A 56,794-nucleotide genomic window follows, 5' to 3' on the forward strand; every position below is an offset into this window, starting at 1 on the left:
TAAGGTTGAAATGCACGGCCCGCCACTGTAATTACGGTAGTTTCATAAATTCATTTGCATACCTGTCAACTTTTCAGAGCGCCAACCTGTATAAACTACCAAAAAAATCCTTATAAAGAGCAAAAAATCCTTATAACATACCAAAGCATTTTATATGTCAAAATAACGGCAGAAAAAAACCCACGAACTATGAATGACATATTTGTTTCCTTGTAGAACTTGCTTGTACACTACCGAAGTATGCAATGAATACTCTGCTGTTTTCAACTAGGAACCACGTGATTTACTGGAAAGTTACCGAGTAGACTAGCACCATTCTGGGCAAAAGCAAACGGAACTACCTGTTAGGGGAAAACAAAAATAAAAATTTTCAGAATCCGTATGATTTGTGCGATATGGCCATATACGTAAGATTCAACACAAAATCCGTATGAACTATGGCTAAACCGTATGAGTTGACAGGTATGCATTTGTACAATGATTCAGAGGGATTGATTGACGCTGCTGTCATATTTATGAATCAAATACGATGACATCCACCACACACATCCGCAGGGCTCCGATTCTGTCTGCCTGCGTCTCGATCAAATCGACCAAAATCACATTACACCTTGTGTTTTGTCGTTTCCAAGAGAAAATAATAATAATAAGATCTTGTTGTTTCAGAAAGCTGCAAGCAACCAACTCACTGATGGAGTTTCTAATATTAATTAAGGGGTCATCTGACAAGTTTTGACATGCTGTTTTAAGAAGTTGTGTCTTGGGGCCATTTGCTTACTCTTTTAATAATGCTGTCTTAACATTCTTTTCTCTCCAAAACCCTCCATGTAATCAACATGCGGCCATTTAGAGACGCGCTTTAAAAGGAAGTCGAAACAGCCACAAACGTCCTATGGTCCTTACATGACATGCTCTCGTTATAGACAGCGGGCTGGTTCTCTCATCTTCAAGTCTTTTAATAGACGTGCTTGCTCGGTAAGCTGCAGCTGCTTGAGTGTCTCTACCGGTGTTTGAACCCTCGGGACCTTTAAAGGGCAAGGATATTTTTAGACGAAAGCTACTACACATATCGTTTCGAATCTGCATATTTGAAGGTATTGATTTGTGTCCCAAAAGTCAACACTTAGGATGCAGAATCGCCTTTTAATTCAATAATGACTGAGAACTCAACTGAATGAGACTCAACTGGATTTGGAAGTCATACAGTACAATACTACTTGGGGTTTTATCCCTTCAAGACATCTACAATAAAGTAGGTTGTATAAATCATTTTTTAATTATTCTTAATTGAATGTTTACCGACCGAAGTAATACACATCTCAACAAACACGTCAGTTTGTCCCTCCCAAATCCGACCCCTGACCAACACCCCGTGCCCCTCCTTTTCCTCCCTATAGCTCTGTCTTGAGTTCAGCCATTGCACTGCAGACTTCCTTTTTTTCTCCCTTGCTTCGTCCACCTTTCCACAGCTTTCTTTTCACTGTCTGCATTTAGTATTTGTGTAGCTGCTGCTTGTTTTTTTTTTTATCTGTTGTTGCATTAATTCTTGAGGCCCTAATTAATCTGAAATCATGGCTGACAGAAGTCGTATGTTGCGGAGAAAGGAGAGACAAGAAAAAGAAGCCGGTGGAAACACCAGGGATGGAAAAGAAGAGAGTAACGAAGGAGAAAATGCTCAACGTAATCGAGGGGGACCATCAACTGAGCCGCTGCCCACCAATGATGTAACAGCTAATGGTAAAAATGGAGATCCTGAGGTTGAGCCGATGGAACTACCTCCATTTGAAATCATTGCAGGGTAAGTCGAAATGAGAGAAACGGTTTTCGTGCAAGCGAAAGCTGATTACAGCATTACTAAAATCAGCATTTACTCATTGCATATACAGTTAGCAAGTCTTAATGAGATGGATGTGAATGGCATGAAGTGCGATCCTAACATTTTCTGACTGATGGTTAGGCTTTAAAGCAGGGGTGTCCAACTCATTTTTGTCGTGGGCCACATTATAGTTACCGTTTTCCTGGGAGGGCCGTTATTACTGAAACCACATAAAAAAATAAACAATAATGGTTTATTCAACTATTGTTTAGGTTACTGTAATGAGGGGTTTGGTGACAAGAAAATGCTTACAATATGTCTTATTTATTGCATATGAACATTTTCAATTTTAGTCGAGATTTTAGCAAGCATCATGTTTGATTTTCTTTCATGGGCCACATGAAATGATGTGGTGGGCCAGAGCTGGCCCCCGAGCCTTGAGTTTGACACATGTGCTTTAAAGTATTACATCTTAGGTGAAGTTCTTTCTCTGCTGTTTTGAAAGTAAGCTACTGAGGGGGCGGGGCATGAAGCTCCCAATGTATGGTAATAATAACAATCATGATAATAATAGTCACGTGAATTATAATATTAGTCACTTGTGGTGGAGTGGCTTCAATTCCCACTCACTGACAGTGTGAATGTGACAGTGAATGATGGTCTCGACATGCACCCTGCAGTGATTGACTGGCAACCAACTCAGGGTGTAACCTGCATTTCCTCCCCTGACCCTGACAAGGATAAACAGTATACAAGATGGATGGAAGGATAAAATAATCGGAATACCAGCAGCATCAGGTGACAGCTCACCTTGTCAGCTTACTTCCCTGTAAAACTGATATCCAGGATGACGACTCACAAAAGACTTTCTTTTTCTGTCTACAAAACCACACCCAATGAAAATGCCTTGAAACTCGAGTCTGATGTAAAATTAGTTTGCCTGCGCCGCCAGGCAGCTTGCAACATGTCAGCAAGTTTCAACCTCGAGCGAACATGAAAGCTGTTTACTTATAGGTCACTCAACAGAGCAGGTGTGGTTTTCTTAACCTTATCCTTTCTCTCTGTGTGATGGCTACAGTGGGTTATTGCTGCAGCCACTAATTCTGGACTAGTTAGTCAACACTAATTACACAGCTTTAGGTCATACAGTTGAAGCAGTTGTTTGACTCTCTTTATTCATGCATTACACACACACCCACACACACATGTATTGCTGAATTGTTGGGAACCCCCCCACCTTCAACAATAGTGTGTATAGTAATGCAGTGTGATTATTTATTAAGGTCCAGCTATAAAAAAAAGGGTCACTGTAAATCAGCAGTGCCCAACTTTCCTTGTGCCAAAAACTGGGCGACTCACTTCGGCATGTAGACCTATTTTGACAACCAGCAAAGAAGCAAATAAAAACAAGTATTATATTTACATACCTGTACATGATACCATTGCGCCATTACTATGACTGTGGTTGTAATAATATGAACCCAACACTCCTCAAAAAAAGTCCAAAGGCTTATCATTTAATGCCGGCTGTCGCATGGCATGTTTGAAGCGGATCTCCTCTGTGCAGAGGTAGATGTAAAAAAGGCAGCTGGCGCCGATATTCTTTTTCAGTATATATCACGACTAAAATATCTCTTTGAACAGATAAAAAAAATTAGTTTTCTGCTCAAGTCTCTCCACATACATTTGATGACTTTCTGGAAAGGTCTCAAAATGTGTTGTGGTGTATTGTAAAACTCCAAAGTGCAAAATTATGTGTTGCTGGGACGCTGGACTTACAACAGCCGTTGGAATGAGGAACAGGAAATGCGTATGTCAACGGGAGAATTCACGGATGACCGGTTTTGACAGGGGACGCCCACAATTTTGAATTTTTCCACCTAGTGACTACCTGGCACAAAGGTGCATTATTGTCATATTTGAATGAACGTGAGAATCTGCGCAGCCAGAAAAAGGTGTAACTGTGTGGCTTTTTTTTTTTAACGTAATCCCAGGGTAGAATATCATTCAATCTAATTCACGTGGCTCGTAAACATCCATACCGTTTGTCGTCATTATGGTCATGGATAAGTTGGAGTGTATCACAGTTGACTTGGTGACAAGAGGAGAGGTCCACCTCTCCTCTTGTCACCTGAGGTCCACCGGGCTGGTCGACAGTCAATCGCAGGGCATGCCATCTTTCACACTGTTTGATTTGGCCTCTTTGTCACATAAGTAGATAGTTGACTTGAGCTAGTGTCTGGGGTTGGCAACCGAAAATGTTGAAAGAGCCATATAGGACCAAAAAAAAAAAAAAAATCTGTCTGGAGCTGCAAAATAAAAAAAATATATCAAGGCATTATAACGAAGGAAAAACATGCTGTATGTACTCTATCTATGTGAGCTATATTAGCCTACGATCAAAATGACTACGTTGGCTCCAAATACACAATGAGCCTTCATGATTCAATGTTTCTTTTTCCCCTGCACTGCATCCTGTCGAGCAGGAGTGCCCAACCTTTTTTAACCGAAGATCTACTTTTCGATCAACCAACCTGCCGCAATCGACCCGTTACTGCACACACTTACCAACACATGCCAACCTACCTTCGTCGAGACCTGACGCGGAGGCATTGGACACACTTTTGCAGCGTGTTCACTGTCGTAGCTCACGTGTTGAGTTTTAAAATGCTTCTCTCGGCCCTCCACATTCTCATTCTTTCCTCAGTGAATTGTATGTTTTTTTTGTTTGTTTTTTTTGCAACAGCCACCCGCCTGGCATCCCGCTCTGCTAATAGAAACATGTGTAGCAGGCTATTACGCAAATCTTCGTTGACAGAAACGTTGAAATTTAATATTTATTCTACACATTTTTACAGCATTGGAAAACGTTGAGAATGTTTGTGTCATGTTTTTCCTTCTACAGAAACCATATTAAAACAAAAAAATATATTTCCCTCCCCCATCTTTTTCCATTTTTTAACATTTTTGAAAAAGCTCCGGGGAGCCACTAGGCGGAGCTAAAGAGCCGCATGCGGCTCTGGAGCTGTGGGTTGCCGACCCCCGAGCTAGTCCATTGTGTCGCTGTGATGTTTTTCTGGCTCTGCCTCTGTTTGCACCCTCACATGCATATTTAGTTGAAGCCAGTCAAGACACATTGTCACATGGGCAAGGCAGAGCTGCCTCCAATGTTTGGGAGTGGCCATGACAGGCAGACAGACAACTTTAGGAACTATTTTGGACAAATTAGACCCTCTTCCACATGTAACAGAGGCTCCATGACAGTGTCTGAATCTTTCTGGCAGTCATTAAACATTTCAACTAAAAAGTCTTGTGGCAGTTACTGTTCGTATAATATTGCAATCATCAAATATAAAAGAACCAGGTGAAAGTTCCCTCAGAACTTTTCAATTGGTGCTGTGACTAATTGACAATTTCGCATTTTCAACTCTGGACTGTTCTCATACGATTTAAAAACACTTTAAATGATCTTTCCAAGTCTACTCGTGCAAAAAAAAAGAAAAAAAAAAAGAGTACATCTACTAAAACACAAGTGTCAAACTCAATGCCCGAGGTCCCGAGCCGACCCACCACATCATTTTATGTGGCCCGCAAAACCAAATCATATGTGTAATGTCATATTACACAATTGTCACGTGCAATGAATAATGCTGAGATTTTTTTTTTTTGTTACCCTCTTTACACTCGCTTGAACAATAATTGTATAAACTATTTTCATCGTCTTGACTCGTAATCCATTAATTTGTTGTTTGAAAGTAATAATGCAATGAGACGATGAAACACTTTTGTGGTTTCACTGTCATAACGGCCCTCTGAGGGAAGACGCAACTCCAAAGTGGTTCGCGACAAAATTTAGTTTTAGTAACTAAAACAACAGAGGCCAATATTATCATAGCATTTTGTTGTAACCAACAGTTATGTGAATATAACCTCAGAATTGCTTGTTCTATTTCACAGTGATCGGATCGATCCTTTTGCATTCAAGTTCCAGTTCAAGAATGTGGAATACTCCTCAGGCCGCAATAAGACCTTCTTGTGCTACCTGGTCGATAAAGGGAACACAGCTGATGGGATTCAGAGAGGCTGTCTGGAGGATGAACACACTGGACCTCATGCTGAAGAGGCCTTCTTCACGCAGTGCCTGTCTGACTATGACCCTTCACTCAAATACACAATTACCTGGTGAATTTGCTTTAACTTTATCTCCATGAATGTCACATTTTCAGACAGAATAGAATCAGACTCCAGGAACGTGAACTCGGAAAGAATGAACAAAAATATTTATAACCGAAAAAACAGGTCGCAAAACTTACAAAGTACAACAAAAGCCGCCGGTACAGCACCAGAATAATTAGTGAACCCAAGACACTTGCAAAGGCAAGGAGCAAAATAAACAGAAATAGCTTGTCAGAAAATAGACAAGAAAATTCAAAACACATACAATACCAAACCCGTGACCAACAATAACAACAAAAACAATTAGCAAAGGTAAGCGAAGACGAAAAGGCGGAATCAGAAAACAGAGAATCTGAAAGTTTGAAACCTCAAGAAGAATTTGTGTCTTGGAAACAGAGCTGTGAGCAAGGCAAATGTTCCCGACAGAGACATTAAGATAGAGAACTCCTTAAATCAGGGGTCTCAAACTTCACCCGCTTTCCTGCATGTTTTCTATCTCTTCCTGCTGAAACACACCTGATTCAAATGATCAGGGCCGTGATCAGGCTTCTGCAGAGCTTGCTGATGAGCTGATCATTTGAATCATGTGTGTTGGCTTGATGACATGAGCAACAGGTGTGCGACCGGGAGGAGCGGGCCTCCTCTGCCACCTGCTGGAGATACACAAGAACACAACATGACAACATAGTCATTCACTTTTGATAGACATTCCATTCTTAGATAGTGCACACAAGGTGAGCCAACCAAAACCAAATAAAGAACAATCACAGTCCATCCACGGCTTTCTGTCTTGTAACAATGACTAAATGAAGGAGACGGCGTTTCAAATCTCAAGGCCATGTGCGGTGGTGGCACCTCACACAGATCAATGGTATGTGGTGAATCGGAACGTGAAAGTTGAAGCCCCGTTGCAGACAAAATGTGGAGAAAAAAAATGAAATGACTTATTATTTTTTATTTATTTATTTTTTTTATTAATGTCCAAATGCGAGTCTGCCTTCTGGCTACGGTTGAGGTTGCCCTTTAGCAAGGCGCCACCCAGCTCAAGAAGTGTAGTACTGTTTGTGTGCACCTTTCACCCCGACATCTCCTCTTGGTGTGTTGTCTACAACAAAAAATACCAAAGCGTGTACCGGTAATTTAAATTTCTCAAGGATTATGAGTGCAATCAAAAGAAAATAGACGTTAGCAAAAGTGAATTCATAAAAAGCCTTGATGCACAATCTGATGAACAAAAACAAATTCCAATTCAGAGTCCTTTCAAAATATGACACATCAGAAAACAATTGAATATATTATTTGTAATGTACTGGTCCTTACCTTTTATGTCAGGGTTGGATGACATTTTTTTTCCCAAGTTCTACTCCAGCAACTGCACCAAAAACAAAACAAAAAAGTGTTTACAGAGCTTCCAAAAGAGCATGCAACAGAATTGTATCATCTTTTTTGCTGACAATGAATGTAATAAAATGGTATCCCCCTTTCTTTCAGGTATATGTCGTCTAGTCCCTGCTCTGCGTGTGCAGCAAAGATAATTGATGTGTTAAACACCAAGAAAAACATCAAATTGAGCATCTTCGCTGCTCGGCTGTTTGAGTTTGAGGAGGCAGAGATCCAAGCTGGGCTCAAGGCTCTGCACAGAGCTGGATGTAAGCTCAGGATGATGAAGCCTCTGGACTTCTCCTATACCTGGGATACATTTGTGGAGAATGAAGATCAACCTATTAACCTGTGGGAAGACTGCAAAGACAATTATGAGTATTATCAGGAGAAACTCTCTGACATTCTGCAGTGAACACAGTCAGCATGCGCTGAAAAGAAGGATGGTATCATTTTTGTCAGAAGGGATTTTTTTTTTTTTTTTTGAGTGGGGAAACAAGTTACTAATTGGCAGTTATCTGAACATTGCAGTACTGAAGCGCTCCTGCACTATTTGAATTGTAATCCTATTTTTTGACAAATTACAAAAAAATAAATAAATAAAATCTATTCTACATATGACCAGGAATGAATATGTGTCGAGTAGCCATGGCAACGTCTTCTTTCTGAGTAGCTCATCAAGGGGTCAAATAAAGGGCCTTGGTATTTTTAACGTTCATCATTCTCACATATGCTTGAATCCTTTCACCCCCAACCTTTTTCAACACAAAATGACAATTTCCAATAAACTGTCAATAAAACAAGCTCAAGTGCCACCAAGTTCTAAAATAGCTTCATATAAAATATAAAAGAAGAAATAAAAATACAGCAATATGCAGACGAACAATAGCTGTGGAAAATAACACCCTGCTGTGTGAGATCCTAAAAGACTACGAGATCTTGCCGTACTGACAGATGGAACTGGTTAGGATTCAGGCCTGACAAGCAAAGCTGTCATTTTACATCAAGCAATTTAAAATTAATACATTTTCAGTACTTCCCCCTCTTTCACAAAAATGTCGAAAAGTCACACTCTGTGACACAAGAACAGGAGTTTGTTGAAATATGTAAGGACTTGGAGAACTTGAGTGCTGCATGTGTGACATTTATGCACGCACCTTTAAGGGAGGTTGACATCCTCTAGGTTAGAATTTAATAGCCCCGGAAGTTTTTGAAATAGTGTCTCCCATCTGTTTCTAGATGGGAGACTTAAAAAATGGTTGGAGACCCACGCTGATTACAAGTAAACAGTCAAGACATTCTTTGGTGAATTGCCACCTTGTTCATGGAAAGTGTATATTAGTGAACAAGACACTGTCTTAAAAACAAGAAATAATGGCATAGTGTGTGTGTGGGGGGGGTGGGGGTGGGGGGGTCAACTGCACAACTGCAGTTTTGGTGTGCTTTTGTATGTCCTCCACCAGTTACTTACAAAAAGACTACTGTAAATAAAAAGATACCTGAACATGTAAATTAGATGTTTGATTGTGTTGTGTTATTAATAGTAATTTTATCAGACGCAGGAGTGGGGTGACAATTGGGAAATTTGGGGCCACTCCTGCATGGCCTATTCCAAGCCAATCTGGTTATTTATTCATTATAATAGGCCCTAATTCCCATATAACTTATCTTCAATTGATGAACTGCGCATCATCACACAATAGTTTTTTTGTCCTCTCACATACGCTGCTGTCACAGATTGTGAATATGATTTTGATTGATATTGACTGCACAAACCAAATCTTACGTAAGACAATCTTATAAGTGATGCATTCTGATCAATTGTATATTTGTTTGTTAAATATGAGAATAATAAGAATATTTCAATATAAGAATACTGCATTCATATCTATCTATCTACAGTATATATATATATATATATATATATATATATATATACAGTGGCAGGCCGTGCATTTCAACCTTAGGCCCCCATTTTTCATCAAAAACGCTTGGGTTTGGTTTATCCCCTCACTTGAGCGTGATCACAATGTGTCCTGATTAATTCCAAGTCGAAAGAACAAAATTGCTGTGCCAACTCTTACTCATTAACACATCTAATTTTCAATTTGCGCTTTTTGTCAACCTTTCCCTTTTGAAATACGTGAAATATATGCAGATGGATTCAAGTGTAGATCACTGTTTTGTTTTTGTATTCCGAATTCACAAGGGGAGGCCTTGTTCAATTATTCCAAACTATAGGTGGGAGTGTTTGGCTGCCAGACGTTTATGAGTCACACAGTAGATACAATGACAAAGCATCATGAATCAAACATGACTGTGAGTACACACACACACACACACACAGACACACACACACACACACACACACACACACACACACACACACACACACACACACATGCACGCATGCGCATTTATGGTAATTGTTGGACACATGAGCACAACCAGATCTGTGCGTATAATTGTATAGCTGCCAATCATCCTAGTGCACAGAGAAAATGCCGTTTTTTGTTTTTTAAACAAGTACAGATCATGGTCCATGCGGTGACGTATCACCTGCCAAGTAGCAGGTGCCACAGTGGTAGTAATGTAATGCGTCTGACTAATTGGGAGCCTTCCAGACGCTCCGAAGTCTGACACAGCTGCACAGGGACAAAATTAGACCGTAAGAAAGACGGGGTGTCAACGGGAGGCGAGAACAAGCACACATGTAAATACACACGCTAAAAAAAGGCACCAACCTAATTATGCATAAATGCGGTAACGCGGCGGGTGGCTGCGGTAATGAATTTCTTGATGGATTCTAATTGCGCAGACTAGCAAGAGAAGAAGACCAGTTGTGGTAGTTTCTTTTCACCATACTCCAAACCTCATTAATAATGCGGTGGATAATTTCTATCTTGCTCATCTGGACGTGGATTTGTTGAACTGACCAAAACAGATCTGGGTCATGAGCCCAAATATGCACTAAAAGTTGCAACCACCGTCATGCTTGATGTCAAAGTTGGCATCAGCAAATATTTTGCTGGTGTTTCTTGTGGAGATAAAAGCCACCAATGCAAGGTGTGGCAGAAATTATTAGATTTTCCTTATGGGCCACTTTTATCTTCAGTTTAACAGCCCAACAGGTGTTGGACAGTGATGCCGGTATCGCATTTAAAAGTAACGTTTTACTCAAATACAGTATATCCCTTCTTTTACACAGACAACTAATCTAATGCATAGCTTTTCTTGATGAAGGAATGTCACTACAGCTACTTTGCAGGATTTTAATTTGTCCCCGAGGGGCAATTAATGGTGACGAGCACTTCATAGAGAGCTTAATTTCACTTCGCATTTCTTCATTTTGTGGTTGTAGTGCCGTTAGCTGCCACTTGGGCACAGGAGTGAGTGACATTTGATAAAACGAATGTTTTTCCAAACACGGTTTTCTCTCATACATGAACGTGGACAAAAAAAAACCACACACACAGACAGATGCAGACACACAACACTGGTCATTGTGTATTTTTTTTTTTTGCAATTTGTGATATTTATTAGTGAAAAATCAGAACGCAAAATGAAATTACTCGGAAATGCGACATACTAACACCTAACTAGTGATCAGTCATAATAGAGCAAATTGCAGGGGCGGGGGGGCTTTTTTTGCTGTAAATGTATCAAATTAGTCAACTGCCACACACACAGACAGATGCAGACACACAACACTGGTCATTGTGTATTTTTTTTTTTTGCAATTTGTGATATTTATTAGTGAAAAATCAGAACGCAAAATGAAATTACTCGGAAATGCGACATACTAACACCTAACTAGTGATCAGTCATAATAGAGCAAATTGCAGGGGCGGGGGGTCTTTTTTTGCTGTAAATGTATCAAATTAGTCAACTGGTTAACATGTCGGCCTCACAGTGCAGATGAATCCGGGCTGAGCCTTCCAATGTGGAATTTGCATGTTCTTCAGGTATTCCGGTTTCCTCCCACATTCCAAAAACATGCATGGCAGGTTAATGGAACACTCTGTCTAAATTGTCTCTCGGTGTGAGTGTGAGTGCCGATGGTTGTTCATCTGTGTTTGCCCTGTGATTAGATGGCAATCGGTTCAGGGTGTCCCCCGCCTACTGCCCAAAAACATCTGGGATAGTCTCCAGCACGCCCCACAACCCTTGTGAGGATAAAGCGGATCGGAAAATGGATGGATGGATGGCTATTTTTATACTGTATACATATAAATTCCCTAGGTGTGGGGGTGGCCACCAGTAGCTCCGGCCTTGGTGGCTGTGCATTTGATACCTGGGCCTTCATTGGGGATTCGCTTGATTTAACCCACCACTTAATCCCACCAATATCCCATTGCAATCATAGAAACCATCCATACTACAAAAAAAGATTGTATAACAGCATGCAACTGTGCCGAATCTGAAAACCTACATCATCTGAAGCAGTTCAGAATCAATGTTTATTTAATAACGCGACAAAAACAATAAAAGCAAAACAATGAAATGCATCATCCTCACTAAGGACACTCATTAAATGTATGAGTGTGTGCAAATTGCTGTGGGCGTGTTTCGCAAGTCAAATTTGGCTTGTTCGAGCCAACCAATCAGAAGACTTCTGTTTAAACAAAGACACGCTAATATAGTTGACGTCATATTATCCCGAGGCAGATCTAATCTGCCTTGGGCAGATTAGATGTTGAATTAGCAACACACAGAGACTGAAATCTGAAAAAAAAAAAAAAAAGTAATCTAACGTCCACATATCAGTACGAAAACCTTTGCAGTCAAGAAAATCGCTACAAAATGAGGAGAATAGAATGTTGAGAATGAATAAATGACATTTTTTTGGAACAGATATTAGAATTGAGTTTGTAAATGTAGGTATGTGCTTCTGATCGTGTTTAAGACAGCAAAGTAGGCCTCTCTGGCTCAGACTGCTCACCACTTACTTTTGGCATGAGACATTCAAACTTGTTTTGCCACGCCTGCTTACGTGTCCTGACCTAGTTTCATTTCCAAAACAATTCCATTTCAGAATCTGCTGATTCATAAAATGCCATTTAAAAGAACACAACATCACACAAACATGAACGATGACACCCTGAATTGGGAGTCGTCTTCAAGAGCTCTGTGTTTTTGTTTCCTTTTTTTCTGCCATTTGCATGCCGTGATATTTCTTTTCCTTTGCATAGACCCATTGTGGACTATTTTCAGCGTTTTGGGTGTGACATTTACCGAAGGAGAATATTGGTGCTTCATGGTTGCGCCTTTTTGGCAGCATGTTTGCACTAAAACTGATCTCGATGGGGGAAATGTCAGTACAATTTGACTTCCGCCGCTTGATGGCAGCAGAGTGCTGGTGTTTTTTGTGCTTTTAATGAGCAGCATTTTTAACAGTCCCGTTTTGTTCAACAGACGTGTTGGCGCCAAGGTGGACCCCTCAGATATTCCCAAAACGTTTGTGGTGACTTCATTTGGGCTGTTTGAGTTTTTGAAAATACCTTCTGGTGTATAAGAACTGTCATCTTCTGTCTGTTTTTGTTTTTGAATTCCAACTGAAAGGTGGGCGTTTCCCTTCAGCGCACACCTATCTCACATCATGATCAAGCAACGTTTTAAGGACTGTCATTCCGACCACTCCGTGTCGGATAACTCGCCTTGCTCAAGCCATTGTTCACATGCAATTTTTTCGACAGACCAGATTTTCCCCCGTTGTTCTCATCCCTTGTTTATTGCTCTCTGTTTTCTCTCAATAGTCATTTTGTTTGGCAAGTTATTTTTAGTTGGTGTTTGTCATGATTTGGTTCTCTTGTCCTTTGGAGACAAACAATTTCCATATTTTCCTTGCCTTTTGCAAGTGCTTTTTATTTTCTCTCGTTTTATCCTGGTGGATTGACCAGCGTCATTATTTGTACACCAAATGTTCAATTTCAAACAAATATGTAATATAGAAAAAGTAAAGTGATGGGGGGAAAAAAAAAAAAACTGTCCAGTACTGTTCCAGAGAGCCGGATCCACCCAGCCCCTGGACCCACCTGCTGCTAATCCCACACCTATCACTACAAGTTCCCATGTCACAAACCCCATCTGCCGAATCTACTTTGGAGGTATTCATAGCTGTTTTCAGTTTCTATTTTTATTTTGATGTGTAGATTAAGGTGTATAAAATACCTTAAAAAGTGGTTGTTTTGTCTGTTATCTGTTTATCTATTTACTTTTCTGGTTTCCTCTCTGAACTGGTATGAACTGCATTAAAAAGAGCAGGGTATGTGACAAGGGGCCAGCTAAGGTCACATCCACTGCAAATTTCTTGGTACTGTATCTATTTCACACCAGAGGGTGTTAATTTGAATTTAATTTTTAAAGTGTCTATATGCATTCACACTGTTCTGTATTAAAGTCACATTTACAAAACAAAACAAAACAGAGGTAATTGCTTTTGGCAATGAAGAAAAGAGAATTGCTGTTAGAAAACATTTAAAGTCACTGGCTTTAGAAACCAAAGACCAAGTCCAAAATCTCGGGTCACTGATAGACTTAGACCTATTTCACCAATCATATAAAATCAATCACGAAAATAGCATTTTACCATCTGGAAAAAACATCCAGACTGAAGGGAGGCATGCTCCAAGCAGACCAGGACAAACTTACCCATGCGTTTACCTCTATCATACTTGGATGTTGTAACGGTCTTCATACTGGACTCCCTCAAAAAAGTACAGCTTCAGCTCATTCAGAATGCTGTAGCTCTGGTTCTGACCACAACAAAGAGATCAGACCATGTTACTCCAGTCCCACAGACGTTACACTGGCTCGCAATTAGCTGTGCAAGAGATTAGAAAATTATGTGACTGGTCTACAAATCACTGAATGGTTGGATCTTGGTTGGTGTTTGTCATGAAAGAAATCCTAATTGAATATAAACTCAGCCGGGCTCTGAGATCTGCAGACCTGAGTCACGGTCCGGTTTCATGTCAGGGGTCCCCAACCTTTTTTGCCCCACGGACCGGTTTAAGTCAGACAATATTTTCAGGGACCGGCATTTCAGGTGTGGCGGATTAATACAACAAAATAATATGGTATGAGCTGCGTGAAAACTGTGGTGTTTTTGAAATATAATAATAAACACAAGGAGCGTCTAATCTGGTCGCAACACTCTGATCGCTATGGTAATGTTTAATGCCTTCAAAATACGATACAACGCAAATTCAAAGTGCATGAAAATGACAACTCACCACAGCCCCGAGCTTGATTTTCTGCAATCAGACAGTCCCATCTCGGGGTAATAGGAGACAATGACACCTCAAGTGTGTGGTTTATGTCCAGTCTACTTCGTAATTTTGTTTTAGTCACTGTTGCTGCAGAAACTCCCCACCTCACACAGGTAGGATGTCGGAAATAGCAACAGTGCTATTGTGGCGATCTCAGAGTATTCAGCCATAACTTTGATCCAGTTGTTTCGAACGTACTTTTAAGACTGCCGTCATTTGCGATCTCCAAGCAGCTTTTTTACTCATTTTGCGGGCTTCAGCGTTTTGTTTTTGAGCGTCATCGGTCACGTGACCGAGAAGTGTAGCTTGACGTGAGTCAAGTGTGACACAGACGGATGTAACAGAGAATCCGGTAATTTTTCAAAATAAAACATCTTTCGTATTCCGAAATAAATAAAACGTAAATAAGGCAAGTTCTTTCTGTGCGGCCTGGTACCAAATGCCCTGCGGTTGGGGACCCTTGATTTAGTGGACTTGAGAGTTCAAAGTAAACATGGGGAAGATGCATTTCGCCATTATGCTGCGCACAAAAGGAATAAACTATCAACAGAAGTGAAGGTCAGCACCGACTGTAAAGGCTTTTAAATCCAGGTTGAAAAGTTTGCTTTATTCATCGACCTTTGATTAAGGTCCCCAAAGCAGAGGTCCCCAACTTTTTTTGCCTCACGGTCCGGTTTCATGTCAGACAATATTTTCAGAGACCGGCCTTTCAGGCCGGATAGATACAACAAAATAATATGACATGACCTGCATGAAAAGTGTGTTATTTTCGAAACACAATAATTAACACGAATCATGACACAAGGAATGTCCTATCTGGCGGCAACATTCTCTGGTCGCTACGGTAACGTTTAAACGTGCCTTCAAAATAAGATACGCCACAAATAGAAAGTGCATGAAAAATACGACTCACCATCACCGCTTATTATGCAGAGTAGGCTTGGTGTGTGTGAATCTCCCATTGAAATAAAGCCGTATTTGAAATAGGACTCCTGATACCGTTTATTAAATGTAGCCTTCTCTTTCTTGAAAGTCGTAGGCTCCCCTTCTGTCTGCTGGCTGGGCCTTTTCCCCTTTCTAAAAAAACTTTTCAAAGATGTTTGTTTTTTATTCATTTTGCTAGCTCCTGGGTTTCATTTTAGCGGTAACCTATCACGTGACCGAGAAGCGCGCATTCACCTGCGTCAAGAGTCACATATTGTAGACTGATATAACAGAGAATCTCGTAATTTTTCAAAATAAAACATTTTTCAGATTCCAAAATGAATAAAACGGAAGGAATGTAAGTTGTTTGTTCTTTCTGTGCAGCCCGGCACCAAATGACCCGGTGGTTAGGGACCCCATCTCTAAAGGGTTTGAAATATCTTCAAGCATACTTTCGTTACTTTTTAACACACCCCACCCAGGTTCAAAGTTAGACCCATAGCATGTGCTTAACAACGAAAATGCTTTTTTACGGCAATCTGCGGCGAGTGATGTCATTTACAGAATGCCGAGTCGCCAGTCAACTATTGTACTGCATTGTTGATTGTCACTCACTGCTCCTTGCCATTGTTATCGAATTGGTCCGCGAAATGCATTGGCACTGTGTGGTTATGCACTGTTCACATTCAGGCAAACAATTGTTTGAGTGGCCAAAAGAAAAGGATCCGGCATGTAAATGGACCAGAAATTTGGAACGATACAGTTTCGCTCTCACAAAGCGAATGAATTTCACACGGTTGTGGACGAGCATTCTTTGTTCCAAACACTTCGAAAACCGGTGTTTTCTCAACGGTTTTGCTTACGGTAAAGGATTTGCAAAAAAGAGTAGGTGGAATAATCAATGAATAACTCTGGCTGTTGTTTATGAAAACATTTGATTCAAAATATTTGTGTCCATGGATGAAATCATGTACGAAAACATTCAAACTATATGTGAGCATGGATAGAATACTCCATAACGGTTTGCACCTAACAATGCTGCCAAGGTAATGTACGAATGGCTGACAACGCAACAGAACTACCTTAGCAATGACAATGTAGGACACCAACCCACTATGACGTGTGCTCTCAATGCCAGTGGGAATACAAGGACCAAGTAGGTAATCCCATCATGGGCGATTTACAGCACGGCACAGCATTGAATATCTAACAATAATGCCAAGCTATTAACCGCAGCCGACATAGTTTAACGTTCTTCCAATCCCAACGGGTCTCATCTCCACTCCATGTCCGGCTGTTAGGGCACAACATTTTCTGCATCCTGTGCATCTGGCTCGTACATGTATGGCCCAGTGTACATCTTTCCAACAACATCCTCTTCCTCCAACTTTTCAAACACCTGGATCCCCTCAGATAAGTTTGAAACTTTGTTTTCCGAATCGATCTCTGGCTTTGTACACTTTCCAGAGAGAGCCCCGCTATTGGTAGTTTTAAAATTATGTCACACTACACTTCAGGGTTTATCGCTCGTCAGGATCTCACTTTGGGAAAACGACTCCTTTGGCAAATTTACAAAATAGTTTTTTTTTTTCATGCTTTACTTAATGAATTAAGGTTAATTACTGATATTTCATTTAGGATTTTATAAAATTACTTCACAGTTGACCTTTAAAGTTTTCTATCAATGTTTTTAAATGTTATCAATGTACTTTCTAGTCATTTTTATGAACTACTTTTGTTTTCTCTGCTTTGCTTTTGAATGTTGTTATGGTGACTTTGCTTGTGTGAAGCACATTGACATTGCCTTGTGTATGAAATTTGCAAGATAAATAAATCTCACTTGCCTTGCCTGAAAATCTCACTTTTTGTTTGTTGTGTCAAAAATAACTTTGAAGCACCTTAACTTAAACTTCAAATAAAAATCTCATTGTCTCATGTCTATATATATATATATATATACTCACTATAAGGCGCACCGAAATGTCTTTCATTTTCTTAAAAACTCACAGCGCGCCTTGAAATCCGGTGCGCCTTGTTTATGGTCATTACGACCCCAAGATGGCTCCTTGCTGGAGACATGCTTACAATGTTATAACTTGCTGTTGGTTCAGTGAACTGTGTCACTGCTTTATAAATAAGTTTTTGTTGCAGCTCCGAAAAAAGGAGAGCTGTGGTGTTTTGTAATGTGTTTTATTCATCCATTTTGTTGAAGCAATTCACTAGTGTCATTATGACTGCACTGTCAACACTATATATTGTTGATGTACTTTAGTCAATTTTATGTTCACACTGACACTTTCCCAGTGTCAAAATTAACACCCAAGTGTTGACTTAACGCCAACACGCTTGCAGTGTATGATGATTATGCCACCAATAAATTCATTTGTCGCATGCACATGCACTCAAATGGTTACAATTTGTTTTCTACTCGGCCAAGTGTTACTTATTGGAATGGCGTGTGGAAGTATTTTGATACTCGATGCCAACTATGCGTCAACGGGGCATCGATTGCGGACGAACTTTTCTCAGTCGAAAACCAATCGTCTAACTGGGGTGTAAGGGGGTGGATGGAATATGCCTGATCCTGATGGCTGGGATCACAAGTCAGACCCCCACCCCCTGCCACACACACACACACACACACACACACACACACACACACACACACACACACACACACACGCGCCCACACAACACACCAACAACACACACACACACACACACGGTTGTTATGTATTGATTTGCCTTCCAATTACTCTCAGTAATATCTCAATCAAATTGGGGAGAACCAAGGAGACGAAAGATGAAACCGGTTCTCAAAATGTAGCTCCAAAATAAAAGTCTCCTGCCAATAAAAGCAGAGTCACACCTGCAATTGTCTGGCATTTACCGCAAATGCAGCCATAATAGCTTTCAATTCCGGGAAGCTGTTGTAAGAGATTCAGCAACAGTATATGCAAACCAGCTAATTTGTTTGGTGTGTATGTGCAGAAGATGCTTCACAATAGTGAGTGTGAATGCAAATTGTGTGCTGACGTTTGTATTTGCTTTGTATTGTCTTGAAATCAAGGTCATTGAAATAGATCAATAAGCTTTGAACAGAGCTTTTCTGGTAATTGTGTGGAATGTAAAATTATGTTCAGGTGGAAAGTTGATTCAATAACAATAAATGTTAAGTTTATGCCATAGACTTTACTATTTTCAGACTAAAAAATGGTTTTTGTTTTTTCACCATAGACAATTACACTGGTCAACAGTGTTTACCATTGTTTGTCAACCAGAGATGCAAATAACGTTTTGAAGAGGAATTGTATGCACTGATTCCGAAACTGCCCTTGTATTTTTTTCCAGCACATCAGGTTTTTTCATCATCATCATCATCATTATAATAACAATTATTATTATTGTTATTATTAATAATAATAATAATAATAATAATAATGATAATTATTATTATTATTATTATTATTATTATCCACCGAAATAGTGTCATCCCAGAGGCCTCCTCCTGCTGGGATCTGCCCAGAACACTTTGCCAGAGAAGCATGCAGGTGGCAAACCTGTAAAAGCAAATGTACTGTATCCTATATACAGGAACTTTTGAGCCTTCTATTCCTTACAAGGACAAAGTATAAAAAATCTTCCCCTGAAAAGCCTAATATATTGGATCAGATAATTGCATTTCATGGTTCATCCTTTAGAGGGCAGTAATCCCTAACTGGAAAGCGAATGTCTTTCCAGTTAAACTTGCAAGATGGCCATAATTGAGAATTACTCAGTCGTTTTGTTTTTTGTTTATTTGTTGTTGTTGTTGTTGTTGTTGTTTTTTTTTGCATCAAACCATGCCTTGCTGTTTCAGACAAACTAATAATTTGAATTACATAATTTGTTACATCCATTCGTCCATCCATCCATTTTCTAATCCGTTTATCTTCACGAGGGTTACTCGAGCCTCGGCAAGCCGTCTTCGGGCAGTCGACGGGGTACACCTGGTGAACTGGTTGCCAGCCAATCGCAGGACACACAGAAATGAAGAACCATCCGGCTCACTCTCATACCAAGGGACAATTTAGACTCGAATGTTCCATTAACCTGCCACACGTTTTTGGAATGTGGGAGGAAACCGGAATACCTGAAGATCATGCAAACTCCACATAGGAAGGCTCCAGTCCGGATTCATCTGCACTGAGGCCGACATGTTAGCCAGTCGACCACCGTGCCGCCCTAATTTGGTACATTTACAGCAAAAAAAAGAAGAAAAAAAAAAGACCCGCAACTTGCTCTATTATGACTGATCACTAGTTAGGTGTTCGGATGTCGTATTTCCCAGTAATTTACTTTTGCATTCTGATTTTCACGAATAAATATCACGAATTGCTGAGAAAAAAAATACACATATATAAATATATATAAAATCAAATGTGTCATTTGCAAACACACAAAAAGGTTACACTGTTGCTTTGAAATGCTTCGCAGTGTTGTACAAATTTTGGCAACCATGTTTCACATTTTTAATTGTCTTTTTGTGGCCGATCTCTCATCAAACTCCAGCAGTAATCTGCATTTTAATAGTCACGTTACTCCCTAATTCTTGCAATCTGAAAAGGTGCTCCTCCACTCTGTCAAATGAACAGCATCATCAGCAAGCTCTCTGAATGCGTGATAACCATCCTGGTCGTTCGAATCAGGTGTGGTGGTACAAAACATCTCTAAAACAAGTACAACTGTGGCTCTCTGTGACCGGAGTTCCCGACCCCTGTTCAAGCCTCAACAGAGTCACAAAGTGGTGGTCCTAAAGCAACGTTCTAACCTGAGGCCCATCAAATATCCCTGCTTTTTTTTTCATAGCTAAGGCCACAAAAGTTTGAGCCCATGTAGCCAAAACAGTCTGCCAAAACAGTTTTTTGGCAAACTGCTTTATTCGGCGAAGCTTGATGTGCGATACTGGTAAAGCGTATTCCCGTCCCACCCAGGGGGTTGTTTTTGAAGTTTTTCCCATCAGGTTTCAGTGAATTTCTTGTTGGTCATTCCTTTTTGATCCAATGCTCTTCATAGGCGCTCCCAGTCGCATAAAAAAATGGGGGATATTTGGTGTGACCTCCTTGCTTTCACAAAAGGACATTTTCCATGTTCAGATCCACGCAGAACAACCACTTGTGATCACAGTATTTTAATCTTTCAAGCACAGACTTGATGTTTGCGTAGTTGTAACTTGGTGTTTTACTTCTTATATCAAGCATTGAAACAAAAGCTGCAGTCTCACACACTTTGGCACCAGAAAGGATACGATGATCATTTGTTTACATTTTGCCAACCCGGTTTAAAAACTGTGCTTTAAAAGCTGTTTTTGTGCATGACTTATGTGGCATCAAACTCGTGAGTGAATGAGCAGGTTTTGTGTAATCCATTAATATGCAATATGCAGATTGCAAAACGTGGTGTGATAGAATAAATCTGAGCTCAAATTCCGTTTTCAAAGTCTGGAGGAAAAAAAAAAGTAGAGCAGTGTTCTCTCAAATTCCAACCTAAAATTTAGTTTGCATATCATTCATGAGTACTGTGTGTTATGAACACATCAACACAACAGTTAGCTATTCTGGTCTCCGATCAGGGTCGTATGCTGCCGTTTCCGAAACAGATCATCCATGATTGATATCGGCTGATAACGGTCTCACTGTCATAGATTAGCTACATTTTTCTTTTTCAATTTTAGAGTTGCTCACAAACATTTATTTTAATAATCGATTCCTGTCCAACCATCATCCATTTTTTACCACATATCTAGGGTCGGGTCGCGGGGGGCAACAGCTTTAGCAGGAATCCGAGCATTGCCTCTCCCCAGCCACTTCGTCCAGCTCTTCCCGGGGGGTCCTGAGGCGTTCCCAGGCCAGCTGGGAGACATAGTCTCTCCAGGGTGTCTTGGGTCATCCCCAGGGCCTCCTGCCGGTGGAACATGCCCGGAACACCTCACCAGGGATCCATCCAGGAGGCATCCTAATCAGATGCCCAAGCCACCTCATCTTGCTCCCCTCGAAATCGACGTGGAGGAGAAGTGGCTCGACTCTTCTCACCTTATCTCTAAGGGAGAGCCTGGACACACTGCAGAGAAAACTTATTTGAGCCGCTTGTATCCGGGATCTCATTCTTTCGGTCACAAACTATAGCTCCTGACCATAGGTGATGGTTGGAACCATCAACAGGTAAATTGAGAGCTTTGCCTTTTGGCTCAAGTCCTTCTTCACCACCAGACCGACACACATCACAGCAGACACTGCACCAATCCGCCTGTTGATCTCCCGCTCCCCACTGCCCTCACTCGTGAACAAGACCCCAGGATACTTAAACTCCTCCACTTTGGGCAAGATCACATTCCTGACCCGGATAGGGCAGTCCACACTTTTCCAACTGAGGACCATTCTTTCAGATTTGGAGGTGCTGATTTTCATCCCAACCGCTTCACACTTGTCACCTATTTTTTTTTTAATTAATTAATTAAGCAGATTTTAAAACTACCCACATTTCTATCCCTTTAGGATGCAAAAGTAGGACTTTATTTCAAATTAACACGATAAAAAAAGAAAAAACACACAGAAAAACACGTTATGATTCCGTTGTTGGTTTGGTCTTAACATAAGGAAAGGAGTTGGAGACACTGCACTCTACACAAGCTGGTCCCTAGTTGGATCCATGCTGCATACAAGCTGCAGGTGATCAGGTTTTATGATCGGCAACAAAAGACATATTCCGATCACATACTTTTCCACAGAAATTGTCTGATCACAATCAGTGGCCAATCGATGGGAACAGCATCGGAGTTTAATTCAACTTGTGGGAATATTTCACATTGATCTATCCTGATGAGTATTTTACTGTATATTCCATTGCCTTGACCAATGTGCTCCATGAACTTCATTTATTGTTTCAGCAGTCATGACTATGCTGATAACTCCCGAGAGTTTGTCGTCTATATTATGACAGAGGCCACTCCTTGGACATTACCTGCATTATCTGGTCGTTGTCGGGAAATGTTTATAACCTTTCCTTCAAACAATAAATGTTGCGTTTGTATTTATAGTCTAAGCAACCTTCCACATCTGACTGATCAATTTTGCAAAATAGGTCAATCCGTGGCAAATCAAGTTCAGTTGGCTGTACAGCTGTAACTGGAATGGCAAAGCACAATAGCCAAAAATAATAACACCCGCATCTGGGTCTTTGCTACTTGACTCCAAACAATCCGACGACGGTTATGTCAGGGGAAAACAGGATGAAGCTGTATAACCTGAAGTTATTTATTCTTTGCCTGTGAAGCAAAAACATGTGAATGTATGTCGAAAATGTGAAAACCAAATTAAGATGATTTTATATATATATATATATATATATATATATATATTTATATATATAATTTTGTTTCTTTAATCGGTGTAGGAATGCCTGTTGGAATGGTGTTTGTTTACAGTTTCAGTGGAAAGGCTGTGTTTTCTAAAGCGAAAGTATTACGTTTTAGCTTAATAATTAACTATAGGGAAGGGCATAATGCCTCCCTTTGTGTTTATCTTGTGACAATGCAGTGAGATCACTGCAGTAAAAATCCACCCCTCCCTTCCTTTCCTGTATTTCTCTGGCACAGACGATAACGTTTCCCGTAAACTCACCCGCTAGACAGGTATGTTGACCTTGAAGGAGGTCTAACTATGTGGGCATGTGCGTGTCGGGCTTTTGGTTGAGAGTGCTCGACACGGCAGGTGGATTAACAGGTCTAGCAATGACCGTGTATTAGAGCAATTTCTGGTGTTCATCAGCATTGTGCAGCACCTTTTGTCAACTTTTTTTTTTTTTTTTAAATTCAGAAATCTCAATTATTGATCTGACCAACTATTTGGTCTGGCAATTCATTTTTATAATGTATGTATGTATGTAAAAAATTTTCAATACAACTCGGTGACAAGATAAAAACATAAATGTGCAGCTGTACTGTGTAAATCAACAGCATAAGAGGGAGTCTGATGCACTAATTGAGAGCATTAATGTTGTGTTTCGATAATAATAATAATCATCATTTAAAAATAATGATAATACTGTATATAAGAGTAAAAACATTATTAAAATGTTGCAATTAAACAGTCATATTAATGGGAAATGTCAAAGAATAATCTGTTGATGTACGCCATGACCAGATAGAGGTGGGACTAAATCACAAGCCTCAAGCAAGTCCCAAGTCACTGTGGGGAAAAAAATAAATGCAGGCCGCCACCAAATTTCAAGGAACTCATTAAGTCAAGTCATAAAATCTTTCTCAGTCACAGCATATGTTAATGGAATAAAATGCTTTGAGCATACTACAAAAACTACATTATCGCTAAAAATTATGTTAACATTTACTGGACATCCCTAAAAATGAAATTAAATGAATGCCTATCCTCAAAGGTCAACTGAAGTAATTTTAGAAAATCCAAAATGAAATATTTTATGTCATAAGTAATTAAACTTAATACATTCCATAAAGTGTGAAAAAAAATCAATTTCTTCAATTCGACAAAATAATCGTTTTCCCGAAGTGAGATCCTGACGAGCAACAAACCCGGAAGTGTGACGTCACTTTAAGACACCACTCGTGGGGCTCACTTTTTCAAGTGTACAAAGCCAGTCAGAAATCAATTTGGAAGGAAGGTTTTCAATTTATCTGAGGGGATCCGGGTGTTTGAAAAGTTGAGGAAGAGGAGGTTGTTGGAAAGATGTATACTGGACCATCCATGTACGAGCCAGATGATCAGGATGCGGAAAAACAGAGGTCCTCGAAGTGCTTGTATCAAAGAACGCTCGTCGACACCGGTGTGAAATTCATACGCTTTGCGAGAATGAAACTGTATCGTTCCAATTTTCTGGTCCATTTATTCTTATCTTTTGGCGACTCAAACAATTGTTTGCCTGAACGTGAACGGTGTATCGCCACACACCGCCAATGCATTTCACCGAATAATTCGAAAACAATGGCAAAGAGCAGTGAGCGTGACAATCAACAATGCAGTACAATGACCGCCGACTCAGCATTCTGTAAATGACGTCACTCGCCAGAGATTGCAGAATAATGGCATTTTCGTTGCTTAGCGTGTTGCTATGGTTCTAACTATGAATCTGGGTCAGTTACCAAAAAAAAAAAAAAAAACCCTTTCAAAACTATGCTCAAAATAGTTTTGGCTCCAGGTATTACTCAAAAGATGGTTGGCCAAGTTTAATTCACTCTTGACCTTTAAATTATTTCGAATAATCCATGTTATGTTTTTCATGCCAATGTTTATACTGTATGAGTGGCACACTTAATATACTGAGAAATACAGAAATATGCTGAATGGGGAGTAATCATGGATAATTGTCAGATTTTCAGATATAAAAACTGCATGTGTTGTTTCTCATGCCAATCTGTTACCCAAATCTAAATTATATGCATAAAAAGGTCAATGAAAGGCATCAACTTTGTGCACTTTTGTACTTTATAGTTTGTCACTTTTTGAAGTTGACGTGCATCAGTTTACGGGAGCGATGTCACATTAAATATGGTGGACATGCTCACGAGCAGTTAAGTACCCTTTTATGGACTCTATGTCGGAAAACAACTTCAGGTTGGGACTTTGTGTATCGATGTCTATGCTTGAATAAAGATCAAGATTCAAGATTACAGGCGCCTAATCTGTCACTTTATTGACTTCTCAATGCAGAACTGACACAAATTATTTGACCAACTAAACTTTGGAGTTTACCTGGCTAGCTTAGGTTCACAGACCTCTTCTGCGTCAGACAAATGAAAGGAAACGTAGATATTGTCTCCCTTTTCTTCGAGTTCCAAACCTTGCACGTTGCGATTGTTTTTTTTCCAGTTTCACCAAACCAATCATACTTGAATCCAAAACTTTCTCTCTTTGTGCTGCTGCATGGCTCAGTGGGAATTTGATCATCTCCCGACCCACAGGTCGTGGGAATTATCCTCTGCCACTGTGACCAATGTGTTTCCTTGAGTAAGACACTGAACCTCCAGTGGTTCCTGATACCATGTCATCAGAAGGTGAATGAGGAGTCGGTATGAAGCTCTTTGAGCGCATTGTAAGTGGAAAAGCACTTTAGAAATGAAAGACCATTTACCACAATTGACTGCTAGCAACCGCTTTGCTTCTTTTGCAATGAGTTGTTGTCTAAGTTTCGGTGTATAGAAGCTGCTTTCGATGTGAAGATGGCTTCACGTCATGATTGAATTGAAAGCGGGGGGCATGACTATGCGATCGGAAATGCCACAGTCAAAAAGAACAGTTTGGATGGTTTTCACACACCATCACACACCTGGTCACGTTACCTAGCTGGATCTGAATGTTCACATGATCACATCCGGCTATCTTTTACTCGTCCCAAACCAATGATCGTATTGCTAGCTAAACTGTAAGGTTAGCTTACCTGTCCGTGGGTGTTGTAATGACGAAGGAAGTTTGACATTCTCGTTTTGTATTTGTTCTGTGAGATGCAAAACATGCGTTTTGCCATCCTATGTTTTACACCAGGGGTGTCTAACTCATTTTTGTCGCGGGCCACATTGTAGCTCCGGTTTCCTTTGAAGGGCTTGTTATGAATTTTGGGAAACCATATCAATGCTTAATCCCCTCCACATGTTACATACCCATACCTGTCAACTCATACGGTTTAGCCATAGTTCATACGGATTTTGTGGATAATCTTACGTATATGGCCATATCGCACAAATCATACGGATTCTGAATTTTTTTTTTTTTTTCCCCCTAACAGGTAGTTCCGTTTGCTTTTGCCCAGAATGGTGCTAGTCTACTCGAATGCTTTCATTTCCGGTAACTTTCCAGTAAATCACGTGGTTCCTAGTTGAAAACAGCAGAGTATTCATTGCATACTTCAGTAGTTTACAAGCAAGTTCTACAAGGAAACAAATATATCATTCATATTTCGTGGGGTTTTTTCTGCCGTTATTTTGACATATAAAATGCTTTGGTATGTTACAAGGATTTTTTGCTCTTTATAAGGATTTTTTTTGGTAGTTTATACAGGTTGGCGCTCCGAAAAGTTGACAGGTATGCATGCATACCTAGCGCACAGCAAAGTGATGAAGAACTAGTTTTAAAATCAGAAGTCAAGAATAATGACTGTTATTGTGGATTACATATGACAATTTGAAATGTTGGTTCTGACTTTAGCAAGCATCATGGAACTTGACATGCTTGATTTGCTTTTTTCGGGTCACATAAAATGATGTGGCGGGCCAGATCTGGCCCCCGGGCCTTGACTTTGACATTTGTGTTTTACACCGTCATCAACAAAATAAATGTTTAATTCAAATTAATGATCCCCGGAGTTGCTCCCAAGCTTTTGATGTTTACATCGCTCCTTCACACCAACAAGTGAAACTGACTTGGTTGTCAGGTTGATGTGATTGGAACAAAAATATATTTTTTTCTTTCGGATTTCTTTCCTTCCTAAAAAGGCAAACTATGTTAAAATACGAATTTCAAACTATAAAAACGATGACTTTTCAAATCATATAGTTCAAGTCTAAGGCAAGTCATTTAGATACCAAGTCCCTAGTCAAGTCAAGCTGTTCTCAAAGTCTAAAAATAGCAACTCGAGTGAACATTTAACATTTGGTCCCACACAGACAAATATCAGTCACGCACGAACATTTGGTTTGGAAAGCGGTGTTGCAGTGCGCACTTCACAGCACAAGTTTTCTTAAGTAAATATCACTCCATTTTTTTTTCTGCATAGTTAGGAATCCTGAGAGTTTCAAGGGCAACACATCTCACTCGTGCAACTCATAGGATTTTTACGAGACTGTTTGTGTTTTCATCTATGTGTGCCCTGCGATTGGCTGGCAACCCGTTCAGGGTGTACCCTGCCTACTGCCCGAAGACAGTTGGGATAGGCTCCAGCACGCCCATGACCCTCGTGAGGAGAAGAGAATTAGAAAATGGATGGATGCATGGATGTTTGTGTCTTTATCGTAATGCTCTTGTGTCTTTACCATGACACAATAAGAGTATTTCAGTGGCCCACCACCATGTGCTCTGTCAATTGCTTCTCACAACAAATCTGTGGCAGAATGTAAAGGATGAGATAAATGCACAAGTTCATGTATTCTACAGGACTAGTACTTTCATGAATGTATTTCTAGTTGATGGCCAATGCATGAACCTTTTCAGTTTTTATGGGCCACATTAAATGAGGTGGCGAGCCGCATCTGGCCCACAGGCCTTGATCTTGACACGTAAGTGGGTGGATGAGTCACTGTTTGTGGTTTTTGCATTATTTGAACCTTTTGTTGAGGTGTGTCTAGTTTGGTTGTGAAGGTCACAATTTTTATTTTCTAAAATAAATTGGGACATGGGAAGTTAGGGTTGAGTGAAATACGGGAAGACTACATGGTGCTAAAATGTGTTCAAGTATAATGACTACCGGTAATAAGAAAGGGACTCACGTGATAGGTTGTGCAATACTCGCTGCAGTCAACGGTCGACTGGGTCTCATGGTAGAATGGGCATCTGTTCAAAGCAATATATAGTAATTAATACAAAATAAACCAGTAAGGCACTCAGTAACCACAGAGCGACACTTCTGCCATTGCTATGGAATTGTTTACTATGTATCATCACGAGCACAAAGAATAGTTTGAAACAATTTTATTGACATATTTATGAGACAGTTTATGTCCTTACTGTAAAACAACAGCTGTGCCCCCCCCCCCGCCAACACGCACACGCACACACACACACACACACACACACACACACACACACACACACACACACACACACACATTCACGAGATGCTTCATTGGATGCAATCTTTTCGCAATACAATAAAGGATTACTGCCAATTTCCCGACTTTGTTTCTTATTTCTATTGTGCAGGGCCTTTATTTGTTTATTTAATGTATTACAATTTCACAATAACGGGCCAAAAGTCCGATACTTGACTGTCTCGCAATGTCAGTGCACTGGAAACAGGCCAATCTGTGCTGTCAATTAGGCCTGATTCTCATCACAATGCACTGATCGATGACAAGTACAGACGTACTTTGCAAATGCACCCAAATCTGGCTTGCCCATTAGACAATATAGGTGGTTAGTAAGGGCCCCGCAGATTCTAAGGGACATCCAAAAAAAACGAGTGAAAATTGACCTTCAATATCATGATATTCAAATACTACTGCCCATTCATTTCAAGTCAAAACATTTCTACTCAAAGGAAGGCAAAGAGAAGTGAATTGAAATTCATATAAACAATTCATTAAATAACCAAAGAAGAGCCATAAATAGTTTGAAATCAGTTTAACAGCCTGGGGCATTAAAAGCAATATAGCCAGCCATAGCTGACAGTAAGTAAACTACAAGTAAACAAGCAAGTACTGAGTGGGACAAAGGCTTCATGAAGGTGTTGCTCCAATGGAACAGAACTGAATAATCTCAAACCCCAAAGAGGCATTCAGTAAAACACTCATTTGAGGCCCATTTCCTGTGTATGCAGAAGGGTTGCACGTTGTGAATGAACATTTGAGTGCTCTTGAATCAACTCTTTCTAGTTCCGGCATACTTTTGTATTTATGATGGCAATTGCACTTCAAATGGTATGAAATATGAAAGAACATAAATTTTAGTCATATATTTCATACTAAAGGGTAATATTGACAATGAGAGCCTCACTTGCTTTGGAGAAATGTACACGATGACTTCATCTAAGGCTGGAGCGTGATGCCATAGAAATGAGAAATATGTGTTTTAGTTTTTCTGGTACTACTTCCAATGAGAGCAGAATATTTTCTGGTATTATTATTTATTTTTTTATATATCATCAAAACCCTTAATCTAATTGCAAACCCAATGCACTTCATGCACCTCCATGCCAGTGACTAATGAAACGAATAAATCTTCTTGATGAACTGTCAAACTTAACTACTGAATGCCAAAATAAATGGAGACAAAAGGAAAGCATTGCTTCACGATTGAGTAAAATCCAGATCAAGTCTTCTGCACGGATGAATGAGTGACTTTCAAAAAGAAAGATGAACATACACGTTTACAATAACTTGACAAGTGATCTTCAGCATGGGAAAGCGAACATTATTTCCAATTTAAACCAAACCCGAATTAATTGTTCGACTTCTGTTTGTGGGACTGCTGCAACAAGTCTCGAAAAACTCTCCAGCTACTCCAGAATGCTGCTGAGGACAGTCTTCTAAAACAATGGGACGAGATCAAGATTGGTTTGCCTTTCCTGAACAAGAAAAAGTCAAAAGGTCAAAATACAGGCCTTCTGTCGGGACAGTGATCAAAATAATAATTTCATACGATTCAAAACTTTGATGTCCGAGATTCTGCAGCAAAAGCATTGCAGTGCCACACCTTTTTTTTTTTACCCGTATGCTCCTCCCAGCAATCATGCAAAAGAACATTTTTACTGTCCTGTGAAATTAGTGTGTTAGTGAAAAGGAAAGTAAAAGTGTCACACCCAGTATTTACCAAAATAAATTTGGCAGAAGCATGAGGTTGATTATCAAGCAGTACAAAAAGTTTATTTTAAAGTATAAGGTTTATCAGTATTGTCAATAAGTCTGTTATTTTTGAGTAATCATTAATTAATTACATTCAGTCTTTTGGTTTGACCATAACAAGGTGTAATCTTTCGATTCTAAAATAACAAGCAACCTGAGAGAAAATCATGGTAGAATGAATAAAAAAGGACTCTGTGCTTTGGTCCAAACTTAGAACCTCTTGAAAATGATTTCGTCCAGTAAATATACAAGATTTCCGTCCCATGTTTCGAGACAGGGCGGCACAGTGGTCGGCTGGTTAGCGCGTCAGCAACACAGAGCAGAGGTGCAGGCTTCGATTCTGGCTCCGGCCTTCATCTGTGGAGTTTGCATGTTCTCCCCGTGCCTGCATGGGTTTTCTCCGGGTACTCTGGTTTCCTTCCACATTTCCAAAACATGCGTGGCAGGTTAATGGAACACTCTCAATTGTCCCTCGGTGTGAGCGTTAGCGTGGATGGATGTTCGTCTATGTGTGCCCTGCGATTGGCTGGCAACCAGTTCAGGGGGTACCCCAAGGACAGCTTGGATAGGCTTCAGCACACCCCGCGACCCTTAAGAGGGTAACCAGATCAGAAAATGGATGAATGGATATTTCTAGATACCATGGTCAATGCGTTTATTTTATTTATTTTTTCCACACCAATATGCTTCATAATTGATCCATAATTAACATATGGTGTATGACTTTATCCCATCATCCCCCTCATTTTAAGTGTCACCAAATCACCCAAATAGGTACTCAGTTGTCACCAAACCAGGCAGTGCTTTTATTCAACAATTCATTGTTTTCATTCTTGGGCACATACACACAGCTTTAGAAATACATTGAAAAACAGGTAAAACATAGACACATATAAACTGTATAAAAATGAAATAAATACAAAATTCCAACCTTCAGGATATATCAAGAAGTGTCCCCCCCATCCCCCCCCTAGTGCACATACAATGATCCAGAATAGTGGAGGCATGATGCTAGGATGATCATAAAAAAGTACAACTGATTGTTTTTTTTTTAAATTCTGAAAGCTAAACCAGATGTAAATTGTGCGATAGAATTACCATTCATTTTTCTTTAAAACACTGTGTAAAACACTTACTAATATATGACAACAAAATATGTCGTGTACATTGTTACAATCATTTTATCCATTTTCTCGACCACTTGTCCTTGTTGGGGTCACAGGCTGCAGCCTATCCCAGCTACACATCGCAGCAATATTACTTATACTTAAGAATTCCCACTTTTCTAAGTCTTAAAAAAAAAAAATCTGAATTTCAATGCAAGAGAACAAAACAATATCCATTTCAGTTACTTCAAACGACTCTTTGATGACAATCAATCACATACACGACATAACATTAAAATTGGTTCACAAAACCTACTAGAGCCCACAACACTGGCTTACATTTTCTTTAACACCTTCCCTCGAAAAGGAAGTTAGTGTCTTAACATTTGGGCAGCAAGATTTTCTCCATGACAGGATAAGCAGGTAAGTCAAGTTCTGAACTACTTTGGCTTTTTCGTGTCAACTGCCATGAAGAATTTAGATGCCCATTCCAATCTCTTCAACTTTCCAACCACTGGAATTCTTTCCAAACTTGTATACCAGCCGCCGTCCATCAACCCGCTCAAGGATTTCTCGTTTATAGTAGTACCTATGGATGGAAGACATCAATTAGTCCATTTTTAGTATGCAGCCCACTTCATCTAAAATGTATTTTTTTTCCACACAGAATTGAGACAGGGGTGTTATGTATGCTTGTGATGAAAATGCGTGTAGGTAATAAACTGGATTGTCAACGATCAAGGTGGTAGTCCAAATATCTCATCAAAACGCTTCAATGTTGCATACTGACCTCATAGCACGACTGAGTTTCTCGTATGTCATGCTGCTGTTCTTCTTCTTCTGGCCCCACATTTGAGCCACAGCCTCCGATTTGAGGAACTTGAAAACACCCTCACGGCGATCTTCCCATTTCATCAGGCCCTGGTTCTTCTCTGGGTGAATCAGAATATCTCTGATGAACTCCCAAAGATGAGTGCCCCGAGGTGCTGCAGACAAGGCACACGGCACTGTGAGCTAGACTCTATGTGTAGGCAAGCGGATTTGTGTACAGGTCAAAGAAGATAAACCAAATCCGATACCTGTGTTATTAAAATCAGAAGATGCTATTTCTTATTCCCAAATCTTATTCTTACCGTGTTTACTTTTCTTTGACGTGTCATAAATGCTGTGATCCCTGCTGACTTTAGGAGGTCGCCCCCGAGGTCGTTTAATTTGTGACTCTGCTTTCTCCTTCTTAATCAGCGTCTCTGTCACCCAAACAGACATGTTCAGATGTTTATTGAAAACTACTCACACTATGGAGGAATTCAAACAAATCTCACGGTTTTCCACTCACTTGAAATGACAGGGTAGGAGAACTCCGGGTCAGATTCTCCACTGCCAGACTCTGGTGAGCCAAGGTTCGAGAAGCCAAACGGGCCACCTGATGAAATATAACAAAGGTTGAAATGTAGACCCTTAAATTTCTTTCCACAGGTAGATGTACAAATAAAATAATGAACTACTGACTATTGGATGAGGAGCTCCACTCGCTATCAGACTGATTATCAGACAGATACTCGTCTTGCAGAGGTGTCATGGCCCCCATGGTCAGGCTGAGCAGATCGCAATTGTCACCATTGTCGAACTCCATTTTGCTGACCGAGTCTTCACCTGTTTTATGGAATGAAGCACCTTTAGGATTTTCACTTCCAGATGCTAAAATTTACAAACACTTTTCAAACTCTTGTACCTTGACCAAATTTGACGGTGCTGATAAGAGGGAAGGTTAGGTTGTCTGGGAGGTTTAGGTTGTGCAAGAACCTATCCAGGAGTTGGCAGGTTTCATTTAGCTCTGGTCCCGATAGGCTCGTCAGTTCTGGGAAGAAAAAGAAAATCCCCTTTTACTCAACGTTGAGTTGCTACTCAAAAATGTGAATCTATTCGAGGTTATCTGAAGTGCCTGGAATCATATTTTGTGAAAAAAAAAATGCAGCTTTACCATATTTAGCTTTGTATTCTTGCAGGTTTTGGTGGAGGTGCAGTCCAAGCTGAGGTCCAAACACCATGGTCATCTGGTCCAGGCTCATCTGACAGAAGCTGTGGCCGTCCATGGCACAATAGGACAGAGTCAGGGTACTGGCATCAAACTTGGTGCTGTCAGCTTGGGCGCTGATCCACTCCATAACGTTTTCCGCCGTCCAGAAGTGAGGATTCATCTGACCATACCAAACACCTGCGTAGAGAGGAAGCAGTTACTTCAGCAGTGTAAAAGTGCTCCATTAAAAGGACGATCCCTACACCCTCTGCATTGAACATTAAATATATAATGCTAAGTTTCACTGAGACAGATATTTGAAAAGAATTGAAATTTGATATAACTTCTGAAACTACATCCTACTGAAAACTTCTGCAATGCAGTGCCAGCTTGGATATTGATTAATACCAATCTGCATCACTCCCAGGTGGGGCTTTATTTCTCTAAGGTCAGAAAAACAAAGAACGAACTGTTTTAGCAACTAGGTGGCACCGCTTGATGCTTAAAATAAGTTAAACATTGACTCTCTGGTAAATGATTAGCAGCAGCGTCTAATTGAGGTCAAAGCAAAGTTCCATGAAGTAAGGGCCTGGCTACATTGGAAATAAGCGATGATGTCTGGTCTGAGGAGAAGCGTCACGTGAAAGTACCGATGGTATTTTGGCTCTTATGGTTAACACCAGCCTCAGAGCCCAGGCACACAACACTATTTCCATTTGCCGCATTCTCATGTACATGTGCAGATCATGTTTCTCTCACCATTGTTGGAGCCGTAGCCCAGGTTGCTGTTTTGCTGATTGTTGATGTTGGGTTGATGAGGCAGAATATCAGGAAGACTGTTCTGGTACATCGTGAAGTTTGCGTTGGTCAGCACGCTACTGAGGCACTGTGATGCCATAGGAAAAAAAAAAAAAAACAACCTGGGAATAATTTAAAAAGTGTACGTGAGTCCCAGTTCAAATATGAACAAATTGCAATTGAAATCTATTCAAATTAAAAATAAAAGTCACTTCTGTCAAGACATATCATAACATTCAAATTAAATCCACACTATTTGAATGATTTTTTTACCTGGTGTGAGCCACGGGATGACGCAGTAAAATTATGATCCAAGAGAACACGACGGATGTGGAGTATTTGGTTTTCTTCTTGATATCTTGGTTGACTGATTTCTCCGTAACGTGTAGCCTCTTTGGCAAAAATGCACCTGTTGCCTCGTTCAGCCTGCTAGAAGATTTAATACTCTGGTGCAGTGGTGGGGGTGGTCACAGGTGAGTTCAGGGGAATTCCAGATGAAGTAAGCCACACCTCCAATCCTCCTCATCTCATCCTCCGCTCTAAGCACGTTGATCAACACCTTAAACCTCCCACGTTTTCAAGTATGTCGCCAACAATGAGGGCTCATTAACATATTTTTGTATCTAATTACACAGAGCGAAAGAAAATGGCTTGTTAAATATACAGTTACCCATTTTATTTTGTCAAGTGAATGAAACATAATCATCTGGATCGAGATACCTTTTGGAAGTAGACTACACATCTACTTAGAAAATGTCTCAAGACCCAGATAATTATTGTGCGCAACGACTTGACGTCATGTTTTTCGGCGTGTACAGAGGCTATGTGCTGTTTGGGAAGAACTTTACTCACAGCATGTATGATGGCAGACACGCACCTTTTGTTCTACCGTGAAGTACTGTATACATATATCTATATCTATAGATAATAGATATAGATATATAGATATTGATAGATAGATAGATAGATATATGAGTGTCTGACCTGGTTCCAACTGAGTGACAGTGTGAGCGTGAGAAAGGTTGGCTGTGTGTGTGTGTGTGTGTGTGTGTGTGTGTGCGTGTGTTCCCTGCGACTGCCTCTGAACCAGACTGCGTTTTGCCCGCCCCCATCTCCCCATTACCTCAAACAGCACAAGTGGTATAGAAAATTAATTGATGGATGTTTCATGATTTTGTTTTTTCACATACACGACGTCATTTATTCTGCCACTTTTGCATCATGAAAATGTCACTGCTTGAATTGTAGGTAGAGCTGGATAGTTTTATCAACCCGATTTTCAACATGTATTTAGCATAGTCATTATTTTTGGTATGCAATACATGTACTGTGGTGCTAAGAAGAATCATAAGAGAGACCTAGTGTGTTCAGTGTTTATATTGATTGCCACGCATACCTACGTTTATCTCCATGCGCAAACATAACTGACTTGTTCTGATTACTGTATCGGGTCTGACTGTGTGTTCAGTGTTGTAATGTTGATCCTGGCATTGTGACTTACAGTTTCTAATTGACTTTTAAACGCATTTTTGAGATTTGTGCCAAGTTTAGTTGCACAAGCCAAAACAAACCGTACCAGTGCAACAGCTTTTTGGCTCAGTCGTCAGGTTGGTGAGCTGCATGTCATGTTTCTGGGAAATGTAAAATTACATTTGTTCGGTTGAAGATTATTTTGTGTGAACAAACAATTAGCGTTTTTGTACTCACATTCAACATTTGGCACTTAAATTCTTACGGTATATGAAGCTGGGTGAGACCGAACTGAGGACAACGGGAGCGAACTCGGGGCAAAGGTAGAAAATGGAACGTCACTACTTATTGTCTTTTCATAGTGAGGCAGCATACACATAATGACATTAAAAATATAAAATAAAATAAAAAAAGAAGAAAGAAAAGAAACTTACAGGGGTGTGTTCTGGTGTTATATTAAGCACAGTTGCAGGTTTCTGGAAGGGTTTCATATGCTCCGGAGATTTAATGTTGCTCATTGGTGATACCTAGTGGTGACTGATCAACTACAAACACCTTCTCTACTCCTGCTTCCGCTCTTGAAATCAACATTTGTTGGTTGATGATGCATTTCATCATCATCACTGTTTGATTATCGATCATGGATGAACCAAACCATATGGCACCCCCCCTCTATGGTCATCCATATGTTAAAACCTGGATACTGTGATTTGTGTCCATTAAGCTAAAATAGCATATAAAAGAAATAGTTGCTGCTAAAAATATGTCAAGTCGTTCCACATCCCACGGGAACCTCTGCCTTTTTTTTCCCCATCATGATGGCAATGCCATGAAGAGCAAGATAGATCGTACAAACATACTGTACTGTATACACAATCTCAACAAAATAAAAGACACTGTCTAAATAAAGATTATAAAAAATGTATGGATCATTTTTTTCTTCTTTTTTACACGTGTGGCGAAAGACTGGTTTGCACATCCGCCAAGCAGTTGGTGGGTTCAAACACAAGCTCTGGCCTTCCTGTGTGGGGCGGTTGCATGTTCCCTTCGCGCCTGCGTTCCAAAAACATGCATATTAGCCTAATTGAAGGCCATATACTAAATTGTCTATAGGTATAATTGAATGTTTTTCTATATGTGCCCTGTAATTAGATCTCAACCAGTTCTGGGTAGACCCTGCCCCTTGCCCAAGTCAGCTATTAGCTCTCACACAACCGTCAACCTCGTGAGGTTAAGAAATACAGAGAATGGATGGATGCATGCCCATCATTGGATTTACAGCTGTGACATGCTTCCTTTTTGAAGTGTAAGTTCTGAGAATATGAAAATTAAAATGAAGATGCACACAGGTATAAAAATCACTCTGTTTGCAGAGGAAAAACAACCGAGATTTTGTGTTGAAATAGTACTATGAATAACACACTCGTGAGAGGATTTGGAAACATAATGAAAGTGCAATAAGAGCATAGTTAGTAGAGGCTACTTGGGTTTATGAAAATTTAAGCTTCTACTATAAGTATCTGCAGTTTCAAGAGAGATAGAGATAAAACAGTAGAACTCTATAGGTGATGATGTAACAGGTGTTTTTGCGTAGGTGTAAGACAGACACACCAATGGAAAAACATTTGAAAGTTTTCTCCCAAATTTCACAACACCACTTCTTCCGCTGGGAGTTAAAAAAAAGAGAGAGAGAGAGAGCGAGAGAGAGAGAGAGAGAGAGATAGTATGGAATGCAGCCCAGCAGGTTTTTGCTCTGTGACGAGGCACGAGCTTTCATAGCCTGTAGGCAAACAGGCAAACAATTTCATCACTTGCCGCCTTCATTCTCCGCCACTCATTATACTTCTTCAACTGGCTTATGTTGACGGGGCTTTCCACAGATACCGCAAATGTATTGATGTGAAGAGTGAGCATCGAGAGCAACGTCATCACAGAGGAAGTCCAATGGCTGTGCCGAGGGTGTGCTGAAACAGAGCACAATGGATGGTAATTTGACAGTTTATATTTAACTTCAGACTATTAAAAACATCGTATTTGCATATGCAGGCAAGCAAACAAAAAAATCATTTGGACAGCGCGAACTCGGGGCAAAGGTAGAAAATGGAACGTCACTACTTATTGTCTTTTCATAGTGAGGCAGCATACACATAATGACATTAAAAATATAAAATAAAATAAAAAAAGAAGAAAGAAAAGAAACTTACAGGGGTGTGTTCTGGTGTTATATTAAGCACAGTTGCAGGTTTCTGGAAGGGTTTCATATGCTCCGGAGATTTAATGTTGCTCATTGGTGATACCTAGTGGTGACTGATCAACTACAAACACCTTCTCTACTCCTGCTTCCGCTCTTGAAATCAACATTTGTTGGTTGATGATGCATTTCATCATCATCACTGTTTGATTATCGATCATGGATGAACCAAACCATATGGCACCCCCTCTATGGAGTCATCCATATGTTAAAACCTGGATACTGTGATTTGTGTCCATTAAGCTAAAATAGCATAATAAAGAAATAGTTGCTGCTAAAAATATGTCAAGTCGTTCCACATCCCACGGGAACCTCTGCCTTTTTTTTCCCCATCATGATGGCAATGCCATGAAGAGCAAGATAGATCGTACAAACATACTGTACTGTATACACAATCTCAACAAAATAAAAGACACTGTCTAAATAAAGATTATAAAAAATGTATGGATCATTTTTTTCTTCTTTTTTACACGTGTGGCGAAAGACTGGTTTGCACATCCGCCAAGCAGTTGGTGGGTTCAAACACAAGCTCTGGCCTTCCTGTGTGGGGCGGTTGCATGTTCCCTTCGCGCCTGCGTTCCAAAAACATGCATATTAGCCTAATTGAAGGCCATATACTAAATTGTCTATAGGTATAATTGAATGTTTTTCTATATGTGCCCTGTAATTAGATCTCAACCAGTTCTGGGTAGACCCTGCCCCTTGCCCAAGTCAGCTATTAGCTCTCACACAACCGTCAACCTCGTGAGGTTAAGAAATACAGAGAATGGATGGATGCATGCCCATCATTGGATTTACAGCTGTGACATGCTTCCTTTTTGAAGTGTAAGTTCTGAGAATATGAAAATTAAAATGAAGATGCACACAGGTATAAAAATCACTCTGTTTGCAGAGGAAAAACAACCGAGATTTTGTGTTGAAATAGTACTATGAATAACACACTCGTGAGAGGATTTGGAAACATAATGAAAGTGCAATAAGAGCATAGTTAGTAGAGGCTACTTGGGTTTATGAAAATTTAAGCTTCTACTATAAGTATCTGCAGTTTCAAGAGAGATAGAGATAAAACAGTAGAACTCTATAGGTGATGATGTAACAGGTGTTTTTGCGTAGGTGTAAGACAGACACACCAATGGAAAAACATTTGAAAGTTTTCTCCCAAATTTCACAACACCACTTCTTCCGCTGGGAGTTAAAAAAAAGAGAGAGAGAGAGAGCGAGAGAGAGAGAGAGAGAGAGATAGTATGGAATGCAGCCCAGCAGGTTTTTGCTCTGTGACGAGGCACGAGCTTTCATAGCCTGTAGGCAAACAGGCAAACAATTTCATCACTTGCCGCCTTCATTCTCCGCCACTCATTATACTTCTTCAACTGGCTTATGTTGACGGGGCTTTCCACAGATACCGCAAATGTATTGATGTGAAGAGTGAGCATCGAGAGCAACGTCATCACAGAGGAAGTCCAATGGCTGTGCCGAGGGTGTGCTGAAACAGAGCACAATGGATGGTAATTTGACAGTTTATATTTAACTTCAGACTATTAAAAACATCGTATTTGCATATGCAGGCAAGCAAACAAAAAAATCATTTGGACAGCAAAAATACGTCACACTTTGTGTACTGCATTTTGTATATTTTGCAAAAATCATGTCTCTGTACCAAGCTATATGTTCACCTAGCTAGAAATCTAGTTTGCCTTCTCTTTATTCACCTTTTGGTGTTTATTTTTTTTTTCCAATTGATTCTGTCGTAATTATAAAAATGACAATTTCTGAAGTTGCCAATGGTGTAGTGGTTCACTTGCTCGGTAACAGCGTGAGTATGAGAGTGAACACTTGGTTGTCTCTGTACAGTATGTTCCCTGTGATTGACTGTCGATCAAGTCAGCTGGGATAGGCTCCAGCTCCCTTCTAGCCTGAAAAAGATAAGTGGTATAGAAAATGGATGTTTGTATAAGAGAACTTCGCTGCGCCCATGCGTCAAAACTGCTGCACCCTGATTTGTGTGCCAATGTAAGCCTTGATGTCCTTGTTTGGGAATTTGGATCACCTATCTACGACATGCCGGGTGTTCTAGCGCAACAAGGGTGTTTTCTTTGACATGCTGCCAGTGCACCTGCCAAGTTGGTGGCTGAAAATAGAATAAACTTTATGCATGCTGGAACCTCGGCAAAGGTAGTGCAACGTGATTTTGGAAAAAATGATCGAGGTGCAGGCAGACAGATTTTGAGCTCTGCTGATATGTGTTGGATTTCATTGTACAGTAGTTCCTCTTCTTATGAAATTAATTGGTTCTGGAAGAAATATCTTAACAAGAAAATTTTGTAAGTAGAGACTCGTTTTCCATGTAAATGCCTTAATCTGTTACAGGTTCCCCCAAAATTCAGACATAAATGTTTTTTGAAGCATAAAAATGCATCAAAATATGTAACATATACAAGTTACAACTAGATTATTGCACAATAAATTAGAGTTGTGCATAATGCAAAAATCAAAGAATAAAGAATAAAAATGATGGTCATTTAATGTAACTGTGATCTCATTGTGTTCTTTGCCCTCTTTAGTTCATGTTCTCTCTCAGAAGTGGTTTTTGCCTGGTGTTTTGTAAAGAACTGATCCAAGGATGTTTGCTTTTGTCGGCTTTTAACAATCCTTCGAAAATATCCAAGGCAAACATCAGCATAGTGAGCGATTGCCCGACTGGTGAACACTTTTCTGGGTGATTCACATTTATGTGAAATGGCAGATCGCCTCATGGCCCGAGGGGCGAATGATGAGGACGCTTCATAGACACATATCTATGTGTTTATCTATCTACACACATAGACACATTCGGTAGAGGTCCCTCTTAGCCAATGGGATGCCAGGAAGACCCTAGGTAATAGCCAATGGCAGAGCAGCTATAAGTGTGTTGCGTTCAGGAAACTTGGAGATGCGCGAGCAGCCCAGACTGTATTTTTACCTTTCGTATCTTGAAATTTATTTTGTATGAAGAAACGTTCGTAAGTAGAGGTACCACTGTATCTCATTCGTGAATATGACAACAGCATGCATCTGAGTCATTGAAGAAATCAATTCTTAGTATGCTTATTACGAGCTTTATTATATATTTCTAAAATTCCGCTGGCCGCAGCACAACTATGGAGGGCCTGCATGGACTCCAGCAAATCAGTTTTGCCTTCCGCCAGGACTGTGCACCTCGCACACTGATTTTATATTGAATGAGAGGAATTGCTTCCATTGTCGAAAAATAGTCCGTCGTGTTTGTAAACTGAGCCAAGCCGCTGGCTTCTTCAAAAATACCAAAACAAAGTCTAACCCGCCCCTGCGCAGATTTTCACAGAGCCTTATGCCACCGCCAAACAGGCGCTGGTCACAAAAATAGATCCCACTGTCTAAAATCATGTGAGTGTAAAATTGATATTGTGATGATTTCATACAAATGCAATCATTCAAGACAAGCTTATGAAGATATTGTGGGACCTTATTATGGCTGGGCTGTCAAACTCATTTTTGTCGTGAGCCACATTTTAGTTACGATTTCCCTTGGAGGGCCATTATGACTGAAACCAAATTAAAAAAAAGTCCAAAATAACGGTTTATTCAACTATTGTTTAAGTTACTGTACTGAGGGGTTTGGTTTCAAGAAAATGCTTACAATATGTCTCTTATTTATTATATATGAGAATTTAAAATTTTTGTAGAGATTTTAGCAATCATCATGGAATTTGACATGTTTGATTTGCTTTCGCGGGCCACATAAAATGATGTGGCAGGCCAGATCTGGCCCCGGGCCTTGAGTTTGACACCTGTGTTATATGGTGTACAATTTGAAAGTTTACCAATAGTTCAAAGAAATATAAGTGTCTAAAGTTGTTTTTTTTTTAAGTTCAAACTACCGTCATGCATGATTTTATAACATGGTATCAGGATATTGTGCAAGGCCTCACTTACTTCTTATCCATTCAAACAAACTCAGTGCTTGTTTGTTCAGAGCAGTGCAGGTCAGCTCTGCTTCATTTGCAAACATATCAGCAAATATGTGAGCATGTCCATAAATTCAAATCCCCAACAATGGATCACTATAGTCACAAGAATTTTCTTTTATTCTTAATGCTTACCTGGAAAACGAATAAATAACTGAACGTGGACTGAAAACGTCTTTCTGAATCAGTTTAAAAAAAGAAAATCAAATACAGTGCACCTTAAATAATTCCACTCTTCATTCCTTCCCTTTTAAATGTTAACCTTTAATTATTTTACGGACCAACTTTTCACCTTGCAATCAGAATAAAAATTACATAAATACAAAATTTATTTTTTGCAAGCAAGAGGCATTCCCAGCAGTACAATTTGCTTTACAGTGTTATTTGTATATGCATACACTACATGTATATTCTGTATTTTAATTACCCAATAAAACTTGCAGCCTGATGTGAACAATTGCAAACAACCCCTATTTTCTCACCAAACTTTGAAAAATTGGTTAAACAGTTTGGCCCATCCTATTTCCCCCCGACTAAGGCTCTGTTGGTGACGAATGAGCAATCAACTGACCTGGGAAACGTTTTGCAAGATGAAACTTCTTTTCAGCAAGTCTAAAACTATCCTTCTCTGTTTTGTATTATCTCCGTGTTTCTTTTTCCAACCAGCATTAACTTCAAAATAAGGGTCCAGTGGTGAAGAACAATGGTATTAGGCCTATTTTCGGGGGAGGAAGTCCCCTTAAAATGTTCTTAAGATGGACTCGAAATAGTTTGGTTGCATTTTATTTATTATTCATTTATATTTTTATTTATTTACATTTAACCTCACTTACCATTAATCACATGAACATAATCATAAATCTGTGGGTTTCCCCTTGTTCAGGACAGCATTTGTTGTGTCGTAATTCAGTCTGATCCACTTAATCCTATGACGGCAACGGGACTCCATGTTTTCTTTGCGACCTTGCTTGCAGTGGTAAATGCCTCCATGAGCTGGAATGCACCCAGTGGCGGACCCTCAGGGCCAGCAAGGCCTTCTCTGCTGGCCTAAACATTCTCAGAAAAGTAAATTTACTTTTCTGAGAATAACATAAATTTGTTATTTTATTTTCATAAATATGTTAACAAAATTATTCTCTGTATTCTTTACATCATATTATTTCCACTTAGTCGAGTGGCTTTCAATGTTATTTTAAATAACATTGAAAGCCACTCGATAAATAACTTATTTATTATGGTAGCGTTTTTAACCAATCATATTTCAGCTAGCTTGTGTTGCCAGGTAAATTAAACTTGCTCTGTATGAAACTGCGACATTGCGCAATTTATTGGACAGACTTGTTTAAGATCACACAGCGTAATTTGGGTGGCATTTTATTTCGTATTTTTAAATCATCTTTTTATTTTTGACTATCTGTAAATTTAGTTTCCTGCTCTTAATTGTGAATGCATACTTGATGGTTTTAAATGCTCCTGAAATTAAGTGCTGCTTGACGAGCCTGTACAGTATTGTGTTCATGTATGTGACATCACTGAAGGCCTAAGGTTAAAATGCACGGCCCGCCACTGAATGCACATAATGAGCACACTGCAAACTGAATAATGCTCTCCGGTTCAAATCTGTCATCCCGCTTTTACGCACTGGAATAATGGAGCTCAGTCTGCTTTACTGCGGCCAGGCTATACAACCTCATTTTCAAGTCAAGTCAGCCGCCACAACAATTGCTTCCAAGGGCCACCTTCAAAATAAAAGCTGGGTAAGGCATTGACATCCATGTACAGATCGATGTGTTGCGATTTTATTTTGAACTGACCTCTGTGGCGTATATCCCTGGGGCTACAGGAAGGCACTTCAGGGAGTCCATGCATCCATCCATTTTCTAATCTGTTTATCTTTAGAAGGGTTGCGGGCATGCTGGAGCCTATCCCAGCTGTCTTTGGGCATTCGGCGGGGTACACCGTGGCCACATCGACGAACAACCATTCGCGCTCACAATCAATTTCGAGTGTTCCATTAACCTGCCACGCATATTTTTGGAATGTGGGAGGAAACTGGCATACCTGGAGAAAACCCACGAGGAGAACATGCTAACTCCACAAAGGAAGGCCGGAGCCGGAATCGAACCCTGCACTTCTGCACTGTGAGGCGGATGTGATAACCACTCGACAACCATGCTGCCAAATGGGCTAAATGAGAATTTAAAATATATTCAATAAGAAGTATCCAAGCAAAAACAAAAACAACAAACACACAATGACAAAGATGCTCAGTGAAGTTCAAGCCCAGGTGCCTCATTAAAAAATCTCACTAAATGCAAACAACACACTTTTTTCAGTGCAATAATGCTATTTTCAGTGTCGACAGTTGCAACTGATAACATCGTTTTCAGTGAACAAAAAACAACAGAAGTGATAGTACCAATGGCAGCATAAGATGGCTGCCCTCTGGCTTCAGCTGTGAGGGGCCAATTCTCCAAAACCAGATCTTATAAGTTACATGATGTAGGTATGTCACGAAAAAAAAAAAAAAAACACGTATATATCAAAATAGGATATATTGAAAAGAGATTTGTGACACGAATTAAATCAGCCCGAGTTTGTTACTTTTATTTTAGCACACAGGTCAATATTTTAGGCATAATTAAGTCATAATACAATTAGTATAAATATGGTCCCACATTGTCCACTCATAAATAATGAAAAACACCTCTGAAACTTGTGAAAAAGTCTAATTCAAGATTAGAATTGTAATTGCACAGGTGTGCCTTTGGCTGGCCACAACAAAAAGCCACTTTGAAATGAACAGCTTAATCACACATCACAATGCCACAGAAGTTTGAGGGAGCGTTCAATTGGTGCAGGGAACAATAGGTGCTCCACCGCCTGTTTCTCATTCACTTGACTTACATAATTTACATCGAAGCAGTGCTTAGTCATTGGCAATTGTTGGGCAATGTTCACCTTCCCCTGGGGATTCCTTCAGCACTGGGCCTTTGCCTTTACTCTAGCAGTAAAGATGTCAAATCACACACAAATTCCACATGTGTCTGCTACTCCACTTTTTCCCAAAGTCCAAACTTCTGCCGATAAGCTTCAGAAACCAATTCATATTTGAGCACCATAGTTTAAACATATTCATAACTTAAATCCTTTCTTTGTACATGATGCTGGATACATTGTCTTGGACAGCTAACACCAACCACACACCCCACAACTTGGGGCAGAGACCAGTCAACTTTTGTTGTCGACATAAATCAAAATAATTATTTTCACACCATGGCAAGCAAATAATTTGGCCAAGTAATGAGCCTCTAATTACAGTATGCAAATTGGCGTCAGTGAAAACTGATCACTCTGATTGGCTGTTAGCTCACGAATCAGTGCATGAGTGACAAGTGAACTATGAGTGTACACAAGAGCAATGCGATACCAAAGAAAATTGCATAATCTAAGATCAATAAAAACATAGTTTTTTTACTTAGACTTGCTCCTGCTTGATTATGAGTGTGATGGGCATTTTTCTGGATGTGTATGAATTTCATTTAATGAAACCTTGACTGTGGATGGTATGAACAATAATAACTATGACGCACTCATGGCCATCCTTCGTCTCTATTAGCTGACATTGTCGTGTAACCAAGGAGACCCCATCCACTGTAAGATAAAGGTCTATGCTTCTATCCGAATCCCTATTTTAACTATAAAGAAACAATCCATACAGCGTCGATCAGAAAGTCTAATGGGGAAATAATATACCCCAAATAAACTGCAGGAAAACACTTGTCTTAACCCCGCAAATTAGCAGAACGTGGATACAGGGGAGTCAGTCGTGTTAAGAGCGGATGGGCGGAAAAGATACCATTATGCATGGGTCTTATAAATATATTTTACCCTTCATGCAAACGAAGCCGTGGTGGTTCCTCGCATATGTGAAAAGTGCAGCTGCAAGGGTTGGCACTGCTGGGTGCGGCAACACTTCAGGAACTATTTGCTGCCTAAAATGATTTTCTTTCTCGTAAAGGCATGACCTGATAAGCAATTTCTTTTAGCTCGGAAATTTGCGCCACCTTGTGGAGGTGTCATCCGTAAGAGTGTTGGAAGGGATGCAAGATGATGACAGTGATGGGAGAAAGCAGACACTGTTTCATAGGTTAGCTCGGTACAATGCGGGGTTTTTTTTTTTTTTTTACCATAGCAGTCCCTGTGTGCGTTTCTACAGCATCTGTGTGTAAATATTCATTATTTGAAGGAACATTTCTCCCAAGGTTGTTAATTTCCTCTGAGCATTTAAACAGGATTTTAAATTGATTTTAGCATTCGCACTGGCAAAGTTTTAAAATTATTTTTATGTGTTTAGTTTTACAGTAAACTCCAACTGGGGTTTCATTAAAAAAACTTAAACACCAGCATCACAGACTGTATGCTACCTGCTTGCTACAAACGGCAACATGCTGCATTCAATTATCAATACTTTATTTACAGAGTGCTTTTCATACAGAAATTGTAACTCAAAGTGCTTTACAGATTAACCCCCCCAACACACACACACACACACACACACACACACACACACACACACACACACACACACACACACAGATCCACCTCCCAGGCCTCACTCCTGCAATGTCAAACAGATGATGATATGATACCATTAATAAACTACAGTGGTACCTCTATTGACGAAATTAATTGGTTGTGGAAGAAATTTCTTAACTAGAAAATTATGTAAGTAGAGATGCATTTTCCATGTAAATGCCCTTATAGGTTCCAAGACACCCCCCCCCCCCGCCAATGCAGACATAAATGTTTTCTAAAGCATAAAAATGCATCAAAATATGTCACAATACATGTTACAATTAGATTATTGCACAATAAATGAGAGTTAAGATAAGATAACCTTTATTTGTCCCACACTGGGGAAATTTGCATAATGTAAAAAACAAAGAATAAAGAATAAACATGATGGTCATCATCAGAAGTGGGTTTTGCCTGGCGTTTTGTAAAGAACTGATCCAAGGACGTCTGCTTTTGTTGGCTTTTAACAATCCTTCGAAAATGTCCAAGGCAAACATCAGCAGAGCGAGCGATCGCCCGACTGGTGAACACTTTTTCCGGGTGATTTCACATTTAAGTAAAACTCCCGGAACGCCTCATGGCCTGAGGGGCGAATGACGAGGACACTGCATCGACACATATCTATCAATTTATGGTAGATGGTCCCTCTTAGCCAATGGGATGCCAGCAAGATACAAGGTAAGAGCCAATGGCAGAGTATGTTGCATTCAGGAAACTCGGAGCTGCGAGCAGCAGCCCATACTGTGTATACTATTTACCTTTTGTATCTTGAAATTTCTTTCATAACAAGAGGTAATATTTTCCTGTTGAGACGTTTCGTAACTTGAAAAATTCATATAAAGAAATGTTCGTAAGTAGAGGTACCACTGTACTGTATTTCGAAAGGATCACAGTATACAGTGATATGATTCTGTGATATCATGGAAATAGTCGGCGTAAAGCCCAATATCATTCACATTTTAACTGCTAGTTTATTTCACTGTTGTATCGTGTGTAATTGTCATGTGCTCTCATGTGCTTTACTAGTGTCCCTCTGTTATTATAACTCTTCTTGCATATGGCACAGGTGAAAGGCTTCTCCCCAGTATGAAATCTCATGTGTGAAGTCAATGATCCCCTCCGAGTGAAGTTTTTCCCACAAAACATGCAACTAAAAGGCTTCTCTCCTGTGTGTATTCTTTTGTGCCTGTCCAAACTTGCCTTTTGATTAAATTTTCTGCCACATTCAATACAGCCAAATGGTTTCTCTCCAGTGTGACATGACATGTGCCTCTGCAAATTATGGTTGTATTTGAATATTTTACCACACTCTGTGCACTTCACCTGATTACGAGAGCTAAGCTGTGTTTCAGGATCACTGTACTTCCATGAGTCCAAAAGTGGCTGACGATCAATAGTCTGGTTCCTGCTATTATTTAAGTCGTCTGTCTTCAAAAGTGCAGGCGGACTATTTTGAGTTACTTTTATGACATTAGCTGCATCCAAGTCAAAAAACGCCACAGAGCTTCCACAGCCTTCTTCATTCACTTCACATTCAACTTTCTCACATAAAGTGCAAGTAGTAGAAGCTGCCTGTCTGTCCTCAACACTTTGTCTTTGCTGCATAGTGGAGGAAAGTGGGTTCTCTTTCACCACTTCATTTTCCAAAGAGGCATTCATCTCTTCTGATTTTTGACAGTGATTTAACATGGGACTTGTCGAGACTTCTTCCAGTTCCTCTTTGACGAGTGGAGGCATTGGAGCTTTTTGTTCCAGACTTTGGCTGCTCTCTTGATCCACAGGGGGGATCTTCATGCTGATTAGCAAAGGCTGGATGCACTGGGATACATCTGAAATACAAACATTGAAGGAAACACTTCACACGTAAGTCACTGATGGAGTAACAATCGACATTCGCCTGACTTCAGTGCTGGCAGCGGGGGTTCAGTTACCACTCAGTAATGGTGTGAATGTGAGGCTTAACGATTGTCCATTTCAATATGTACCCCGCGACTGACTGGCGACCAGTTCAGGGTCCGTGCACCCAAAGTCAGCTGGACAAGCTCAAGCACCCTATGGAACCTGAACTGGATAGGTGGTAGTAAAAATGGATGAAAGTCAGCTTTTATAACTGACGCAAGCATTAATGATATTATTATTATTATTACATTTATTTTACGATTTATTAACCATGCTTTAGTGATGATATTGGCTTGCTCTTTTATGAAATGTTAATGGCTCAATCAAGAAGCATTTTTTTTTTTTGTTTTTGGTTTGTTTTCTTGAAACGTGGACTGAATTGGAGATAGGATTCCCTCTGACACCAGTGATATAGGAATGTTGGATTTGAATGAGGATAATTTGCTTTCTTAAAATAAGTCATTTCATTTTACTTCATTTAAACATGAACATTGCTGACACATGATTAAATATTCAAACATATTCTAGCATTTTCAAGAAGAGGCGATAACTGACATCAATTTACCACATATTAATCATGTACAACTTATAATTAAGTACTTTTTTTCAGTTAATTGGGAGTTGCTCCATTTTTTTTTTCAAATTCACAGGTTTCCATGGTCAAGATGAGTGGAAACATTGGCACATGATTCATGCATAATGAGTTTTATTTGGAGTGCTTAATGTACGGTATTTGTGTTTGCACGTGTCATGGTGGTCATAGTTTGGTGCTTTATTAGTGCCCTATTAATATTTTCATTTAATTGGGGTAATTTCATCTCAGGGCAGTTGGACTGTTGTGGTTGTCTGGAAGACATTTCGCTTCTAATCCGAGCAGGCTTCATCAATTCATGCAACAGTTCGTGCGGCTCCAGAAGTCAGCTGGGACAAGCTCTTGCTCCGGCGCGACCCCGACCACGATAACGATCGAGAAAATGAAAGGAAGGATGGACTTAAAAACTCGTCATTGACAAGTGAGAACTGGATCTTCAACGGGCTTTAATATTAATAATAGACTATTAATATTCAATGGCCGACCAATATATTTTTAAACGTGTCATTTCGCCAAACTATCAGTAAAAGACCGTTTTCCCGAAGTACTGTACTGTATGTGCCACAGTTGGCACGTTAGATACGTCCAGCTTTGAACACACATTTAATTGCAATTAAAACGAACAGCTCTTGTTTTCTATCATAAGGGATCCTCTTGTAAATACTGATTAGACAGAGGGCGGTAAAATGATATGAAACATTGAGTGATCTAACGAACAGACCTGATCCGCGGTCATCGAGTGTTTTGCTGGATAGCTGAGCAGCTCCCAGCAGCCTGCGATGATGCTTGATCTCGTCCTCATAGTCGGCTATTGTTTTCTCAAACATCATCATAATCTCCTCAGCAGCCGCAGTCAGCCTCTCACTGACAAATGCTCTTAATATCTTAACAGAAGGCATTTTAAGGTGGTCGCCAGCTGAAGAGTAGATGGCCGTTTTCTGATGTTTATACCTTGTTCTTCATCTGGCGTAACTAGTTCAAACAGTCATTATTGAGGTGACTACCGCCATCTACCGTTCAGGATGTTCATTTGAATCAAAACAGATACAGTACTGTTTTCACAAATGCAATGTCGCAGCAGGAAGAAACGTTGATGTGATGGATTATGTCAAGATAAAAAGTGATTATTTCATTATAATAAAGCGATTGTAGGTTTTTTTCTATGACAAAGCGTGCATTCAGTGTGCGCAATGAGGCAGACATTGTGGATGCTGAATGTCCTTTTTGCTCCCTGAGTTATAGAGCTAAGCCTGAAAGGTTGTGAACTCACTGGTATGTCCATCCTAAATGAAATTGCTGATCTTATCATGCACTGTCGTGTTGTCATACGGTAAGATCATTTTTATGATTCTGTCGAATTGTAATTAAAATTGTAAAGCTTAGTAAAAATAATTATAATCAGTCAGAGACCATGACATTTTCATGAATTTTCATTTCATGCATTTTTTTCTGCATGCGTGTGTGTGTGTGTGTGTGTGTGTGTGTGTGTGTGTGTCTTTTTACTTATCCAAGGGGTTTCTTTTGTCCTTCTGGGCTTTCCTTTTGTCTCCCTGCCTCCATGTTTGCCTCGGTGTTGGCACTTTCGCTCAGGGAGGGGCTCAGATCAGCATGGTCCTCATGTATTATTGGGTCCTGTCTCCTATGTCTCGGTGACTGTAATGAAAAGGCGGTTTGAGCAGCACTGTGACATCTCCCCCCCCGCCTCCCATTCACTCTTGTCTTCTCCCTGCCTCCCTCTCAGTTGCTTTTCTCCTATCCACTTGTTCTATGACTGGCGGTGGAGATGGGTGGTCATGTGATGTTTTAATACCCTGGGATTTTCTGCCGGGCATGCTCTGAATCGCCTCAGTCCAGAAGTATCTGAGGAGCGCTTGCCTATTTTCTTGTCCATCCAGCTACTTTTTTTATTCTTTGCTTCTTGGGGGATATATTATTAGGTCATACTCATGTCGTCCTACTGGTGGTAGGATGACGTGTTAGAGCACTGCCCTTTTATGCCTTGGCTGGAATATATACATATACGTGGTGAAAACAGACAGAAGCAAGACGTGGCATCCGTTGTGCAGGTGCCTGGTAGGTATGCTCCTGTTTGATTGTTACTGTATTACTGTTTGGTAATGCTAACAGAAGTGAATACAGTTGTGTTGTTTAAGGATTGGATGCCAGTCACCCTAAATAAAACACATAGGGATATTGATCCGATGTGTGCAAACCGGGAACAAATGAATCTCTTCAATGATTTATGCTTGCCCCATTTTCATCCCCTATGCATTATCCTTACTACGCAGTGTCACGTTATTGTTGACGCGTTGCCTGAATAGTGATGAAGAATGTGGCGTGTCCATGTTTTCATTTAAGTGGGTCCAACCCGGAGTTCTTTTTTAATTACATGGTTCTCACATCTTAATTTAATCAAATGTGGTACACCTCTTCTACTATCCCTATAAACGCAACAAAAAGCAAAATAAAGCGAAGGCCATTGTACATGGTTATTTTCTACTGCCCTCTAGGGTGATTGACATGTCTCGACTCAGCGTCACTACGGTTACCAGCAGGAACAAAATTGTGGAGTAGGCCAGTGTCTCCTGAGCTTCCATGAGCCAAGTCGCACATGAGTAAAATCTTACAGCCTAATACCAAACAAAAACTCCACAAGACATATGAATACTGAAATAATAATGACCTCTTCTCAATTTTCTCACAAATTGTCTTACTCAGTGTGAAATCTGGACCTGTTTGATTTAACAAAAAGGTGACACACTTGCAGAAAGCCGTGACTTCTTCTATTCTGTTGTACGAATGGGGAAATGTGGATAGACGGGTTTATTGTACCTTCTGACATCTAACAGAAGAGCATTTCATTGCTCTGCCTGTCACTTTAGGTCTCTGGCATTGATGGATGAGCAATGATGTAATTTGTCCGCCGTGGCACCTCCTCGGATAGGCTGTTGACTTGAAATACTTCTGGTTCACGTTTGTATGTAGAGTTTGTATGTTTTGTCTTGCCATATTTTTCCTCTAGGTCAGAGGTGTGAAACTTATTTTTGTCACATCGCAATTATGGCTTCCTTCGAAGGGTAATTATGACTGTGAACCCAAATGAATGTACGATCGCTACATATTGAATCATTCCACCCATCTATTCTCTGAATTGCTTGTCCTACAAACTGATGAATAAGTAGTTTTGAAACTAGAGCTTGTATCGTTATTACACTTACTTTAGAAGTGGGATTCGTAACAAAAAAGGCTTGTAATATCTCTACATCAAAAGTGACGACAATTTGCTGCAATTTTGTTGTATGAGCAAGAAACAGGTTGATGCACGTAATTTGCTTTTGCAGACGATGGAAAATAACGTTTGATACCTGTGCTCAAGGTACTCTGCTACTCCTCACATTCCAAAGACATGCATATCAAGTTAATTGTCCATTGCTGTATCCATATAAGTGTGCATGTGAATGATTGCCTGGTGACCATTCCATTGTGCAACCCACTTCTCGTATTAATTGGCTCCTGCTCACCTGTGACCCAGAGAGGACAAGCAGTATAAAAAATGGATTAAGAATTTATTTTTATTTACGTGTATAACGAAATAGTGAGCAGCCTTCTTTGTCGGTTCCTCCAAAGAGTCTTGAACAATGTACAGATTGTTTATAGGAAGGCACACATCATGCAGAAGTGTACCATAGTAGTTTTTTTTATTATCAGTGATTCATATCGATACATTTTATCATTAAAAATAAATAGACGGCGAAATAATATATTCCCAAAAGTTCTCTTGGCAGACATTGTTATGATGTTTGGGACTGAACTTTTTTATTAATTAATTTTAAATCTTGGGAACATGTATTTTCAAAGGATCGACTTGGTTAAGGCGATTTCAGAAACATGAACACAGATTTAAATGGTAAAAAGGAAGAGAAAAAGAAAACAATCCTAAAATTTAATCTGCTATTGAAATATGAACCGACTGTAGACAGAGATAACCATTAGATGGTGGTGTGTTATTGCTCTTGAAGACCACCAACTTCCATAGTGCTGTGACCTGTGGCTGTAATGCCTTTTCACTCAACCTATATTGGTTAAATAAATCAGCAAAATTGTCTTTGGAAATACTAAACACATCCCATTCATCTTACGGTGTGACAGGAAATTCAGAGTATGACCAATTTATTTCACCAAGAAAACAGCCTTTGCAAAAAATGCATGAGGAGGGCAACGCACGTTTAGTCACACACTGTTCATGAAAGCGATGGATTATCCCTCATCGGTTGTATGCGTTGCAGTTTGTCATTTCACAGAACAGTCCATCACTGATCAAAAACGAACCTATGAACCCTCAATCTAAATAATGATGACTGTTGGCACAGACATCTGCAGCAGCTAAAAATAGCCAGAGATTTTGTCTTTGGCGCTGATGGCCACATGGCTGTGTTAAACTAATCCAAGCCAATTCTACTCCAATCCTCCCAGTAGAGCTCATCAGAAGCAAAGCAGGATGAAAAGGATTTGATTCAAGCTTTCAGTACCGCTGTCATCAGTGTCTTTCCCAATTCACATACGGTACTCTAGAATAGAATGAGGGTGTTTTTAAAGAGGAGCTGCATGTTTTTCGTGATGGTTTGTGGACATGGACCAATTTTGATTCATGAATTGCAAAAGTGTTTAGGTCACAGGCCATTAAATATGACTCCACCCCCTACCCCAACACAAAATAAAACATGATGCAACGTTGCTGAATATTTCACTGATTTAAATTCCTAGTGAAAGATACCAAGGATATTTAATTTATTCACTTTTTACCAGCTGGCATGTGGCATTCATGGCACACACACACACACACACACACACACACACACACACACACACACACACACACACGCGCACACACACACACACGATTTGATTCAAGCTTTCAGTACCGCTGTCATCAGTGTCTTTCCCAATTCACATACGGTACTCTAGATTAGAATGAGGGTGTTTTTAAAGAGGAGCTGCATGTTTTTCGTGATGGTTTGTGGACATGGACCAATTTTGATTCATGAATTGCAAAAGTGTTTAGGTCACAGGCCATTAAATATGACTCCACCCCCTACCCCAACACAAAATAAAACATGATGCAACGTTGCTGAATATTTCACTGATTTAAATTCCTAGTGAAAGATACCAAGGATATTTAATTTATTCACTTTTTACCAGCTGGCACACACACGCACACACACACACGCACACACACACACACATGCACTAGCCATTTGTAACCATGGTAACAGCGGTAATTACCGGATAGGCCCATGATACAGAAATGAAAGCAGACAACAAAGGAAGGTGTGGAGGACAGGGTGAATCCAGCGTAAAGAAAACTGGAAAATAAAGGTGATGGGCTGTTGACTAGAATAATAGCAAGGTGAAATAAGTTTTGTAAGAGGTACAACTGGAATAATTTGCTCAGAAAATAAGATCTTTATTGACAACTTTTTGGATCCATCAGTGCTTATATCGAGTATATTACAATATCAGATTCTTGACGTTCCTTATACTATATATATATATATATATATATAGAGAGAGAGAGAGAGAGAGAGAAAAGAGAGAGAGAGAGAGGACAAAGACTTCAGATGTGACAGACGGCCACTAATGAGGCTGAGAGGAGTCACACAGAGAGACAAAGACCTTTAGCAATTCCCCAAGGAGACAAGAGAGGGAGTAGGCCGATGCATAGCAACAAAAAAGATAACAGAGGAATAGCAAGCAAATTATTCATTCAACTAATATTCTTTAAATGATATTCTGTGTAATTGATTATTCTATATATGCTGTGTTTACCCTCACATTTGTCCATCGTACTTTGAACGGCTAGGCTAAAAAAAAAAAATCTAGCAAGATTGTACACTGCAGATCAGTGTTAAAAGTTCGGGGACAGTATTAAAAACAGAATGACAAGGTTGCAATTAAAATCACTCAGTCATAAAATAGCCTGTGTAGTCAGTTGTAGTCATATGTAATGCTGATACGTTGTTAAAATGGGGTGCCACCTGGGTCTCAACCCAAATTGGTGTCTATTTGCAACTGAAATCCCACCCTTTTGTCATGATTAAGGGTGGTTCAAGTTAATTTGCCTCAGCATTATTTCCCTCCTTCTTCGCAAGATGGACTCAAACCAAAGGTAGGCACAAACTCTCAAATGATGGTATTTGATGAAAAAAATGTTTTTTCCTCGTAACTGGTTTCCACTTGAGCTTTCTGTTTCATACTGTTTAAAACAGATAATATTAATTCACCAATTACTAAGATTCCAGATAATGTTTACAGTTTTACAGTACTTTGAAGTATAGTGTGTCGGCCACTTGGCCAATCAAAATATTTTCTGTGACGTCATTGTGGTCACATGGGCTACACGGCCAGTCGGGGTCATTAACTCTTGTATTTAAAATGATTTGATTTAAGCGGGTGTAAGCAGTGCATGTGATGAGCTGCGTATTTCTTCAAACTTTTTTTTTTGTGTGACTTGTCGTTTTCAGCTTGAATTATGGATCGTATTAAATGCCGCCTGTGTTGTAGGAGACATCTGTGACACACAAATCCGCCAAACGAGTGTGTGCCTCGGTGAGTCGCCCAGCTGACTCGCTCAGTCTTAATGAGCGTCATTTGTCAGCTGCTTGATAAATGTCCTTCCTCCAATGTGGGAGACCATCAATTTAAGTGAGTACAGTATTGCAATGCACAAACTTGATAGGTTTCCTCATTTGGCCATTTAGGAGAAAGTGGACCTGAGCATGTATTGTGAATTGTTCTGTGTCCATATTTGGCAGCCATCAGATGATGAATGCATGCACATGATAAAACGGTTGGCAAACAAGCCTGTTGTGTCAAAATGAAGGCAACATTCATGCACAGTGAGATGCCACACAACCCAGACTAGGTGTGAAGGCTCTTGTCAAATATGTAATGTCGAGTGTTGCCACTATCTCCAGGTTGAAAAACTATTCGGCTGAATGCCTGAATTGAATGTTTGTATAGGTGGGTACTAAAAATGGACTCCCCTCTTTCAGGAAAATGACCATATTTTCCACACTATAAGGCAAACCTAAAAGCATTCAATTTTCTAGAAAATTTGACAGTGCACCTTATAATCCGATGCACCTTATATTTGGATCTGTATTCTGATACAGTGAAACTCCTCTAGAACGAAACCTACATGGGCGAAAATACCCCCAAATGTGAAAAAATCTTCATGCCTTAACATCATTCCCATTCTCCTGCCCCCCCATACGACGAAAAAACCCCTGTTGCGTTATACGAAATCATTTTCTCTGCTCCAGCCTCACGAAGACATTCACTACAACGAAGTCTAATCCAACAGCGACCTCTACTGCTTCGTTCGGAAACGGCAACAGCAACCACCACACTGGTTTACATAGTGAACGATGTTTATTTCGGTCACAGCTGTGAGTTTCCTGACCGCAACATACTCATAGCTGCTCTGCCATTGGCTTACCGAGCATCATCCTGGCCTCCGATTGGCCAAGAGGGACCTCACTGTCTACGTGTGCAGATAAGAAGCTTGATCTGTAGAAGATAGAGTGGAATGCATCCGATTAGCTGCTCAGAGTAAATTGCTTATGGCTCGATGGACATTCAAATAAACGAACGTTTCCTCGTTCGTTTAGTTATCATGCTAAAAACCTTACGCTAACTTGAGTGCTAATGAGAGAGAAGCGCTCCAGTTAGCGTAAGGTTTTTAGCCTTCGAGAGCTAACTATGGCCATCGAGGACTACGAATCGTCCCGTGGCTGGCTTAAAAGTTCATTGCATGACATCAGCTGAGCAACGCTGTCTTGGGTGGCGATCGAGGGGAGGTCAAGTTAGAAACAGTGAGATAGTGGAAAGAAAAGCCACCGGGTCCAGGTAGTATTTGTTATTGTTAGATTCAGACGAGCATGGACGTTGCATTGCTAAAATGGCTACAAAAC

General features: G+C 40.0%; 4 protein-coding genes across 6 annotated transcripts in view; 2 read left to right on the forward strand and 2 right to left on the reverse strand.

The window, feature by feature from the left end:
• The first annotated feature begins 1,387 nt into the window (after nt 1-1,387).
• Nucleotides 1,388-13,351, forward strand: apobec2a (apolipoprotein B mRNA editing enzyme, catalytic polypeptide-like 2a). 2 transcript variants are annotated; one of them, XM_019879213.1, is made up of 4 exons: nt 1,388-1,798; nt 5,774-5,998; nt 7,484-7,792; nt 12,788-13,351. In XM_019879213.1, exons 1-3 carry the CDS (start codon nt 1,572-1,574, stop codon nt 7,785-7,787), a joined length of 756 nt encoding a protein of 251 aa, XP_019734772.1. In that variant the 5' UTR covers nt 1,388-1,571; the 3' UTR covers nt 7,788-7,792; nt 12,788-13,351. The 2 variants fall into 2 exon arrangements, with proteins under 2 accessions (XP_019734772.1, XP_019734764.1); XM_019879205.1 differs by lacking the exon at nt 12,788-13,351 and having other exon boundaries at nt 7,484-8,175.
• A 17,558-nt stretch (nt 13,352-30,909) lies between these two features.
• Nucleotides 30,910-34,484, reverse strand: elf3 (E74-like factor 3 (ets domain transcription factor, epithelial-specific)). Its single transcript, XM_019879706.1, has 9 exons — nt 34,322-34,484; nt 34,010-34,170; nt 33,215-33,448; nt 32,966-33,091; nt 32,743-32,886; nt 32,570-32,656; nt 32,367-32,480; nt 32,024-32,219; nt 30,910-31,822 (listed from the first exon to the last, which is right to left on the reverse strand). Exons 2-9 carry the CDS (start codon nt 34,146-34,148, stop codon nt 31,711-31,713), a joined length of 1,152 nt encoding a protein of 383 aa, XP_019735265.1. The 5' UTR covers nt 34,149-34,170; nt 34,322-34,484; the 3' UTR covers nt 30,910-31,710.
• Nucleotides 34,485-47,125: 12,641 nt separating this feature from the next.
• LOC109521554 (zinc finger and SCAN domain-containing protein 21-like) lies at nt 47,126-50,489 on the reverse strand. The gene is made up of 2 exons (XM_019879446.1): nt 49,543-50,489; nt 47,126-48,159 (listed from the first exon to the last, which is right to left on the reverse strand). The coding sequence occupies exons 1-2, from the start codon at nt 49,718-49,720 to the stop codon at nt 47,297-47,299; spliced, it is 1,041 nt and encodes a 346-aa protein (XP_019735005.1). The 5' UTR covers nt 49,721-50,489; the 3' UTR covers nt 47,126-47,296.
• A 116-nt stretch (nt 50,490-50,605) lies between these two features.
• The window catches only part of plekha6 (pleckstrin homology domain containing, family A member 6), an 87,995-nt gene continuing 81,806 nt past the window's right edge, over nt 50,606-56,794 (forward strand). The window contains exon 1 of one of the 2 annotated variants that reach the window (XM_019879314.1): nt 50,606-50,894. The gene's annotated coding sequence lies outside the window, so the exon portion shown is untranslated. The remainder of the gene's footprint in view (nt 50,895-56,794) is intronic. The other variant, XM_019879372.1, reaches the window with a different exon arrangement.

Source organism: Hippocampus comes, unplaced genomic scaffold, assembly GCF_001891065.2.
Source record: "Hippocampus comes isolate QL1 unplaced genomic scaffold, H_comes_QL1_v1.1 scaffold205, whole genome shotgun sequence".
NCBI lineage: Eukaryota > Metazoa > Chordata > Actinopteri > Syngnathiformes > Syngnathidae > Hippocampus > Hippocampus comes.

Excerpts from the sequence above, each read along its gene's own strand:
- elf3 (XM_019879706.1), bottom strand. The coding sequence starts at position 34,148 with ATGGCATCACAGTGCCTCAGTAGCGTGCTGACCAACGCAAACTTCACG. Across the intron at positions 32,657-32,742 it reads GTGGAGCTCCTCATCCAATA|GTGGCCCGTTTGGCTTCTCG; the intron begins GTCAGTAGTTCA and ends ATATTTCATCAG. Across the intron at positions 32,220-32,366 it reads GTCAAAGAAAAGTAAACACG|CACCTCGGGGCACTCATCTT; the intron begins GTAAGAATAAGA and ends CCTTGTCTGCAG.
- apobec2a (XM_019879213.1), top strand. The coding sequence starts at position 1,572 with ATGGCTGACAGAAGTCGTATGTTGCGGAGAAAGGAGAGACAAGAAAAA. Across the intron at positions 1,799-5,773 it reads CCATTTGAAATCATTGCAGG|TGATCGGATCGATCCTTTTG; the intron begins GTAAGTCGAAAT and ends TCTATTTCACAG. Across the intron at positions 5,999-7,483 it reads CTCAAATACACAATTACCTG|GTATATGTCGTCTAGTCCCT; the intron begins GTGAATTTGCTT and ends CCTTTCTTTCAG.
- LOC109521554 (XM_019879446.1), bottom strand. The coding sequence starts at position 49,720 with ATGCCTTCTGTTAAGATATTAAGAGCATTTGTCAGTGAGAGGCTGACT. Across the intron at positions 48,160-49,542 it reads ACTCGATGACCGCGGATCAG|ATGTATCCCAGTGCATCCAG; the intron begins GTCTGTTCGTTA and ends TTTGTATTTCAG.